The sequence below is a fragment of the Girardinichthys multiradiatus genome, chromosome 14, assembly GCF_021462225.1.
Source record: "Girardinichthys multiradiatus isolate DD_20200921_A chromosome 14, DD_fGirMul_XY1, whole genome shotgun sequence".
NCBI classification, from domain to species: Eukaryota; Metazoa; Chordata; class Actinopteri; order Cyprinodontiformes; family Goodeidae; genus Girardinichthys; species Girardinichthys multiradiatus.
Genome location: NC_061807.1, coordinates 32,414,007 through 32,486,095, shown reverse-complemented (window position 1 = coordinate 32,486,095; position 72,089 = coordinate 32,414,007). Strand labels below are relative to the sequence as shown.

Sequence of the window (72,089 nt, the reverse complement as noted above, 5' to 3'; positions counted from 1 at the left end):
GCAGAGTGATGTTAAAAGATAAACAAGTCATGTTGTTCATCCGTTATATAATCTGACTCCACATTTGACCCAGAGGCTCTCCAAACACACCTACATTAGTTTTTCTGATGAGTTTAGTTTTGGTGCTGCAGAAATTTGAGGAACTTTTTTATTACACTGAAATTGTTAGTATTCTAAGGGAAATCTCAGCTCTTTAAATTTGGTTTGACTTTATAGTTAATAAATCATGCTGTTAATCAGGGGAAGGCAAGTGGTTTTACTAAACTAAAATTAACTTCTTTAGTTCCTACTGAAGATGTAGTCGTGTGACTGTTGTCACATGCATCTGAAGTGCTTCACTTTTTCAACTCTGCGAATGAATGTAGAACATCCATCTGTTACATATGTTCACATTTGAACAAGAATGTCCATAATTGTCAGTAATGTGACATTGGAGTGTAAATAACCATGACTACTATTAATCATGTGTCTGTAGACAGATTCATGTCTGACTTCTGTGAATATATTTGGTAAATTTTGAAAGCTAATGTGATGACTGGGTGTTTTTTTATTCAGAGCATTTTTAACATGCCTGACAATATCATTTGGCTCACACAGTTTGCTTTTTATGAGAACATTTATAAATCAGAGGAATACCTCTCATGTATCTAGGACCTAGACTGATGAACAAACCAGTTGGTAAAACACACAAAGATAAATGTGCATCAGTAGGTCATTGAATCACACATGTCTTTCAGTTTTTATGTGGAGTTTCATCCAAACAGCACACAAAAAGGTCTCCACAGGGACTTCAACCCAGAACCTTCTTACTGAACACCAACATCTACTCCCTGCCAGTTTGAGGCCATGATGTTGGACCTGAGTTTCAGAAACCATAGATATCAAAGCAAAGACTGGCACATCCCCATGGAATTTAGAAGGTACTATAAATACAGATGTATGTGTTATGGTGTGCAGGTCCAAAACCAGTGGTTCAGATTCATGTGACATGCTTTGTTGCAAAAATGAAGCAATGAGAAGTCATTCTATGCAGGTTATACTGTATTTTGGGTTGCGTTTTTCTTTATATATAAGTAATAGAAAATGACCGTAAATGATTTTATTTTCTGCCATTTTGAATGCTTAAGTCAGAGTCGGACGTTCTAGACTTGATATCCTATTACTATAATCTCTCCATGACGGTCTGGCTTATACAATGGTATTGTTGTAGATATATCAGTATTGTATATTGACATGGCTCTAATTACATGTTACCAGAGTAGGCGGAACACAATTATGAGTTGTATGCTGCTGCAAGATGCACACAATTTGGTGCAGCAGAGTTTAACTTACACTGTTATGCATGAATATGATGCAGCAACAAAAACATGCAAAAAATGGTTGCATTTCTCCATAAAAAAGGAAAAATTAAGTAAAGAAGACCCTGTGTTAGATCGTAATTATATCTTTCAGTTGTGCCCTGATCCAGTTTTCTATTGGTCATTTGCATTCCCAGTCACACTGGAGAGAGGCAACCATCCTGAGTAATGATATTGAAGTTGGTATCTGCTTTGAATACTCCTGTTTGGTGCTAAATTAAAGGACTATTTCACAGTTTTCAGGTACTCTCTAACTGCACCATCTCTTGTTCAAAATCTAAAACACTATTACCAATCAAACTTTGACAAAATTATTTTCCAGGAAATACAATATATACAAATATATACCTTAATTCTATTTGTAAAAAAGACAAGACAAAAGGAGAGCATTTTCGACATGTTTTAAGCATTATAACCCCTTCAGATTGAGAATAGCAAAAAATGTTCTCATTATTCTGGAATTAACAAATACAAATAATATTGGTAATCCAAAAAGTTTAACTTGATTTAATGGGGATTATGTGACATTTCAACCAGTGCATCGATATACAATATATTCCAAAGTATTGGATCACTTACGTTTAAACAAACACAAACTTTGGAGACATCTGGTTTTAATACAAAAGCTTTGATATGGTATTGGCCCACCAATTCCATATTAGAATATTACCATGTTGGAGGCAACAACTCTTTGGAGTAGGCTGTCCACGAGGTTTAAAGGTATGTTTATGGGAATATCTGAGAATACTTCCTGGAGAGCATATGTGAGGTCAGACATGGATTCTGGACATGAACGCTTAAATCACCTGAATTATATCATTTGGAGGGGTGAGCCAAACTGTAGTCAAGTTAAGGTGAATTAGCTCATGATCCAAAATCAAAAATACTGACTTTAGGAGAGTTTATTTGTAAATTAGGTGATGAGGTTTTTAAATGTATTGATTTTCAAAAGGTTCAATTGTAAGCTCAGCCTCCAGAAATCAGTTTGTTATCCTTTAATACCAAACCATCCCTTGCACCAGGCGTGCAGCAATAGTAAAGCTTTCCCGATTGTAAAGGTTAGGCTTCTTTAAGACGGATGTAAAACCCCAGTTGTTATTCTGTTCTTTTGTTCCATTCGGTCATGTCATGACCTCCCATGTCACATCATGACTGCATCTAATATCTAGAACAAATAGCACTTAAGGGATATGAGTTAAAACTATAATTTTGAGGGGCTTTGTTAGACAAATGTACATACATTATTCAGTTTTCATTCTACATTACTTATTTACTATCTAGATGTGCTGTTTATATTACTGATTGAGAATGGTTGTTATCTCCTTATATGCATAGAGGAATATGATATTGCAACATGAGCACAGGATGTGAGAACAGTCTGTTTTCACATAAAGATAAACTCCCTCAGCAGTTGAAACCCCATGTAACTAGGGCGTTCCTTTTCTAATAAAAGCATGAAGAGCGGAGACTGTCTTCAGAGTGTGTTTGGAGGATTGTAACTGAGACAGTCTCCGGGACACTCTCCTTGCAAGTTAAAACAAACTAACTTCTCTGTGTCTTTCTTTGTGCAGATGTTGTAATGAGTTTTGGGGTTTAAACCTAACAGGCTTTTAGCAGTTCACTATAGCCAAATAGCTCTGTATGGCACATTTCATGGGTTGAATCTGCAGATTTAAGTTGAATATAGTGCGCACCTGTTTTTCTTTCATGCAGAAAGCCTGGCGAACAATTGAAATGAACTGAATTGACAGACATGTTTCTGACATGTAATTACAGTTTACCAAGGTTTAGATCTGATACCACTGGAAAAAACTAATTTAAGGAGGAAGTTTTAGCTTTAAATCTTATCTGGGTGAAAGTTTATCTATACAGGAAAAGACAACTGAGTTATCAGTGATCTGCACCAGACAGCTGAAATAGAGTAAAGTTTGAGTTCATGCAGTTTTCACTGAGTTCACACAGTCAAAATGTTTCGTAGCTGTGGGATCCGGTTGCACTGCGGTGTCTTATAAGCGTTAGAGCCTTGCTCAGCAGCACTTTAGCAGCTGTTTCTGGATCTCAACTTGGTGCTCTCCAACTTGTCAAACAGTTAACTGTTTGACAAGTTTGCAGATGTTCAGTCTTAAATCTACAAATTATGTTTTTTTTATGAAAAACATTGTAAATAATGTCTTTATTCTATTCTATTTTAAATTGTTTGAATCTCAACAAATGATTTATACATTTTAAAGTAATGCTTAATATAAATTAGCCATCTGGCACATGACATTATCTCTACATATCTTTTTTAGTTTAAACATAATAATTTATGCATAACATTTTCTGTCTAGATTTACTGTCCTTATCCCTTGCAATCATGCCAATAAGGAATTTTAAAGATATTTGTTGCCCTTGTGTGTTATAAGTTTATTTTAGCTGTGCCGACGTAGATAAAGGTAAATAAACAATGTAAACAAGAACTTTACCACAAATATTATAACTCATTTGCAGTACTAAACATAATGTTTTTGCCCTTACTTGGTGAACCTGCCTAAGTCATAAAGTCTGTGAAAGTGTCCATAGGATAAATTGGTTTACAGTTTAGATTCCTTTTTTCTTAGGAAAAAATACAAAATCTAATATGCCTTCAGAGAATAGTGAAGGCCATAAGAATGTTTTCTCTGGCATAAAGTATGCACAATGGGAGGGTTTTTGTCTGACCTGAAATAGCATGGTGAGCAAACAAAAAGATAAAACACCCTGTCACTGAAAAGACAAATAACATTTGAGCATCTGTCCAGACGTGTTTGAACTACTTTCTTAACTCGCAGTGGGCTCATATGAGGCAAAGCTGATACCATAAGAAATCCGGCCACAGCTGACAATAGTTATTGGTACGTTTTTCAGCATAAAGTCACAATGGCCACAAAATTTTCCAGCATGAATGGCCCGTTTATAGCCAACCCATAGTATATCAGTCAGATTTAAGTCAAGCCTTTTACTAGGCCATTCCAAAACATTTGTCTTCAGAGCAATCGACAGGTGAATTTGCTGGTGTGCTTTGGATCATTGTTCTGCAGAATAACACTGGTGCACTGAAGGAGGGGCATTCTTCTTCAGGATGTTCTGCTCAGGAGCAGAAATTATGGTTTCATCAGGGACAGCAAGTCGTCCAGTTCCTAAAGCAGCAAAACAGCCCCAAACCATCGTACTACCGTTGCCACGTTTGACTGTCATTATGATGTTTTTTTCTGTAATTGTGTGAGTAAATTTGGTTGGCTGGCCAAGTCTAATGGTTTCTCCGTTTGAGTATAATAGCTCATGGTTCACTGGAGTCCCAAAGCCTAAAAAATGACTTTATACCCTTTTCCAGTAAGATAGATGTTTGCCTTTTTTTTCTCACCTGTTCTTGAATTTCTTCAAATCAAGACATGCTGTGTTGCTTTTTAAGTTCTTTCAGCCTACTTCATGATGTCAGACAGGGTCTTCTTAAGCGACTACTTAGTTATACAGGCCTGGATGTGCCTAATGAAATTGAGCTTTCCTTTCCAAAAACTGTTGTTAGTCAAATTTGAATCATGATTTAATAAGGGGATATTGTATTTTCACACAGGGCGGGGTTGGTTTGGACAGCTTCTTTTTCCCTAAACAGCTTTTTGCTTTTACTTAGTGTAATTTTGTCTAAAATTGATTTTTTTTTTGGGATGATCTGAAACAATTAGAAGAGATTAAAAAAAAGCAAAAAACAGGAAAAATTTATTAGCACCTCTTGGTAATGTAGCTATCCTTATGCAGGACTGTTCCTGGCTCACTAACCTTCACACCAGCTTTTAAGAATGTTTCAAGTTTACAAATATTAGTCCTCCATCTTCAACTTTGAAGTGGTTAAGTACCCTAAATGCAGAAAAACTGCATTTCATTGTTTTCCACTAGTTTTAAAATGTGACGCCTGAGTGTCAGTGCTGGATGCTTGTAAGTAGCTATACTGAAACCAATCAGTTTAGTGCTTTTTTTTTTTTTACCGTGTCCTGTCCAGCAGAGTATCGCTCAGAATTGTTGTCTGAGTGCCAAGAAATTGCCCAACAGATTTACTTTCACAAGCAGAGCATCACAGCTAAGGTTTTAAAGCTCTGCTTGATATTTATAGAAGAAACTTTATTATAAACTTCTTTGGGAATATTTCAATTGTTACGGACACGGAGACTGAAATGAAAAGGAAAAAAGAAGCTCAAAAAAGAGAGAGATGGTGCAAAAGGGGAGAAAAGGAGGAAAGAGTGGAGAAAGAAGGATAAAGAGAATACAAGATTACACCCTGCTTGCTTATACACCTGCAGCTGTTTTTTTGTTTTTGTTTTTTTAAACAAAATAGTACACGGTAATTCTGAATGTAAAATGTACTTAGTGAGAGGTGCAGCCCAAAATAGAACATCTGTGTATCTGTCAACACCTGAAGCTTAACACTCACACTCCCCATGCATACTCTATACTCCCAGGTCCAGGCGCCGGTACCCCCTCGGGGCAACCAGCCCCCGGACCCAGGAGGTGGTCCCCTTCCCTCCTGGGGCAGAGGCAGGCAGACAACGCCGGTACTGCCCCGACCCGAGTGACCCCGGCACAGCTCCTGCCCCGAACCCAGTCCCCAACAACCCCCATCCACCTCCGGAGAGGGGGCTTTGTACAAAAGAGGGGTCCACATGGCCCAAAGCAACCCGAAGCAGTCCAGCTGGCCAGCCCCTCCATCAAAGCGGGGCCACATCCCAATAAACGCCGGCTAAGACCCCCCCACCGGAGGGCACCAGAGGTTAGGCTACTAGGATATCCTTCCCTCCTGGTGCCATTGAGTGCGCCCACCCCCAAGACCCTACATGTGAATGTCATGAAAATGTTATAAGTGAGAGTGTCGGGGCACAGGCTGCCATGGGACCGCAGAGAAGGAAAACCCTTGCGGCACTCCGATGGCACACCCGCACCCCAATGCCCTCCATGAGTGGTATTGTGATGGAGCTGGCAGAGGGAGGTGTCCGGGGATGGAGAGGGAAGGACTGGGGGGCAAACCGCTCTCCCAGGGAGCCAGCTCCCCGGCTGACCCCAATAGGCACCCCCGTTTGCCGAGTCCCAACAAAGGAGGGAGGTATAGGCACATCTGCCGGGCAAAAAACTAGGGACAGGTAACAGGCCCCGAGAACCAACTGAAAACCGGGACCAACGTCCCCAGCCCCCCCCGGAACCACCCAGCCCCTCAGACCCTGAACCCCAGCCCTGTTACCCAGTCCGCCGCCCAAAGTAGCCACCGACCCCCAACAAAAAGGACCCAGCCAGAAGCGGCCAAGAATGCGGCCCCACTTCAAACAAAGGAGCAGACCAGCCAGCCCAGCACAACCAAAATACGCCACACAAAGGAGGGCACATGACCAGCACGTCCAGCCGCCCCCGAACCCAAGGGGCAGAGCCAACAGAGCGCCCAACCCCCGAAGCCCGGCACCAGACAGCAGCCACAAACCAGGCAAGCAGGGCAACAAAACACATCCCACTCCAACACCAAGGCTGCCACCAAACCGCACCTGACCCAAAACGGCAGGCCCACCCAAATGCAAGCTCCAGGCCATGATAGGTACATGCACACACACACACACACACACACACACACACCCCACCCCCACCCCCTGTTATCGAGGTAGAGGCATGATCAGCAGCAGGTCAGGTCATGCTGTGCGAGGTCAAGCAGTGTTAACACACCGTGTTAAACAGTGTTTGGTTTAATGTGGCCTCTGCAAACCAAAACACCAAAATAGAACTAATTCAAAGTACCAGATCTGACAAAGGAGTTAAAAGTTACTTTAAAGTTTGCCTGGTGAAGCTTGATTGGCTGCTGGAAGAAGGTAAGCTGGTCGTATGACTTCAGGACTTGATGTGTGAGAGGATTTCTGCTTTTGTAAAACCAACCAGTGATGACTAGAAAATGCAGAGCATTGCATCCTACATGCTCTGTATTATTCAATAATGTGACATAATTACTTCAAAGTTAGGGTGCATAGACAGTCAGCTGATTTTATCCCATGAATAATAAAACATAGAAAACAGATTTCTCTGACAAACTGTCTAATCTTAAAATGCCTAATTAATTGTCATCAGACTGTCTTCTATAAATCCATCTCAAATACACTGCCTTGCAAAAGAAAAGTGTTCATATCCTTTGAACTTAATATTGAAATTAATATTTTGTGATGTTACAACCACAAATTTCTATTTATTTTGGTGTTTTGTTGTAAAATATAGAAAAATTGTGCATGATTGTGAAGTAAAAGGAAACATGGTTTTAAAATAAAAAATAAAAAAGTGTGTCCTGTTTTTTTAGTGGATCTGAGTCAACACTTTGTAGAACCATGTAAATTTAGCTCCAACCATCAGCTCTGATAAATGTCCCAGCTTCTGCTGAAGAAAGTCTTCCCACAACATGGTGCAGCCATCAGTTTTTGTCTCATCTAATCAGGTCACCTTGTTTCCATATGTTTCTCCCCTGTATCCCCGACACAGCTTGGAGCAAACTGTAAATATGGCTTCTTTCAACTGTCTTTTAACAAAGCAGTATCTTTTACCACTCTTCCATAATGGTCAGATTTGTGGAGAGCAGAACTAATAGTTATCCTGTCGACAGATTCTCCCACCTGATCTATGGGTCTCTGCAGCTCCTCCAAGGTAACCATTAGCCTTTTGGCTGCTTCTCTAATTAATGCTCTCCTTGGCCCACCTGTCAGTAAAGGCGGACATGGTATGGTGCAGCTGTGTCATACTATTTTCATTTTCAGATGATGGGTTAAACAGAGTTCTGCGGGATGTTCAAAGCTTGGAATATTGGTTTTTTTTTACTTACTCGTTAAATGTCTCCACAAATTTATCCCTGAAGCGTCTGCTGTGTTCACTGGTCTTTCAGGTGCTGCTGGTTCTCTAATGTTCACAAAAAAAAACCTCTGAGACCTTCACAGAACATTTATATTTATGCAAAGATTATGCAGAGATTCTGAAGCTAATTTGATGTGCTGGTTTTTATAACTGGGTGTCAGAGTAAAGTGGCTAGATACAAGCGCACCCCACATTTCCCAGGTGAAAACGTTTTTTCTTCCACTTCACTACTATGCACTACCCTGTGGTCTATCAGCTAAAATCCCAATGAAATACATGACGTTTGTGCTCATGAGTAAATCCAGAAAAGATCAAGGGTGAAAATACTTTTGCAAGGTAATTTAAAATCTTCCATAAATCACATCAGCTTATGAAACACCAAAAATAAAACAAAACATTTCTAACATTAGATGTTGATTTGCAGGTTCAAAGAGACTTCCTGTTCTGTCCTGGCACCCTTTGTAGAACCTTCAGGATAATTTGTATTGGCATGTCTTTCAGCAGTAGAAAGAAACCCATGAACAAATGGGTGATTACAGGTCCTTTAGCAGCAGTCAGATGGAACCTACTCATTGGCTGAGCTGAAGGCGTGTTTGCTTCATCGGGGAAGGGGTGGAGAGGTCAGCATGTCAAAGAACTTTGTGTGTTATGAGTTGAGAGTTAATAACTTTCCTTAGGAAAAACAGAAGATATGGGGAAGTCATAACTCAAACAGCAGAGTTGATTACCTTGGAGGGAAGTAATAAACGCAAAGGACAATGACCCCCACTCCTTTAGCTAAACAACTCAAGGTTGATATTGTCAGGTTGAGCATTGTGATGGATCCGAACTGCTTGGTGTCTATGCAACAGTTCTTGTGTAAAGCTCCACAGCAGCAGTTATCAGCAGCAACGTACATCTTCTCTGCACAGTAACCGGACATACCATTAGAAATTGAAATCATTCATGGCTTACAGCAGTGTACCAGGCAGTTATGTAATCTTTGACAGTGGCATGTTTGCTACCATTGGTTTAGTCCTTGATACCTGCAGTGTCAACAGTGTGTTGTCACTGACCAACTTTAGGGGTCGGTGTAAACAATTTTACATTTTTACGTTTAATCTGATACTTATTTGAAACCAAGCGATTGATTTTTATGCACTTAATTCCATAGACGAGAAAACTGACTTCAGCTTGTTGCTAACTCCCCCGTTAGCAACACATTCCCTGAGGCGAGCCAGTGACTAATGGTTCCGTCAACTGGTTGTCATAAACTCACCATATGATGGGAAACTGTTTTCTCTAAGATTTCACAGGGCTGCATCTTGATGCATCATAGCCACACATCACTCCATCAGATCCTCTTGTCTTCAACATCACGCAAATCTGCAAACTGCAACATTGTTTTCTTATTTGCAGTTTACTTTTTTAATTTGATCAGTCTTCTGAGCTTTCAGTTAGTTTCCATGACTTCCTGTTTCCCTGAGAGACATGTAACCTGGCATGGAGGCCTGTGTCCCTTAGCCACACTGCAAAATGGGAAAGACAAGAGAACATTTAATTAGCACAATATAGGTGGTTCTTGATCTTCAAACGACAAACAAGAAAACATTATCTTAAGAAAAAACTTATAACCACCGTCAGAGCAATAATTAAACAGTTTATTTGTGACAAACAAGATTGGTCAAGGACCCAAGTTTATCTTGCCACCACATACAGGGAACAGAATGGTAAAAGAGGCAACAAATGTCTTTCAACTTCACTTGTAGTTGAGAACTGCAGAAAATAGTGGCACCTTGGATTTATCAAATCTCAGTAACTATAATTTTTACCACAATTGCCTATAATTGTGAAAGATGCTTTAACTTCTGGTAGAGGTCACTGCAATTTCTGACATCTGCTATGTGAACTTAGTATAACATTAATCCTCAGTATGCAAATAGTCTAAAACACAGTTGTGCATCTAGGGTTTAGGTTATTATGACACTTGTTGCGCAACTATTGATTAAAGGAGATTATCTGCCAACGTGCACCAGAAATAAGCAATGTGTAGATATTGTGAATGGCAGAGTTATTTCCAAGTCTGCCCCTATGTGAACTTATTTGCCTTCTCAACCACTTGCACAACAAGGTTGTGTGGTAGTTGCACCTTGCACAGAAGACTGCGTCATCCTAGACTGCTTTTTTTTTGTATTGCCACTTTACAGGAATGAGCTAAGAGAGATACCAAATCTTACTGTTCTGAAGCTTAAATGTTATTACTTCCTCTAATCCCCAACCTAAGGATTCCCTTGTGCACCTGTGATTGTGCACACCTTCAAGCTGCTTCAAAGTTAAATACTGTAAAAAGAACAAAAACAAAAAAAGTATTATTAAAGTTCACTCTGTTTTCCTCCTCTACCAAGTTCATCTGTCTTCCTTATTACCCGTGCTTTCTTTCCTATCATCATGCCTTAAAAGTGTTTCCTGCTATTGTTGTATTTGTATTAATAATTGTAAAAAAGATAAAAGACACACTGACCAGATGGCACTTATCTCAGTAGGGTTTGCAAGCCGTTCCAACATCCCATCAAACATTTTATGACTTTGGGGATTGCAATTTGTTTGATTTACTGACTTCAAACAGGAAGTTTTCTGAACATTTAACTGAACACTTACTGGCAGCAGATGTATAAAGACACATTATTACACTATTTGTTTTGAAATACTATTTATTATTCTTGGAAATGCAGTAAATGTCATAAACACCACCTTGTAATTATGCTTTATCTGCTCCAGAGAAAGATTATGATAGGTTGTGTGCTAATGAAAGAAACAGCTTGTATTTCTGGATTGCAGACACTTATGATCATCGCATGTAATGTCTAGGCTGGGGGGTACATTTTCACCGCAAATACTGCATTTTACATTACACACGTGTGGTTTATTCGGTTTACTGATTGGAATAACGTATATCCGTTTGCATACTTTACACAGTTTTACCAACTCACAGTCACTCATAGGCCTTTCAGCACTATTTCTGATGCGCGGTTCCCTGTGTCTGCTGAAACATGAAGAATTACGACAGATTCTTTGACAGCCTGCACAGCTTACAGGATTGCTAATTTCTTGCATACATTTATATGTTCGACACACTGGACAATAACCTTCACAATGGTGTGTATTGGCATTCTGATAGCTGGCGTAACAGTAATTACAAATATATCTGCACCCCATAAAACCTTTGAGATTTTTTATCCCATAGTAATGACCTTGAAATAACAGCAAAAACAGAGGGTTTGAACGATCGGGGAAACTGGTCTCAAATTTACACAGAGCAGTAGAGCCCGTGGTTCTGTGAAACACTACAATTTTTCTCTTCAGAATGGTTTCAAATTTACCAATATCACTAAAAGTAACTGCTGTTTGCTCGTCGAGGCCTGCCTGATGGTGCCATCTCCTCCCCAGTTCTACAGCACGGTGATCCGTGAGCTCAGGATCAGAGACGTGTGCGAGGCTGATTGCAAAACATAACTGATTACCGGTATTGTTTATAATATACAAATGACACATTTTCTTATTAAACAGTTCACAGTCTAACGTTCCTGCAGCTTTACGCTTAGAACCTCCTGCTGGGTCATTAACAACCTGAAGAACAAATTCCATGTTATTATCTACAGGTATATTTGCATTCGATTGTACTAAATCGTCGAGGAAGTTTTCGAAAGCAGGCAGGATCATATTTCCATCATCTGTAACAGTAAATGTGATGTGACGATTGAGATTTTCACCCACTAATTCCAGCTGCACAACGTCGTTACGTCTGGTTAACGATCTCGCAGCGTCGGCTAATTCAATTATAAAACGCATGATGTCTGTATAGAATGCTGCTAAATCTGGAACGTTACTTGGACAGGGCGGCGGTATGGTAAAAGGTCTCCTTATTTCATGGTTATTAAAATGTTCACGTTCAACCACAGCTGGAGGATCTCGCTCTATTTGATCAGAACTAACTGCTACGTCCGTATTGAAATGACCCCCGTGCTGATCTGCGGCGTGTGACGTAGAAAGATTCTGATGAGTGTCAGGTGGATCATTTTCCTCAATGCTGCTGCTGTGTGGAGACGGTTCGCTGTTCAAATCGGAAAGAGCCTGATTGATTACGTTTAAAACGTCACCGTGCCGATCTGCGGCGTGTGACGTAGAAGGATTCTGATGAGTGTCAGGTGAATCATTTTCCTCAATGCTGCTGTGTGGAGACGGTTCGCTGTTCAAATCGGAAAGAGCCTGATTGATTACGTTTAAAACGTCACCGTGCCGATCTGCGGCGTGTGACGTAGAAAGATTCTGATCATTTTCCTTAATGCTGCTGTGTGGAGACGGTTCGCTGTTCAAATCGGAAAGAGCCTGATTGATTACGTTTAAAACGTCACCGTGCCGATCTGCGGCGTGTGACGTAGAAAGATTCTGATCATTTTCCTCAATGCTGCTGTGTGGAGACGGTTCGCTGTTCAAATCGGAAAGAGCCTGATTGATTACGTTTAAAACGTCACCGTGCTGATGTTCATTTATTAAATTTTCACTGTTAGCAGGAGATGCATTAACGGGGATTTCGTTAAGTTCATTAACTAAATTTCTTATTTCATCCAGGGCAAGTCTGATTACTTAATCAGAACTAACTGCTACATCCGTATTAAAATGACCCCCGTGCCGATCTGCGGAGTGTGACGTAGAAGGATTATGATAATTTTCCTCAATGCTGTGTGGAGACGGTGTGCTATTTTCTTCTGCATTAACGGGAATTTCGTTAAGTTCATTAACTAAATTTCTTATTTCATCCAGGGCAAGTCTGATTCGGTTATCCATTTTCTATGAACATAAGAAACAAAATAAGAATAAAACTAACCTACAGAAAAAAAAATAAAAAATAAAAAAAAAACACAGTGATCAGTTCAGTTTAAAATCACCTTGATGTCACCAAAATGCTTCTTTAACAGAATCTGACATGCAGCCAGAAGCGTTAACGATGAGGCCTTATTACGAAGATCCCGTGAGGCTGTAGAGACTGTCTTCCTGCGTTGTCCGTTTCTGTATCCAATCTGTCCTACCATCAACGTAACCTCTGTAAGGAGAATGAACAAAAAATAAATAAATAAAAATATGTAATAATGAAATAATCACATTAAAGCTGAAAAAAAAAAAAAAAAAAAAAAAAGGGGAATTCAAATTAATTCAGTATGTATGTATGAATTAAAACGTACCGTTCATTAAACCACTCACTAGCGTTGCTCTGCTTTGTAGCGCAAAGAGTCGCTGTCTTTTGGCCGGGGTTAAATATTCTGTAAAAACAGAAGACAATAAAAGTTATCTTACGCTGCGCAGCACAGCGTTCATAAATAAAACGAAAATAGTTTTTAAAATACACAAGTTTTTTTTTAATCTTACTCCGATTCTTTGCGGTAAAACCTGCAGATTTCACTTCTTGTTGGACTGAAACTGTGCCGTTCTGCTGAAAGCTGTCTTGATCTTTGAAAAGCGACCTTCTGGTGGGCGGATTCAATGTGGCATCTTTGGATGTATCTGTAAACAGGTTTATATGACATTTTATTGAACTATGCTTAAAATACATATATATATATATATATATATATATATATATATATATATTGTTTTTATTTAATTTTTATTTCCTTACCTTGCTCCTGCTCGACAACTATGTCTTCCACAGAGCTCTCAGTCGAATCTGTAAACAGTTTTTTATCTGAGGTTTAAAATACATTCACTCTCAAAGAAAAAATAGATAGTTCTTAGGACTTACTTACTTTCTGGTGGTGCCGGTAACTTATCCAGTGTGTCTTCAGGGGAAATGATGATAATTGACGGGGGGGTATTCAAAGAATCTGTCGTAATTTCTGTGTTAAAAGAAAGTTCAGTTGTTGCGAGTTTTTCTTGTTTGGAAATAATTCGCCTTCTCAATTTTGACTGTCGATTCCAGCCGCTGAACCCTCCAACTTGATCATTCGGGTTTACCTCTCTCATCAAATCTATAAATTGAAACATTGTCAAGGGTTAACTATAATATATATATATATATATATATATATATATATATATTTTATTGCATTTAACATTTACTTACCATAATCTGATTGTGTCAAGATGAAATCATCAAGGTCATCAGCGGTGGGTTCTATGACAAAGAAACAAATATATATATATATATATATAAACAATATATATAAACAAAATTTGAGAACATTCACATGCATTTAATGATACTTACTTACTTACGTTTTAAGATGTCATTGTGCTTTTGTGAATTATCAGAAGAAGAAGCCACAATTTCCGGGTTTCCTGAAATATTTACCGACATTTTTTCTTGTCAGTACTGGTATTTTTTCAATGTAACAAGTGTTATGGTTCAAAAGACATTCAGCATTTGAAGACCCTGACACTGAGGTTAACCAATGAAACAGAGCCCCAACATTTACACACAGTATTTATACCAGAACATGACAGTGTTATCTCAACTGCAAAGACTATGTTTTTAAGACCAAAACCCTTCTTGAGTTCAAAGGTGATATGTTATCTAAGAAACAGACGTAACTGCCCCTTCCTGACATCGCCCCTAACAGTTGTAACCCTGTAACTCTAAGATGAAAAAGTAAAATGTTTTTTAGAAAAGCTACAGGTAACTAAAATTATCATTCCTTTTTTTTTTTTCCTAAAAGTGGAGTCTCTCATGATTCAAAAACAAACACATCATTGCTAGAGTCAATTTGTAACTTGGAAACAGTATACTGATGTTCTTTTTTTTTCTGTTAATCTCATATTCGTCTTACCTATTTCAGCTGCTTTTCCAGTATGTTGACGCAGAAGCTGAAGGTTTTTCTCGTTCCATCGATGTAGTGAAGCACAATTTTTTTTTTTTATTTACTTTTTTAGGTCTTTTCTATTTTGAACGGATTTAGACTGGCTCATATATTCAACAAATAGGTCCTGCTGTAAAGCAAAATTAACTTACAATTCTGTCAGGTTACACAGTTCCTTTATTAGGATTTCATGTGATAGGTCAACATTAAGTTGATTATACCTTTAAAAATATAAAAGGATGCATGTCTTTTTTTTTGTTTTGTTTTTTAGATGTATTAACGCCTGAAAAAACATACAGATTATTAATAACACCCTTAAACACACCCCTGTGTGTTTTAATTGACTCATTTAATCGCCCCTAATGACGACAACCAATCAGCATCCACTGTTACGCCCCTTGGACACACCCCCCTGCCCACATGGCAACCACATGGCGCCCACATGGCCCCCACCGGAAGTCCCGCCCTCACCGGAAGTCCCGCCCACCTGTCAAAATGTTTGATGAAAGGGTGCACTTAAATTCTCTTATGCGCATAAATTAAACTTAGGGAAAGTTTGGAAAAGACATTAGGAATTAACCTATAAAGGCCTGGAGGATGGAGGCTAGAAAATAGCCTTCTATGGACCACCATTGTGGGTCAGATCTTGTTAACTTTCTCTAAAACAGCTTGGGCTTCTGTTCCATGTTCTGTCAGGTCTTCCAGCCAAGGCTCACACAGTTGCTATCTTCCCTGGGACTTTACTCTGTGACTGGAAAGCTGTGTGGTTGTCTATATCTTGTGAAATGTGAAAAGAATTGGAAGCAATTTGAAAAACTATGTTGCTGAAAGATTACAGTAAATAAAACAATACAACCAAATTTCAAACAAGAAGATCAAACTTGTTTTATGACTCAGTTGGGCAGAGCTACTCGGTTCTGTGTTTAGCTGGTAAGTCAGTCATGGTTTGTCCATCTGGTTTTCTCCACCATCTCACACAGACCACAGAGAGCATTATTGACATTTCTACATTAGACTGTAGAAAAAATAAAGTCTACTATTTGTTCAAAACCTGTTTCCAAAGAGATAGTGTTCAAAACTGACAAAACCAATTTCACCATTTGGAGCCACAATTTGTCTTTCGTTTTTCAATACAAGCTGTGAGACCTGCACAGAAATATTGTCTGCAAAGGAAAAAAGTTATAAACTCAGCAGAAAAAAGATGTTACTTTATAAAGAATTCAAAACATTAAAACATTTCATTATGACAACATAGTCAGTTTTGATATTCTTAAGAGCACAGTGGAGTCAGTTAATGCTAATTGAACATTTGTTGGCTCTTTGGACGTTCCACAATGGCTCTTAATAACTTTGGCTAAAAATAGTAAAGAACCAACTAATATTTGTACATATAGATTTAATTAAAAATGCAGTTTTTGCCGTTTTTTTCCTAGAATAATTGTATTTCCACAACAGCATGACACTAAAAGTATCAATAAATTTTTTCTGATTAGGTTGCGACATTTTTTACATCAGTTACCATAAATACCAACATCCCATCACAGAAAAGGTATCCATCCTCTTTTTGCAAAAGTTTTATGTCTTTTTTTTTTTTTTAAACCTACAGATAGAAATAAATAAGTGCTTCTTCAAAAGTGAAAACTAATTTACTACAGTAGATATTTAGTACTGCATGAGTACTGCACAGTAGTGCAGTTGGTAGCACTGTTGCCTTGCAGCAAGAAGGTCCTGGGTTCGATTCCCAACCTGGGGTCTTTCTGCAAGGAGTTTGCATGTTCTCCCCGTGCATGCGTGGGTACTCCGGCTTCCTCCCACAGTCCAAAAACATGCCTGTTAGGTTAATTAGTAACTCTAAATTGCCCCTTAGGTGTGTGCGTGGTTGTTTGTGTGTTCCCCTGCGATGGACTGGTGACCTGACTGACAGATATTTATCAAAAATTACAAGTTGTCCTTATTCCAAAGGTCATCAAACATTGTGTGTTTGTATAAATATGTTGTTCAACATCAGCTTTGTGCTTAAAATATATATCAAAAAATCTTTAAAAAAGTTTTTTTTTTTTTTTTGTCTTCTGTGTTTTCATGACAGCAGCAACTGATGCCTAAACAGAAAACAACTTTTTTATTTAATTATTTTTCTGCTTCAGGTAAAATCAGAACATTAAAAAAATATTTCGATTTTAATCTGTGAATCGGTGCTCACTAATAAGAAGCCCACAATAACTAGCAAAACAGTATTAACAGGTTACCATGTACAAAACTAAAAAGAAAATATTGTTTGCGTGAGTTTGTGTAAAAGTGGAGAAAGTAACAAGAAATGGTGCCATGGTATAAATAGTAAGGGGTGAAGGTTTGTTAATAACAGCTGAAAATGTTTTTCACATGATCAGATGAATCACAAATCACGTGTTGATGAAAACAAAACATTTCCCATATCACGCTAAATCCTCCTTCGTTATCTTGTTTTGAACAAATAAAAGCAATGTACACTAAATCGATAAAGAGCTGATGGATCATTTACTCAACATGATGAATGTTGAAAGAGACAGTTTCCTGCTTACAGTGATGTTAACGTTTTTTTTTTTTTACTGGTGCTGACGCTCCTGTTAAATGGGGGAGAGGACTGTCTATTCTCTTTTCTCTGGGTCATATTGATTTGAAGGTGTGTCCACTGGGCCAATGGCGCTGCGGCTTCTTCAGGCGTGATTCACAGCAAAGGAGGAGCGACCTTTTTGGCTCTAATATAAACCCGGCGAGACCAGGGTCAGGACAGACCATCATAGCTCCACTAGAGGATTTTAAGACTTAAGGAAACTTTCAAAGACTGAAGACTCCAAACGGCTTTTTCATCGATCAGACAACCATCTTCCCTGTTTTGGAACTCAACATCCATTTTTCTTCTCTTTCATTTACCTCAGATTTTTTTATTTATTTTAATCTTCCGACATGTTACCAGAGGCACACAAGAGGTGAATGAAGATTTGAACAGGCGGCTTTCCTTATTCTGCTGAACACATGGGTCCCCTCTGGACATGTTGGGAGAGCAAAAAATAGACTTCAGGAATGCGCGGACAGGGCAGGGGGGGTGGCAGAGATATGCGCTCATGTGCACACAGAGCCGCATACTCTGTGTGCACAGTGTCTGTGTCTTTCAACCTTTAGTCAGTCATAAGTTACATTTTTAACGCTAGTTAGTCGCATTGAAAATAAGGAGAGAGTCTATTTTCCTTTATTTTGTATTTTAAAGCAGTCAACTATTTTCTGTTACCTAAAAAGGATTCATAGAAAGAAAAAAATATATAAGAAAATACATTATTCGTAATATACTACCCAGGCGATCTGATGTGATTCAGCAACAATATAAATAGCTCCTCTCAGATAAATCTTTGAACCTAATGAAAAGTGTATTGGAGCTGTCCAATGTTCTTCTATAATGAATAAGGAGACCAATATAGGTTGACTATAAGTTATTTGACCTGCCATCATAATTATCTGTCCTTTTTTTGCGTCCATGCCATTTAGTTTCAGCTATGAGGATTGCAAGGCCACTGCTGACTGGCTGCAGGCGCAGACAGACATCCGACCCACTGTGGGCATCGTGTGCGGCTCGGGCCTTGGAGGGCTGGCCGACCTGTTAAAGGACCAAGTGGCCTTCAACTACAAGGACATCCCTAACTTTCCTCAGAGCACCGGTGAGACGTCACATGAAACCTCTTCAAATGGTAACGTCCACCATGTGCTGATGATATCTACTGACCTGATATGGTTTCTCCTCAGTGCATGGACATGCAGGAAGGCTGGTGTTCGGTACCATGAAGGGAAGGCCTTGTGTTTGCATGCAGGGTCGCTTTCACCTCTATGAGGGCTATGCCATCCAGAAGGTAAATTCATGCTTCTGCTCATGTTTTATCAGCCTGAGTTTTTTGTTGAATCTGGGTCAAAAACCATGTGAGCTGACTTTAAATTGAGGCATGTGGGGATTTTTTTTTTTTTTTTTAGGTCACTCTGCCTATGCGCATCTTCAAACTGCTTGGCGTTGATACGGTGATAATCACCAATGCAGCCGGAGGCCTGAACCAAGACTTTAAGGTGGGCGACATCATGATCATTAAAGATCACATCAACATGCCAGGGTTTGCTGGCATCAATCCACTGGTTGGACCCAATGATGAAAGGTAATTATATTCTCATACTGTGTTAAGTTGCTGACCCACTGATAGATGGTTTTCCAGAAGTTTCAGAACTATTGGATGACTTTCTTCCACCACACTTGTTGAACTCTTCTGCCAGTACTCAATATATCCATCATTTCTGTGCACTTTGTTTCCTTATAGGTTTGGCGTGAGGTTCCCCTGCATGTCTGATGCATATGACCGAGACCTGCAGCAGCTGGCCATGGAAATAGGCCAGGATCTGGGGTACGGAGACTTCTTGAGGGAGGGAGTATACTGCGTGCTGGGCGGACCATCATTCGAGACAATTGCAGAGTGCCGAATGCTGCACTTGTTGGGCGCTGATGCTGTTGGTGAGTAGATTTTATGGATGAAATGGTAACTACCCATAAAGATAAGTTAAATGTGATATGTTTAAAATAACTGACTGCATCTTATTCATGACAAACCCTCTTGTTTGGAAATTCTCAAGACTAGCTTGGGAGTTTTTCTGGGGCAGTATTTACAGAACCTTATGAATCTCCACTACAAAACAAGTGGTCTCTGTATTTATTAAAATAATGGTGCTAAGACTAATAGGAGAGCTATAAAAAGATACCTTATCAAAGTTTTCCATAGATACAAATTAACTTCCCAATTTTCATAAAGGGGATGAGATGAGAGCTAACACTGCCTTTCAGAGGGGGCATAATTGGCAACTCCAACACAACCTTTTTAAGGTTTTCCCTTTCTTCTTTTTAAATAGGCTTTAGAATCCAGGCAGATTTTCCAACTAATGGGAAATGATCTCATTTCTAGGTCTCTTTAAATATGACTAATTCTTTTTATTGTTTCCATTAGGCATGAGCACAGTCCACGAGGTGATCATCGCCCGTCACTGTGGCATGCGTGTCTTCGCTCTGTCTTTGATCACAAACCTGGGGGTGATGGACTACGACAGCGAGGAGAAGGCCAACCACGAGGACGTCCTTCACGCGAGCAAACAGCGAGCAGAACAGATGGAGCGGCTAGTTTCCTCCATGGTGAATCGGATTGAGCCCAACAACAACTACATCTGAGGGACATTTAGACGTGGTTGTAGTTTTAAGTAGTCTTGCTGAGGAGAGTACTTCATGGTATAAAGTAGACTCCTTTTAAGTTTGGGATTTGCTGTAAATATGACAAAAGCATTTGTCTGTGTGGCTCATATAGGATATACATTCCCCTAAAGGGTGACTCAACAATAAGTCACTTCACATTTGTTTTTTTTTGTTTTTTTAAAAGGCATATTTGTTCTAACTTATATGATCATCTTGTAAAATAACCACAACTTAACAATTATGATAAATATGTTATATCGATCTTAATATGTGGTACAAACGTGTACATTGTACAAAAGGCGCTATATAAGTTTAGTCCATTTACCATTCAGTAAGTATTTTACGGCTTGTTTTTTTGTAATAACTGTTGCTATTAAAAGTGCTATTTATTAAAATAAAAGGTTTGTTTGTGTGCTTAGTTGGGGCATGGAAGGTAGCTACAGAGCCAGGCACAGTTTTGGCCCCTCTGGTAAAGATCTGTAAAATTGGAGGAAAGCAAACACCCCAAGTCAAGAAATTGATTTTTTTTTTTGTTTACCAGTTCCAAATAACCTGCTGCCAAAACAATTTCTTTAAAATGTTAATTTAACTAAAAAATGTTTTGTAATTTGTACTCTTTAATCTGAACAGTAGTCCAACTTTTGTGTGTCTTCTCTTTCATCTACTCTTCAAAATGTGAAATACAAGAGAACATGGCTTTCACGTAAGGCAGACAGGACATGTCTTATATCTACAGCCAGACCAATATTTAAAAAGTTTTAAAACTGGAACTATGACAAAGATGGCTGTATGAGGATCCATGGTTGTTTTGCTACCCCTCACAATCAACAAAAATCTCCAAAGGGCATTGTTAGAGAATTGCAGCAAAAAGTGGCATCTCAGAGTCACTAAATTTCCATAAGGATAGAAAAAACATCACTCCGCAAGTAAAGGCCTTTCTGTCTTAATATCATGAACATGGACTTCAAGTGAAACCATGGGCTTTTGCTTGAAACATAGCAACAGTGTGAACAAAAAAAAAAAGAATTAATTTCAGAAAAATGTACAGTGGATAATTTATTATGCTGAGGGACAGTTTTTCTTTCAGAAGACCCAAAAACCTTCTTAGAGTGCAGGACATCATGAACCTTTTGAAATACCAGGACCTTTTAACATCTGGTGGCATGTACCAAAAAAAAGTAAATATATTTCGTCACTGGGTCTTTCAGCAGGATAATCAAAAGCATTCCACCACATAGACACAGAAAAGGCTCAGACATAAAAAAAAAAATCCACCAGAAAACCTGTAGGAAGAGCGACAAAGAAAAGAGTATAAGAAATGTATTCGTAGTCTTCCGCTTTATCCGGGACCGGATTGTGGGGGCAGCAGACTCAGCAGAGACGTCCCTCTCCCCAGACACCTCCTCCAGCTCCTCCTGGCGGAGCCCAAGGAGTTCCCAGGCCAGTCGAGAGACATAGTCCCTCCAGCGTGTCCTGGGCCGTCCCCTGGGTCTCCTTCCGGTGGGACGTGCCTGGAACACCTCCAGAGGAAGGCGTCCAGGAGGCATCCGGTATAGATGCCCGAGCCACCTCAACTGGCTCCTCTCGATGTGGAGGAGTAGCGGCTCTACTCCGAGCATCTCTCTGATGGCTGAGCTCCTCACCCTATCTCTATGGGAGTGCCCGGCCACCCTACGGAGGAAGCTCATTTCCGCCGCTTGTATCCGGGATCTCGTTCTTTCGGTCATGACCCAAAGTTCATGGCCATAGGTGAGGGTAGGAACGTAGACCGACCGGTAAATCAAGAGCTTCGCTTTTCGGCTCAGCTCTCTCTTCACCACAACGGACTGGCACAGCGCCCCCATTACTGTGGCAGCCGCACCGATCCGTCTGTCGATCTCCCGCTCCATTCTCCTCTCACTCGTGAACAAGACCCCGAGATACTTAAACTCCTCCACTTGAGGCAGGAACTTCCCTCCAACCTGAAGAGGACAAGCCACCCTTTTCCGGTCGAGAACCATGGCCTCGGACTTGGAGGAGCTGATCTTCATCCCAGCCGCTTCACACTCGGCTGCGAACCGTCCCAGTGCATGCTGTAGGTCTTGGCTAGGGGGGGCCAGCAGGACCACGTCATCTGCAAAAAGAAGATGAAATCCTCTGGTCCCCAAACCAGACCCCCTCCGGCCCTTGGCTGCGCCTAGAAATCCTGTCTATAAAATTTATGAACAGGACCGGTGACAAAGGGCAGCCCTGCCGGAGTCCAACATGCACCGGGAACAGGTCCGACTTAGTGCCAGCAATGCGAACCAAACTCCTGCTCTGCTTGTACAGAGATCAGATGGCCCCTAATAAAGGGCCCCCAATTCCATACTCCTGGAGCACACCCCACAGGGCATCACGAGGGACACAGTCGAATGCCTTCTCCAGGTCCACAAAACACATGTGGACCGGTTGGGCAAACTCCCATGAATACCCTGTAGAGGGTATAGAGCTGGTCCAGTGTTCCACGGCCAGGACGAAAACCACACTGCTCCTCCTGAAGCCGAGGTTCGACTATCGGCCGGGCTCTCCTCTCCAATACCCTGGCGTAGGCCTTACCAGGGAGGCTGAGGAGTGTGATCCCCCTGGAGTTGGAACACACCCTCCGGTCACCCTTCTTATGTAGGGGGACCACCACCCCAGTCTGCCAATCCAAAGGCCACGCAATGTTGAAGAGGCGTAAGAAATGTACCACGACTCCAATAGATCTACAGAGATTGAGCAAAGATGGTCAATTATCTTCCTCTCCATTTACTTCAACGATGAAAATGTTGCAGAAGACTTAATGCAGTCCTATTAGCAAAAAGGGAGTTTTAGAAAATGACAGCACTGACCAGGGTACCATTAATTGCAAAACTGGTAAAACGTGTTATAATTATTTCTTATTATGGGATTTTCCTCAAATAAATGTTTAAATTATACATTTTAATTAAAAAGGGGCCAATACATTTCAATGGCACCGTCTTTAAACAGTCTATTTTAGTAAAATAAAACTTTAATTATATAGCACCTTTGAAGATAAAAACCAGAAAGTACTTTATGTGCCATTTCAAAACTTTATTCACAATAACCTTATTTTCAAACTTTAAGAAAATGAAATACTTCAGTGATTCTGGATTCAAAGGCTCATGTTTATTTTGAAAGTGTGTAAAAAAATTTAACAGAAAGCTCCAACGTAAACCATGATGTTGCATGATGTATGGGTACAAAGTGACCCTGAATATCACCCCATGTAAACTTTACACATTACATAAGCATTATGCTGCAAAAGTCAAAGAACGTCTGCGCATGATGCAAATTAAAGGGGTTGGCTGTAACGATTTAAAGAGAAATGTGGTCACCAATGCTGTTCTCCCATTTACAAAATGCATATAAAAATGTCAAGCGTATTTTTGTTTTTTTAATGTATGAAACACTTAAAGGCTTATTGCAGTAAAAAGTTGCGACATCTTAAACATAGATCTCTCATATAATAATGCTCCCATCATAGAAAAAAAAAAACACCAATCCTGAAAGCAGAGAATTGTTAGATTTGACACTTCATGCACACATTATCCATCCACTTTGCATAATTATTCAGTTTTACCTTAAACTTTAACATACATATCCCTTTGCCAAAGTATAAAATCCAGCCATTACAAAAAAGGTTAGTCTTTTTTCCATCAGATATTGCAGAACAGTCTAAAATGCCATGCATACACTGAGCAGGTATATAATAAAGCCAAACAGGATTGGATTTATAGAAATCAACACATTCTCTATGATGCAGTGCAGTCACATTGTGTCTGCATAAACTGCCAGGCCCCAGTAATGCTGCATGACCGCTGACTTAAAGCAAGGCACAAGAAGTAAACATTAAAATGCCAGGCCAGCAGCGCTGCTACAAACATTGGATTTCTGCACATATTTGGGCATGCTTTTTAGATGTTTGCTCTCATTTTCTGTTGTATAGGTTGAATGCATCAATAGAGTGGGATGTTGCAAATCAAAGTCTAATAGAGTCTCTTCTCCCAGGTTACATCTGGCACTGACAAAGCTCCAAAGGAGAGGTTTGCATATATGTTACTTTTAAAACTAAATTATGGTTTAGATTTTGGCATATTGTCACTGTTCAGAGATTATAAGCAATAACTACCTTGCAAGGAACAGATGACTCCAAATGACCTTATTTTGATCAAAAAGGTTTTTTTCAAGTTTACAAGTTAAAACAACTTTAATCTAAACAAATGTCATAGCCATTCATGTGAACACTATCTTATAAACCATTAAACCTTTATCTCGTTTGTATGAGACAGTTATGTACATATACGTCTGAAGGTTTCTACAATAGTGTTCGGATAAAGTGCTATTAAAGTTAAACAAGGACCATTTTAAATAAATCTGCTTTGGTTTTAGCCCTGCTCTAGCTAGCTGTTAGTGCCAAAAGTAATCTTTGTTTCCTCAAAGCAAAGTTGCCAAGGGAATTATCTACTGTAGATAAGACATTTACATTTAGTTTTTAACAGAACCCCATGTCAAACAATCTAAACTGTTCATATAGGACAGAAGAATTACAGCGCTGTGGTCAACTTACTGGAGGCACCAATTGTGGGGAGTGCACAGATGGCAATTTCAACCCAAAGTTTGAAGGCTAATAGAAAAAACACCTAAAGCAAATGTTTCCAGAAGTATTGTTTTAGTGAAGGAAAAACACCCTGATTCCTTTAAACCCGTTGTTTTGATTTAGGCTGGTAAAAATGAAAACATTTCTGTGAACTTAAAAAAAGTGCAACAAAAAGTAAAACCCTATGTCCACCCTCTTACATCCAACCAATAATTTGATATATACCCATATAGTTTATCTGCATTAGATCAGGAAAAAATATATATATATATCACCCACAGTAAGCAAGGCTATAACCAGTGAGATCCCTTTGTTTGGCAAAACGAGCAACAAATAAAGAATTGGCACGTTTCCCCTACAGGCACTGGAATAACAAATCTGTCTGTTTTAGCATCACAGGGCCTCAGCAGAGAGCATCCTCAAAGAGAGAAGGAACAGGAAGAGCGAAGGCACTTGCTAAAAATCTATAAAAATCAGGGAATGCTGGGCCTGGAGCTGCAGCGGGACATGGTGCATGGAGTCCCCTCATTTCTAGGCAAACATGGTCAGTGTAATCCACTGTGGAACGAGGACAGCAAGGAATTAATTACCACAAGTATACAGTACGTGTGTTGCAGGATGAATGAGAACACCAATCATAGCGTTCATCTCTACCTGAAAGAAGTTAAGGGATATTTCACCATCTCCATCCGTGTCCATGTTTTTAAATGTTTCTGTGGAAAGAAGACCAAAGAAAATCAGTTGCAACAATTTTGAAAAGAGCTGGGATACAAGCCATGTTAGTTGTTTCTTTAGGGATAGGAGGTAAATTAAATGTGGCTTACTGAACATTGTTTCCAGTCGGATCAAACAGGTGACGAAGTTGTCAAAGTCGACAGCCATGTTTTCCTCGGTGTACCGCAGGATGATCAGCTGGAATAGGTGGTTATTCAGCTTGAAACCTAAAGCATGGAGGACAAAACAGCTCAATCAAAGGCTAAAATGTCTGACCTCAACCCAAAGTGTTTTTTTTTTTTTTTTTTAAGTTAAACAGAAGAGCACCTGCAGATTCAAGGGCCATCCGCATCTCATAGGAGCACATTGTGCCCGATTTGTCCAAGTCAAACTGCCTGAATATGGTCTGACATGGTAGGAACGCATGGAGACAGGAACCGAAGAAAATGCAGCCGTTAGCTCTAAAACAATTGTCACAACACATTTACAACACATTTAAAGTGACATTGAATGCTTTTACTGTGAGGCCCTGCAGCTGGTGGACTCCAATTAAACATTATTTTGGTTTATTCTGGTTGAATTGAACATCATTTCAGGAAAAGGCTTATTTACTTGATCTTAAGATCAAATAAATACACCATTCCCTAGAGCAAAAAAAAGCCACAGGGAAAGGAACATAGCAAAGATTTGGAAGATTCCCCTAAATACAATCTCAAAATGCTTTGTGTGGCAGAAACTAACACTTACCATCATCCTGAACAATCGACGGGAGACATGGTGGTGGCAGCATCATGATTTGGGGGTGATTTTATTAAGCAAGCTAAGAAAGGCTGGTCAGAGCCGATGAGAAAATGGATGCAGCTAAATACAGGGCAATCGTGGAAGAAAACCTCTTGGAAGCAGCAAAAGATTTGACACTGGACAGTAACCCTAAACAAACAGCCAGAGCTACAATGGGATGGTTTAGATCTTGAAAACTGATCTCCTGACTTTCTACATACACTCAGACTGTTCTAGAGATATTTTGCAAAAAGAAACTCGTAACGATTATAGTGTCCAGATGTGCAAAGTTGGTAGAGATAAACCCCAAAAGATGTGCAGCTGTAACTGCATCCAAAGACGGTTCTGCCAAAGAACTAAAATAGGGGGGTTGTTTACATGGATGGGCCACACTTTTCAGATTTTTACAATAAACATTTTGAAAACCATTTGTCCATTTAATTCTGCTTCACTCTTATTATGTGCTATTTTTTGTTGCTCTATCAGATAAAACCCCAATAAAATACATTTAAAGAACATACAGCCTATATGAATAACTTTTGCAATGCATCAGTAGCAGCTGACAATTACAGCATTCCTACGCAATAAATTTAAATAAGGGCTTTAAGGTCAAGTTCTTTGGAGCAGAGAGTACAGCAGTGATGAAGACATTAGTGCTGAATCTCACCAGGTAGCGTGTAATCTTTTGCCAGAGAACGTGGAACTCTGTCAACCCCAGCTTCCCGCTTCCATCCGCCTGAGTTACAAAGTTCAGGAATATTCAGGATTTTGAAAGGTGTAAAAATGGAAATCATAGACCCATCATAGACTCAAACAACCGAAAAAGAAAAACTCTAGCCCATATTTCTGTTCATTTTCAAGGATACGTCCATGAGGTTTATCATACTGCGACAAGCTTCTTTAGAAAAGCCGTCTGTCTTCAGGTCCTTATCTGGTTATGAAAGAGAAGCAGACATAAGGCGATTTATTGCTGAACTGATCCCACAGTAGGATTAGAGAAATGACAGTACAGATTAGAAAACAAATCTAATGGTTTTCCCGGGTTACTAACGTTTGCTAATGATCCTGTTCAGTATGGTCTGAAGCTCATTAAGACTGATCTCCATGTCCTGTTGGACCAAACAAAATTCAGGTGAACTGAATACGATTCTGCCAACAAACATAAGGGAGGTGAAGCTCCCCTTTAAACAGTTTTACAGTGTGCTTACAGCGCCTGCCAGCTGCCTGAAGAGATTCTTGAAGCCCGCGTCAATCTGGCTCTCATCAACATTAGTCTGAAACACAAACACTATAATCCCACTTTCTTTCTAAATATAAAATTGGTTCATAGATTAAATGTATCAATCAAATCCTTTCACCTCTGCAGGAAGGTCTGCAACAACTTTGTCATCAAGCTCCCTAACAGAAAAAAGGCAAAAACAGTTATTTCCTTTTGATTTTTATAAGACATGATTCTACAAATGGCAAAGGCTGTAAAAGGTGACACTAAAACCACAAAAAGAAATACAAAGTGTCAGAAAAAAAAAAGGTATGAATAAACTATTTTTGGCATTGTATCATGTTAAAATATCCCGTTTGATTAATATATCCAGTATTTTGGTTTTATGCACCCTTGTCTCGTTTCCAACCCCAATACCAAAAGTGCTGCTTTGTTGTGTGAAAATGTACAGTAAAACATCATTTCCAATCATTTGCAAATGTCACTAACTCCTATTTGATTTACAATGGAATATGGTAAAAACATCAAATTGTACCATTCTTAAAACAATTTAAATCTAGAATTTAATGGCAGCAAAATATTTAAAAAAAACAAATAGTTGGAACAGGAGCAAAGGGGTGCTGAAAAAGTTAAGTGATTGAAAACATTTTGGGAATCACAGAACAAAAAAAGAATCCAGCATTAATCTTACACTAGACCAAACAGGGTCAAGAGTTCCCTCCAAACACTGCAGCAGCTGGTCCCCTCAGTCCCCAGACATTTACAGACTGTTGCTAAAAGATGAGGGGATGGGTCACAGTGGTAAACCTGGTACTATCCAAATACTTGAGTTGTTTTGCTCCTATCAAATACAAAATTACCCTTATTGATTTTTTTAAACTAATGTAGTTTCTTCAAAATATGCAAATTATTGCATTCCGTTTTTATTACACCTTAACATCTCGGCTTTTTTGGAAATACAGTAGAACTTGTTGAATTTGAGTTCTGGGTAGAAGCTTTCCAAGGTACAGTATTTATTTTTAAAACACTTGATTAACATGATTTAATTCTGCTTTTTAGTGCTTTACAAATCCCCCAAATTAGAGCAGTTGTTTTATAGCCTCGATATATTAGCTAAAAATCATGATGCCAACTAATTTTCTTTATAATATATAACAGTTATTGCAACGAAAGCATAATTTCTTTAAAAGCTTTTGTGTCACTCACTCGGAGCCAGCAGGTTTTTCAGAGAAGACTCTGAGGACAAAGTCACCATCCTTGTTGGGCTCAAAGGTAGAGGGGACCACGATGTATTCCCCGACTGGCAATCGCAGGCGCGAGCTAACCTCCCTCAGGTTGATGAACTGCTCCGAGCGAGCGCTGGAGGCGTGAGTGAGGAAGAAGTCTCGTTTCAGGTGGACCCCCGACTGCCCTACAAACTAAGAGAGAGGTTGGCAAAGCATTTTTCCATGAGCTTTTATGACAAAACTAAGAATGATTCTTGGAGAAAAAAAATAAATAAAAAATCTGTACCTCTTCCGGAACCTGCAAAAGAGACAGAAGACAGAATTTTGGGGGTTATTAAAAAAAACTAACAAAACAAAATCTAGTAAATGAAAACTGATATTTTTACAGACTGCAGCTGACCTCATACAGAGCAAACCCAATGGTCTCCATGTCTTTGCCCTCTTGTCTTTTCTTTCTGCGGTCCTTTTGCATGAGGGCAACCAAAAAGCTGCAGTCTGGTTTGCCGGGGGCGTCGGGATGCTGCAGCTTGATCTTAAATTGAGGATTCAGCCAAAATGATGCTGCAAACAAGAGTGAAAACACATCAACTTGCTCTCCATCCCCCAGAAAATTAACAGGCCGTTTCATCCAAACACTGAAAGATTTAAAAGATAAAATTTCAAATCAAATAGGAATCAAGCATTACAGTCGTAAATCAGAGGAAAAGTTAAGTTTACCTCATCTGATATGTTTTTGTTGAAACAGTCAAAACTAACAAGCATGTCTGGATGGAGAGTTTCCAAAACTCTTTTAGAAACCGAGCATTGTGTTTTTGATTGTTGTTTAAATAAGAGTCACTTGTTCACATTCCTTCCAGAAAACAATCCAAATCTATCCTGGCGTCACTCTACAACAGCTTCTTTTTAACAAAATAATAAAGTTTATACATTGCAAAATACAAAAAGGACTATTTAGCGTTTGGCCTTTTTTTTTTTATTTAACACCACGGGACTCTGACATGAGACTTTGGAGGTTTGGAAGAACCTATTGTTTCCTGAATTGTGCAAACAAAATCAAGTTAGAATTTCTGCCCCCAAATCCATCTCATCACTGGTTTCCTCTGTTACCTTCCAGTTATCTCCTTCTTGCTCAGTACCTGGGTAGTTTCTGCAACCTCCAGCCGTGCTGCCTCTCCTCCACTCTCCGCCAAAGAGCGCCGTGTTCCATTTCTTCATCTGGGTGTTCTGCAGGGCGTCCGCCGTCAGGTTGCAGATCTCCAGACGGTTGAACTCTCGCAGGAAGTCACTGAAGGACATCCTGGGAGATGGAAATTAAGCCTGGCTCTAATGACTTCATCTTTTATGATCAAGTCCAAACGTTGGACTTTGTTTTAGTGAAGGTAGGAACTTTGAAACAATTAACTAACACAGGTCTTCGCTTGGTTAGGCAGACTCACCAAAATTCTCCATCTTCACTGCGTTTGTGAAGCCGATCTTTGACGGAATTATCCACGTAGTCCCACTCTCTGGAGCTGAGGTGTTCATAAAGAATGGAAAGTAAATATACGGCACTGCATACACTTCCTACCTAAAGTCCATCTCGGCTCTTTGATATAAATATAAAGTTTTTTTAAATTCAGATTTCAGTTCAAGTGGATCACTAGTCCATCACTTCCTGTTTCCTTGGGGTGAAAATAAAATAAAAACACAGATGCCAATTATTCTAGAGCATTGTTCAAAATGGGAAAGGCAAGAGAACACTCTTGTGTTAATGTTGATCTTCATGAGAAAATTGCTACTCACCTAAACTTGTCAACATCTACAATGAGAGCAGTAAATTAAAAAATAAAAACAATTGTAAAAGTGCCACAGTGGGATAACCTTACTGGTTATTATTCAGCGCAAAATTGTGCCAAACAAAAGTGCGGATTTGATGCAAAATTATTTTTGCTACAGACTCTTGAAAACATTTAAATCGAGTCGGCCACCACAAAAAAAAATAAATAAATTAAAAGTTTACCACACATCTCTGAAAGACCTTACTCATCACTCCAGGGCCCGGTCCATTCCACCTCCCCCCAGGGGTTCCTGATGCGAACCAGCTTGGTCGGATTTCCCCTGTAGGCCACCTTCAGGAAAAGAAACAGTTGATATTTATGCTCATTTTGCACAAACAGTTGCCACATCTGCATTCATGCCACAAATTCTACATAAACAGAAAGTAACAGGCTGCATCACGATCTGAGGTCAGCTGCCCTTCACGTGGCTGGTAAGGTTATCAGTGATTCTGCAAAAACGAACATCAGCTGCACAGCGTGTTCAGAACACGAAGCTCAGATTGCACTTAGTTTTTAATCAATTCACAGCAACATTCAATTTAGATGAGCAAATTAAACTGTAAACAAGCCATTTTCTACAGCATGTGAATAAAGACTCTTTAAAAGATGTTACAGATCAGTTTCGTAGCTCTCTCTCGTTTACAAGTATACACACGTGGACAAAATTGTTGGCACCCCTCAGTTAATGAAAGAAAAACCCACAATGGTCACAGAAGTAACTTGAATCTGGCAAAGGTAATAATGAATAAAAATTCTATGAAAATGAACAAATAAAAGTCAGACGTTGCTTTTCAAACATACTTCAACAGAATTATTTAGAAAAATAAACTCATAAAACAGGACTGGACAAAAATGATGGTACCCTTCACTTAATATTTTGTTGCACAACCTTTTGAGGCAATCACTGCAATCAAACGATCCCTATAACTGTCAGAGACTTTTGCACCTCTCAGCAGGTATTTTGGCCCACTCCTCATGAGGAAACTGCTCCAGTTGTCTCAGATTTGAAGGGAGCCTTTTCCAGATGGCATGTTTCAGCTCCTTCCAAAGATGCTCAATAGGATTTAGGTCAGGGCTCATAGACGGCCACTTCAGAATAATCCAATGTTTTCCTCTCAGCCATTCTTGGGTGTTTTTAGCTGTGTGCTTTGGGTCATTATCCTGTTGCAAGACCCATGACCTGCGACTGAGACCAAGCTTTCTGACATTGGGCAGCCTTGATAGTCTTGAGATTTCATTGTACCCTGTACAGATTCAATACACCCTGTGGCAGATGCAGCAAAGCAGCCCCAGAACATAACAGAGCCTCCTCCATGTTTCACAGTAGGGACAGTGGTCTTTTTTTCATATGCTTCATTTTTCCGTTTGTGAACATAGAGTTGATGTGCCTTGCCAAAAAGTTAAATTTTTGTCTCATCTGTCCATAGGACATTCTCCTAGAATATTGGTGGCTTGTCAACATGTAGTTTGGTAAATTCTAGTCTGGCTTTTTAATGATTTGTTTTCAACAATGATGGTCTCCTTCGTCGTCTCCCATTAAGTCCACTTTGCCTCAAACTACGTCGGATGGTGCGATCTGACACTGATGTTCCTTGAGCTTGAAGTTCACCTTTAATCTCTTTAGAAGTTTTTCTGGGCTCTTTTGTTACCGTTCGTATTATCCGTCTCTTTGTTTGGTCATCAATTTTCCTCCTGCGGCCACGTCCCATGGATCTGAACTTTCTGAATAATATGTGCAACTATAGTCACAGGAACATGGAGTTGCTTGGAGATGGTCTTATAACCTTTACCTTTAACATGCTTGTCTATAATTTTCTTTCTAATCTCCTGAGGCGACTCTTTCCTTCGCTTCCTCTGGTCCATGTTGAGTGTGGTACACACCATGTTACCAAACAGTACAATGACCTGTAGCCCTATATATAGGCCCACTGACTGATTACAAGAATGTAGACACCTGTGATGCTAATTAATGGACACACCTTGATTTAACATGTCCATTTGGTGACATTATTTTCAGGGGTACCATAATTTTTGTCCAGGCCTGTTTCATGAGTTTAATTTTTAAAATAATTCAGTTGAAGTATGTTTGAAAAGCAACGCCTGAATTTCCTTTGTTCATTTTCATAAAATTTGTATTCATTATTACCTTTGTCAGATTCAAGTTATTTCTATGACCATTGTGGGTTTTTCTTTCATTAACCGAGGGGTATCAACAATTTTGTCCACGTGTGTACAGGTCCTTCTCAAAATATTAGCATATTGTGATAAAGTTCATTATTTTCCATAATGTCATGATGAAAATTTAACATTCATATATTTTAGATTTATTGCACACTAACTGAAATATTTCAGGTCTTTTATTGTCTTAATACGGATGATTTTGGCATACAGCTCATGAAAACCCAAAATTCCTATCTCACAAAATTAGCATATCATTAAAAGGGTCTCTAAACGAGCTATGAACCTAATCATCTGAATCAACGAGTTAACTCTAAACACCTGCAAAAGATTCCTGAGGCCTTTAAAACTCCCAGCCTGGTTCATCACTCAAAACCCCAATCATGGGTAAGACTGCCGACCTGACTGCTGTCCAGAAGGCCACTATTGACACCCTCAAGCAAGAGGGTAAGACACAGAAAGACATTTCTGAACGAATAGGCTGTTCCCAGAGTGCTGTATCAAGGCACCTCAGTGGGAAGTCTGTGGGAAGGAAAAAGTGTGGCAGAAAACGCTGCACAACGAGAAGAGGTGACCGGACCCTAAGGAAGATTGTGGAGAAGGGCCGATTCCAGACCTTGGGGGACCTGCGGAAGCAGTGGACTGAGTCTGGAGTAGAAACATCCAGAGCCACCGTGCACAGGCGTGTGCAGGAAATGGGCTACAGGTGCCGCATTCCCCAGGTCAAGCCACTTTTGAACCAGAAACAGCGGCAGAAGCGCCTGACCTGGGCTACAGAGAAGCAGCACTGGACTGTTGCTCAGTGGTCCAAAGTACTTTTTTCGGATGAAAGCAAATTCTGCATGTCATTCGGAAATCAAGGTGCCAGAGTCTGGAGGAAGACTGGGGAGAAGGAAATGCCAAAATGCCAGAAGTCCAGTGTCAAGTACCCACAGTCAGTGATGGTCTGGGGTGCCGTGTCAGCTGCTGGTGTTGGTCCACTGTGTTTTATCAAGGGCAGGGTCAATGCAGCTAGCTATCAGGAGATTTTGGAGCACTTCATGCTTCCATCTGTTGAAAAGCTTTATGGAGATGAAGATTTCATTTTTTCAGCATGACCTGGCACCTGCTCACAGTGCCAAAACCACTGGTAAATGGTTTACTGACCATGGTATCACTGTGCTCAATTGGCCTGCCAACTCTCCTGACCTGAACCCCATAGAGAATCTGTGGGATATTGTGAAGAGAACGTTGAGAGACTCAAGACCCAACACTCTGGATGAGCTAAAGGCCGCTATCGAAGCATCCTGGGCCTCCATAAGACCTCAGCAGTGCCACAGGATGATTGCCTCCATGCCACGCCGCATTGAAGCAGTCATTTCTGCAAAAGGATTCCCGACCAAGTATTGAGTGCATAACTGTACATGATTATTTGAAGGTTGATGTTTTTTGTATTAAAAACACTTTTCTTTTATTGGTCGGATGAAATATGCTAATTTTGTGAGATAGGAATTTTGGGTTTTCATGAGCTGTATGCCAAAATCATTCGTATTAAGACAATAAAAGACCTGAAATATTTCAGTTAGTGTGCAATAAATCTAAAATATATGAATGTTAAATTTTCATCATTACATTATGGAAAATAATGAACTTTATCACAATATGCTCATATTTTGAGAAGGACCTGTATATTCAAGCATTTTAATACTGAGATACTGACTGATTTTCTTTAACCTGGTTTTGGTTCTGTTGGATTTAAATGAACTAAATCGATCATAGGATTTGAATTTTATCCCGATCCCACATCCTCCAGCATGACAGCTCACCTCGTTCGCACCAGTCACAGAGTAGGCGTGGCCCTTCACCAGCTTCTTGAATGTGACGGCCTCCATGTCTGATGTACTGGTGATCTGTGAAAGAGATGATGCAACGTATAAATTCTAAAAAGGAGTCACCAATCTGGTCATTTATCACTATTGGCACATTATATAGAGCTGGAAATCTAAAAATGGTTAGTCAAGCTACAACTCGGCAGTGCTTGTGATGTCCTGCGAGATTCAGACACCATATCAAGTTCAGATTTATTTCTGTAGCAACTAAAATGAATAATAAAGCACATGTTTTCAAACCTCAAAACATTTCAGAACCAGCCTGCTGTAACACCCTTCTAGCATTCTTTCAGTGCAAAAGGACATTCTGATAATCAATCAATGATTCACCATATCCTCATGCATGGAAAAAAGTTCAACCTTTTTTCCTGCCAGGCCGCTGGTTCGTCATAGTCAAACTAAAAAGTACCAGAAGGCAAATTGATCAAACAGAACGTCCTTCACTGCAGAGTGCAGTGCTCCCCGTCTGCAAATAAAGGTCCTGATCAAAAACCTTTGACACACTGGATTCCTGCCGGCTTTTGTTTGGTATGCATCTCTGCCCTCTTGTGGCTTTAACTAAAGCTACTTTTATTTATTTTTTAAACTAGCAACTTTCCAACATTAGTAACATAGTAACCAACCCCCTACCTTCAGATCCTCTGCCTGCACTAAAGATCTCAGAGGAAGATGTAAACAGGCTCTTTCAGCACATGAAAACAAAGAAAGCTGGAGGACCTGATAACGTCTCCCCATCATGTCTGAAAGCCTGCGCACATCAACTTGCTCCGATCTTCACAAGGATCTTCAACAAGTCACTGGAGAAATGTGAGGTCCCCTCCTGCCTCAAACGATCCACCATCATCCCGGTTCCCAAGAAACCCACCATCGTAGGATTAAATGACTACAGACCTGTAGCCCTGACGTCTGTGGTCATGAAATCCTTTGAGCGGCTGGTGTTGAAGCATCTGAAAGACATCACAGGCCCCCTGCTGGACCCCCTGCAATTTGCTTACCGAGCAAACAGGTCGGCAGATGATGCTGTTAACTTAGGTCTACACTTCATCCTGCAACACGTCGACCACCCAGGGACGTACGCCAGGATCCTGTTTGTAGACTTCAGCTCGGCCTTCAACACCATCATACCAGACATCCTCCACCAGAAGCTCACCCAGCTCAACGTCCCAGCCTCCACCTGTCAGTGGATCAACAGCTTCCTGACAGACTGACAGCAGCAGGTGAGACTGGGGAGCATCTTTTCCCAATCCAGATCAATAAGTACAGGTGCCCCCCAGGAGTGTGTTCTATCCCCACTCCTCTTCTCTCTGTACACAAATGACTGCACCTCATCGGACTCGTCCGTGAAACTCCTTAAGTTTGCAGACGACACCACTGTCATTGGACTGATCCAGGACGGTAATGAGTCTGCATACAGACAGCAGGTGGATCGGCTGGTACACTGGTGCGGTCAGAACTACCTTGAACTCAACCCGCTCGAGACTGTGGAAATGGTGGTGGACATTTGGAAAACACCACCCATATACACCCCCCTCACCATCCTCAACAACACTGTATCGGCCGTGGACCACTTCAGGTTCTTAGGAACCACCATCTCTGAGGACCTGAGATGGTCTTCACACATAGACACTGTTCGAAAGAAGGCCCAGCAGAGACTGTACTTCCTGAGGCAACTCAAGATCTTCAACCTTCCACAGGAGCTGTTGGTCATCTTCTACACTGCCATCATTCAGTCTGTCCTGTCTTCATCCATCTCAGTGTGGTTTGGTTCATCCACAAAACAGGACAGGTCCAGACTGCAACGAATAATCAGGACTGCAGAGGGAACAATCAGGGCTGACCTTCCCTCCATCCAGGACTTATACAGGTCTAAGGTCAAGAAAAGAGCTGCTAAAATCTCTGCAGACCACACACACCCTGCACATAAACTGTTTAGAGTTTTACCTTCAGGCCGTCGCTACAGAGCACTGTTTACTAAAACCAGCCGCCACAAACACAGTTTCTTCCTCCTGGCTGTTTCTCTGATGAACATTCAATAGAGTACAAAACAACAGCATACAGATGTTGCAAATGCACCTTGTGTAGGTGTATATTGTAAATATGTATTTATGGACATAAAGATATATGCAGAATATATCTTATAACAAAAAACCAACAAAGAAACCCAGAGAGCAAAGTGTACCGGAGTCAAATTCCTTGTTTGTTGTATGTAAAAACTTGGCAATAAAGCTGATTCTGAACATTACTCGTCTCACAGATCAGCTGTGCTCAAACTTATTTTATTTAAATTGTAGTTTCAAAAGAGTTTGGGATAACACGATATAAGACTGTAAAGTCACAAATTCAGTAGTTTTTATTAAAGAGGCCACATAAAATAAGGGAAAGTAAGAATTTGATTTCCTGCAGTTTTTTTTTGTTTGCTTGATTTTAATATGAAGACTATAAACTGAAAAACACATAAAAGTTCAAATTGATACACATTCTATTGAGAAAAAGTGTTTAATTTACAAGTCTTTTTTTCTTTTCTTCATTTGAATACAGGTTGGGGTTTCATTACCAGCGCTCTTCAGGCTCCAGGCTGACCCATCACCTTTCTCGTCATCATGCTCAGCCATTGAGGCAATACCTTGCTAGGAGCCCCACGCCAAGGGTGACTTATGGGGACGCTCTATGTCCTCTAGTTTTGAATAACTAGAGCTTGTCACCTTCTCTCTGAGTTTTGTTACTGGAGAACTTGTAGCTCCTTACAGCCATGTGCAGATCTAGCTCCTTGTGTCAGATATCCTTTGGCAGCCATTAGTTCTTGCTTATGGTGTTTTTCAATTAATTGAAAATCAAACTTTACCTGGCAAAAGGCAATGTGGTTTCTCGGTTAATATTCTGCTTGTCCACTATAAAATGAAATTACCAACAAAAAAAACTGGAGACTGTTCATTTGTTTGCAAGTGAGCAAACTTAAAAAAAAAAAAAAAAAAAAAATCAGCAGGAAATCAAATACATATTTCCCTGGTTGCACAGAAAGCAGAAAAAAAAAATGTTCTGACTATCAAGGAGAAATGGCACCATGGTGCATCAGCAAGAAATTAAATGTGTCTTTCATGAATTTCATTTTATTTCACTTTGGAAAAAGCTTTTTTAGAAGCAGGTTAAAGAAAATACATTCAATCACTTTCAAAATTTGTGATAAAACTGCATTGTGTTCTGGCATCTGAGAAGAAATAAATGACAAATACTGACATCAATTGAGCAGCCAAGCAGGGATCCTCTCTCAACGGCTCGACTGATGATGCTAAAGAGGTCTGAGGGGGGTTTTGCCAGCTCAAACATCTCCGTCACACCGCCGGTGAAGTCCTCAAAGCCCTCCGACGTGCTCCCGCCTGACAGAGCCTCATAACAGCCATTCAATCTGGGGAACAGAACAGTTCTCTAGTGCATGAGTGGATCTCCAAGAAGACGAGTGACAGTAACAATACAAACACAGTTCAGTCTGTTGTTGATGTCAAAGTTTAAACATAAACTACAGTTGCGGCACTCACTGCTCATCCTCACAGCAGAACAGCAGCACCCAATTGTTGGTACCACCACAAAGATTAACTGCTGCATTATCTAATGAGATGCACACAGGGACACTTTATTAGGTACACCCGTTTAATTGCGTGTTAACACATTGGCACCTATTGCGGTGTAGACTTGCGTCAGAATAGGGAAGAAAGGGGATTTAAGTGACTTTGAGTGTGGCTAGTTGGAATATTTCAGACATTTGTTGATCTACTGGGATTTTTAAGCAAAACAATCTATTGGGTTTACAGAGAATGTTCAGAAAATGAGAAAATATCCAGTGATCTTGTGTGGTGAGGATGAAATTAGTTTGATGTTGTTGGAAGTTGAAGGCGAATGGGCAGACTGGCTCAAGAATGGTGTAAATTGCTAAAACCACTTTTTACAACAAAATGTACTACACTGGGTGAAACTCCAGCCTAGAACAGAAAACTAAGGGTACAATTTAAAACGGACTCTCCTAAATTGGACAATAACAGACTGGATAAATATTGCCTTGTCAGCTGAGTCTCGATATCAGCAGCAACATTCAGAGAGTAAGGTTAGAATCTCACCTAATCAACATGAAAACATGGATCAGTCCCATCTTGTATCGATGATACAGATTGGTGGTGGTGGTTTAATGGTGTGGGATATATTTCCATGGCACACTTTGGTTTTGCTTTAATACCAACCGAGCATTGTTTAAATGAACATCTTTTAAAGGTTCCTTCCAGCAAGATAATGCACCATGTCACAAAGCTCAAATAATCTTAAATCAGCAACAACTGTGTGATGCCATCATGTCAATATGGACCCAAATCTCAGTGAAATGTTTCCTAAACCTTGTTGAATCAATGCCAAGAAAGCCTATCCTGAAGGTAAAAGGGGATCCAACCCAGTGCGAGCAAGGCGTGCCTGATAAAGTCAGTAAGTGTATCAAGAGAAGAAGCGAGAAACAATTCGATTTGCAACAGGCAACAAAAATCTATGATTCTCCATCAAAACATTAGTATCAGGATTTTTCAGCTATGTTGCAGGCTTACTTGGCATAGGCCTTTTCCAGGAGAGCACTCCAGAACTCAGTTCCCTCTGCAGAGTGGACAAACAGCAACTTCCCATCCTTCACTGGCAGGCGGTCATCAATCACCACGTCCACCCACTCTCCAAACTGCCAGAACTGCATTACAGAAAGAAAGCAATGTTGTTACAAAAAGATGGTTTAACATTTCTTTAGAGATTCTGGGCTGTTTTTCCAGAATCTCATTCCAACATGTACACAGTTTCAGAACACTGGAACAATAACAAGTGTCTGCATATTTATACGTTTATTCCGAGTCTATAAAGAGCTTTAAAAAGTTTTACCTGCCTTTGATTTTGGAAAATCCATTAAAGCAAAAAACAAAAAGAAAGAAACAATAACAAAGGCAAAAAAAAGTAATATTCTGGTTTAACTCAAGTTCATGAACGTAAAATTGGCCATTCTTTTGTCGAACGAGGTGATTAAGAGTAAAATATGTTAAAAACCTTTCCAAGAACTTGTGCATCAGTTAGGAATTGTTATTTAAATCAAACAGGGTTATCTGCTTAATACAAAGTAACACAGATGAGGGCAGAGTGAATTCCTCTGGAAAGCTTTCAGAGGTTTAACCCATTTAAACAGGTTGCGGTACCAGAGTCACAGGTAAACTGCAGATTTGCATTTATTGTTCCAAGTTTCCCTGGAGGCTTATTTGTTTAGGTGGATAGATTCAGCTTTCCCAGAAAACACCTAGGTGTAACTTGTTTGTTGACATCTTTGGTAGATGTCAATGGGTTTAGTTTTGGAAAGTTAGATTAGACTGATTGCCTGGTGTCCAGCAGGAGGCAGCATCACTTATTTGCAAATACTTCTGCTGTATTGCTTGTTAGGACATAGGAAAATGTACTTTCTAATGAAGGAGAAACTGTCTTCTTGTTGCAGAAACATTGAAACACAAAGGACAAGTCATTAGTCATTAGCGTATGGTTGCAAATCATAAATAGAGCCTGATGGGCTGTCTGGTACCGCAATGCAAATTAACACAGACTCCAACAGGAGTGTCAAGAACCAACTTAACACAGCTTTTTTTATTTTTTTTATCTACAATTAGAACTGGGTAATCTGTTTAGATATTAAAAAAATAAATTAAAAAAAAGATACAGTTTCTACTTTAAAATCAGAGAAGAGTACTTGAAGAGTGCTGGTCATAAAACCCCAACATGTATGTTGAAGAATGAAACGAAATGAAGAAAAAACAAAAAAAATACATCAAAAAAAAAGAAAAGAAATACAACAAAAATACAAAACTCCAAAGATGAGAGTACTGGTCCTTCTCAAAATATTAGCATATTGTGATAAAGTTCATTATTTTCCATAATGTAATGATGAAAATTTAACATTCATATATTTTAGATTCATTGCACATTAACTGAAATATTTCAGGTCTTTCATTGTCTTAATACGGATGATTTTGACATACAGCTCATGAAAACCCAAAATTCCTATCTCACAAAATTAGCATATTTCATCCGACCAATAAAAGAAAAGTGTTTTTAATACAAAAAACGTCAACCTTCAAATAATCATGTACAGTTATGCACTCAATACTTGGTCGGGAATCCTTTTGCAGAAATGACTGCTTCAATGCGGCGTGGCATGGAGGCAATCAGCCTGTGGCACTGCTGAGGTCTTATGGAGGCCCAGGATGCTTCGATAGCGGCCTTTAGCTCATCCAGTGTTGGGTCTTGAGACTCTCAACGTTCTCTTCACAATATCCCACAGATTCTCTATGGGGTTCAGGTCAGGAGAGTTGGCAGGCCAATTGAGCACAGTGATACCATGGTCAGTAAACCATTTACCAGTGGTTTTGGCACTGTGCTCCAAAATCTCCTGATAGCTAGCTGCATTGACCCTGCCCTTGATAAAACACAGTGGACCAACACCAGCAGCTGACACAGCACCCCCACACCATCACTGACTGTGGGTACTTGACACTGGACTTCTGGCATTTTGGCATTTCCTTCTCCCCAGTCTTCCTCCAGACTCTGGCACCTTGATTTCCGAATGACATGCAGAATTTGCTTTCATTCGAAAAAAGTACTTTGGACCACTGAGCAACAGTCCAGTGCTGCTTCTCTGTAGCCCAGGTCAGGCGCTTCTGCCGCTGTTTCTGGTTCAAAAGTGTGAATGCGGCACCTGTAGCCCATTTCCAGCACACGCCTGTGCACGGTGGCTCTGGATGTTTCTACTCCAGACTCAGTCCACTGCTTCCGCAGGTCCCCCAAGGTCTGGAATCGGCCCTTCTCCACAATCTTCCTCAGGGTCCGGTCACCTCTTCTCGTTGTGCAGCGTTTTCTGCCACACTTTTTCCTTCCCACAGACTTCCCACTGAGGTGCCTTGATACAGCACTCTGGGAACAGCCTATTTGTTCAGAAATTTCTTTCTGTGTCTTACCCTCTTGCTTGAGGGTGTCAATAGTGGCCTTCTGGACAGCAGTCAGGTCGGCAGTCTTACCCATTATTGGGGTTTTGAGTGATGAACCAGGCTGGGAGTTTTAAAGGCCTCAGAAATCTTTTGCAGGTGTTTAGAGTTAACTTGTTGATTCAGATGATTAGGTTCGTAGCTCGTTTAGAGACCCTTTTAATGATATGCTAATTTTGTGAGATAGGAATTTTGGGTTTTCATGAGCTGTATGCCAAAATCATCCGTATTAAGACAATAAAAGACCTGAAATATTTCAGTTAGTGTGCAATGAATCTAAAATATATGAATGTTAAATTTTCATCATGACATTATGGAAAATAATGAACTTTATCACAATATGCTAATATTTTGAGAAGGACCTGTATGTGCATCCTACTTTGCAGACTTCAGTCAAAAGTAAAGTTTCAACACCCATGCTGGGGAAGATTTTGACCTGTCAAAGAAAAGAAATAAATATGGCAGGTCATCTTAGTCGAATTGTGTATGCTAGAGTGTTAAATAGAGCTGTATATCTTCCCATGTTTTTTAAATGCCCCTCTCCTTCCCACCGCTAAATAATGGCACAATTAGCAGTGAACTATTTCACCCAATCTTTGCAAAAAAAAAAAAAAAAAAAGAAGAGGTTCTCATCAACAAATGTTGCTTTGTATACAACGTAAATTCTTTCAAATATATGTGCAATAGAGCATGAAAAAGTGAAAAGTTCAATTTTAATTTCTCAGACCAAATTTACCACAAAAGGTTCTGGAAAAATCTGATTTTTATGCGCTAGTGTCCCTTAAACAGAGACCTTCTTCCTTTACTTGTTCCACATGCAGCAGTTCTAACTTCACAAGCAAAACTTCTTTTAAGCAAACATTGGCCTGTGCAATCTATGAATGCAGACTACTAATGTATTGTGTTTAAAAAGCTCACAAGTAGCAACTGAAAATTTGTTTTCAGCCAAGAACAGAAACCCTAAGGCAATGATCACATGTAATTGAGACGTTTCCAGCAAAACAAACCCCATTTTGCATGTGTGATTAGATATGCAGATGAAACAAAGGTAGGGGAGCAAGGTTGGGAATCTGTTTTTTTAACCTGACCATAGCTAATGTGTGCACAACAACATCACATTGCATCCTGGGGCACACATTTGTTGGTCAGCATCTGTTTTTAATATGCAGCAGAAACTCTCCAAGGCCTGCATGCAAAGCTGAATCCACTTCTGGGAGTAGCTGTGCCACAATACAGCTCACTGAAGACTCAGTTTCAGACTTCTCCAAGAGAGACAGAAATTCTCCTCTTTGTCTCAAAGAAGTGCTGACCATTAAAAACTACATTTAAAACTTATTCTGAAGTGTTTAGAACTAGATTTTCTGTCCTTTCATCTCTCTACAGTATGTGGGCTTGCATAGAGAATGAGTGGCTACAGCTGGGTTGTCTACTTGTTTCTGCTCCAACGGTTTTCATGACAGTCCAGTCAGGCTCATAGAAGGGATCCTTGATGGAGATCTGTCCTATTTGGGCCTTTGTGTTTAACATAATCTCTGCAACTGTGCATGCTATATGCAGTTACACTACTGTGCGAGAGTGTCGTCTCTGCAGACTGTTCTCCCTCAGTCAGGCTTGCTCTGTTTCACTCAGCTGGCTGAAAATGTAGCTGGCAAAACGCCTGCTGGATCAAAACGTCAAATTATCTAAAGAGGGCTCAGTGACACAGCAGACTGAGATGGTAAGGTTACTTCCAAAACTACAACAAAATTTTCCCCATTTCTTCTTTGTGAAGAGTAAGAGTTTAGGAGCGGTTGTCTAATAAGGCAAAAAAAAAACAAAACAAAACAGAAGGGTGAGGGTCTGAAAATAGTCTCATAGAAAGGGATTTCTAAATGATTTTGCAGATTCTTCACAGTGTAAAACAAACCTATCTGTTCTACAAGGACACATGAACCAGAGGTGTGGCCTGAGAAAGACTGATAGAAATAAAGAGATCAGTGACAACCCAACCCAACAGTTGATGCAATTATCAAGCAGAAAAAAAAACAACATTGTGTGAAGTCAACTTCCTCTTGTTGAGTTTAAACAGTTTAGGGTGTGGTGGTTTTTACTGGTCTATCAGTATTTATACACTTGGGAATTCTGCTAATTTTCCATGTTCCAAACACAACAGGAATACTTTTAAATTCTGTTTCTATATTATAGTTCTTAAAAAGAAATCATTTAAAATCTGTACTGGGAGATTAAAGACTTACAAAATTTGGATATTGGCCACAAAGTTCAAATTGCTGCATCTTTAATTTTTATGTAAAAAAACAAATTCCTTTCTTTCAGGCAATCAGAACACTTTAGTGTTCTGACCATCTAGGCCACATATGTCAAAGTCAAGGCCCGCGGGCCAAATCCGGCCTGCGAATTAATTATCTACGGCCCCCTGGATGATATTTAATTACTATTAGAACCGGCCCGCAGGCCACAGCCGCCCGCTGGAGTTTTGCACGCACCAACACTACATTCCCCACAATGCAACGGTAGTCCGCGAAGTCACTGTAGCGCGCACAAGCGGCTTCATTGTTCATCAGCAATCACAGCAGAGATCAACTTTCAGGTACCCCCGTCCTCAAACATGGCTAAATGTAAGGTGAACGCTGAGAACAGGGGGTTTCAAGCCAGGTGGGAGGCAGAGTACATGTTCACGGAGGCAAAAGGCAAACCTGTGTATCTTCTGTGTGGAGAAAGTTTGGCTGTAATGAAAGAATATAATGCAATATAAAGTTTATAATGCGAGCACTTTTATTTATGTATTCATCTTGATATTAAGAAACATACTTTGTTTTTCAAACCAATTACATTTTTAGCTGTTTGCCTGTTGAAAATGTTTTCACTTGAGGTTACTGACAGAGCCATAACAAAATATTGCTTTATTCATTTAATTATTAAATAATGTACTCTGTGTTAGGTCTTAGTTCAATAGGCTATGTGCAATCATTTCAATATGTTTTAATAAACATTGAACCAGTCTGGCCCTTGGCTTGTAGCAAATTTGGTTTTTTGGCCCTCGGTGTATTTGACTTTGACATCCCTGATCTAGGCCATGATTATCACTTTCAGTGTTCTGAATATGTGCTTTTATGGTTTCTCTTTGACACAGATTAAGCTACATATCTTATGGTTGCACTTCCTATAAGACTACCTTTCTGCCCATTTCAACTGGCGTGCTGGATTTTATTTAAGCAAAATGAACCATTAGTGAAAACGGGTAAAATCTTGCCTTCAAACTACTGCTGAATCGCTCCCTTTATATTAAGGCCACCTACAGTTATATGGGACTCAGGTTTAAGAGACAAAACAACAGATCAAAGAGGTGAATCATAATTTTCAATAATCCATACTCATGCATCATACAGTTCACTGCTGTAATATCAATGTGTCAAAATGTTGAGTGCAGCTACTCCCAATCCAAAGGGCTGAGCTTCAATCCCAGGAGAGCCTGGCTCAGCTTCCCTTTAGCTTTCAACATTGACATTATAGGGTGAAACATCACATCTAATAACAGTATAAATGGTCTAATTAGAAGTTTTATGACTTAATGGTAAAGAATAAATTGCATTAAGAGAAATCTCTTTCCATCACCAAAAGCGCAATTGCAAAATAAATAAATAGAAAAGTATAATTCATCTCTAATATTAAGTAATTGTATTGGTCAGTCATGAGGATTATTCATTAAGATCCTCACAGTTGGCCGATAGTTGCCTTAAATAGAAAGGGGCTTTTAAATCCTATTGGACAAGATGCATTCAGGTTTCTCAGACCCTGCTTCTTCATTTTGGGTTCTTTTATGTACATAACCACACCGACCAGTTTGTCATATACAGGTCCTTCTCAAAATATTAGCATATTGTGATAAAGTTCATTATTTTCCATAATGTCATGATGAAAATTTAACATTCATATATTTTAGATTCATTGCACACTAACTGAAATATTTCAGGTCTTTTATTGTCTTAATACGGATGATTTTGGCATACAGCTCATGAAAACCCAAAATTCCTATCTCACAAAATTAGCATATTTCATCCGACCAATAAAAGAAAAGTGTTTTTAATACAAAAAACGTCAACCTTCAAATAATCATGTACAGTTATGCACTCAATACTTGGTCGGGAATCCTTTGGCAGAAATGACTGCTTCAATGCGGCGTGGCATGGAGGCAATCAGCCTGTGGCACTGCTGAGGTCTTATGGAGGCCCAGGATGCTTCGATAGCGGCCTTTAGCTCATCCAGAGTGTTGGGTCTTGAGTCTCTCAACGTTCTCTTCACAATATCCCACAGATTCTCTATGGGGTTCAGGTCAGGAGAGTTGGCAGGCCAATTGAGCACAGTGATACCATGGTCAGTAAACCATTTACCAGTGGTTTTGGCACTGTGAGCAGGTGCCAGGTCGTGCTGAAAAATGAAATCTTCATCTCCATAAAGCTTTTCAGCAGATGGAAGCATGAAGTGCTCCAAAATCTCCTGATAGCTAGCTGCATTGACCCTGCCCTTGATAAAACACAGTGGACCAACACCAGCAGCTGACACGGCACCCCAGACCATCACTGACTGTGGGTACTTGACACTGGACTTCTGGCATTTTCTTCTCCCCAGTCTTCCTCCAGACTCTGGCACCTTGATTTCCGAATGACATGCAGAATTTGCTTTCATCCGAAAAAAGTACTTTGGACCACTGAGCAACAGTCCAGTGCTGCTTCTCTGTAGCCCAGGTCTGGGGAATGCGGCACCTGTAGCCCATTTCCTGCACACGCCTGTGGACGGTGGCTCTGAATGTTTCTACTACAGACTCAGTCCACTGCTTCCGCAGGTCCCCCAAGGTCTGGAATCGGCCCTTCTCCACAATCTTCCTCAGGGTCCGGTCACCTCTTCTTGTTGTGCAGCGTTTTCTGCCACACTTTTTCCTTCCCACAGACTTCCCACTGAGGTGCCTTGATACAGCACTCTGGGAACAGCCTATTCGTTCAGAAATTTCTTTCTGTGTCTTACCCTCTTGCTTGAGGGTGTCAATAGTGGCCTTCTGGACAGCAGTCAGGTCGGCAGTCTTACCCATGATTGGGGTTTTGAGTGATGAACCAGGCTGGGAGTTTTAAAGGCCTCAGGAATCTTTTGCAGGTGTTTAGAGTTAACTCGTTGATTCAGATGATTAGGTTCATAGCTCGTTTAGAGACCCTTTTAATGATATGCTAATTTTGTGAGATAGGAATTTTGGGTTTTCATGAGCTGTATGCCAAAATCATCCGTATTAAGACAATAAAAGACCTGAAATATTTCAGTTAGTGTGCAATGAATCTAAAATATATGAATGTTAAATTTTCATCATTACATTATGGAAAATAATAAACTTTATCACAATATGCTAATATTTTGAGAAGGACCTGTATCTTCCATAGCCTTCAATAGTCTTGAGATTGATCCTACGTGCCACGCAAATCTTTCTATTAAACCCTGAGGCTTGAACAGAATCGTAGCCTGGAATCGGCTTTTGGACTTCGAGGTGAAAGGATTTAATCATGGAGAAGGTTGTTTGCTCCAGAACTGCAGGAAAGTCCCAGAAATTTGGATATTTGGATTCGCAATTGAGAGATAACAGTAAAAACTCTTAGTGGTTGGAAATCCACACAACTGCTTGAACCAGAACACTTATTGTTTTTCTAAATCTGGTGCCCCAACGTGGCCTTGGCAACTTCTGCTAAGTGGCTATCGACAAAATATCTCCTGGATGTTATGTAAACATGGCGCTCTTTCCCAGCACCCCCCAACAGCCGTGATCCAGAGAAGACTTTGCGGCCGATTGAGAAAACTTCCACCTCTCTCCTCAAGGACAATGAGCTCTATCTGTGTTGACAGTCTAATTCTTGCACACATACTCACAGTTATATATTCGCACCCCCAGGATCCACCGCACTCTTGGAAAATCTTTTCTTCTTGTGTGTTGCTTAGCCTTGCACCTAATTGCGTGATTTTATAACTTTTTCATAGATTTTTAGTTTTATCAGAAGGATTACCAGCAAAAACCAAATATTATTAGTAATAGAAAATTTGGACTATAGCTGGTCTTACACCAATGGCCCAGTTTTCTAAGACTACAATGGACTGTTATTACTTCGTTCAACTTCAGTACCAGTAAAAGCAATATATTATTGGCACCTGAAAATGTGGATTAAAGCTGTTTTGTAGCAGTGACTTAGCTTCCCTATTTAGAATAAACTTGACTTGATAAGTGCCACTGAGTGTAGAGGGTGCGACACACCCTAGATCGTTTAGCTGAAATAGGGCCCAGAAACACAAAAGCTCTGTAAAAATATTTGTATTTAGGGGCGTAGCAGCATCCTGGTTGCTTATATAATGAAATCAGGTTTTTCCAGAAATGCAGCAAACCAAACATTTAAAACAAAACTGTTGCGGAGGTCATGGGGCAGTGTTAACCCTGGAGGGAAGGACAATCTAAAGCATCTTTTGACAACCTCACCATTTCCTGGAAATCATCATCATACCTCTCTGGCAAATCTTTACATAAAAAGTTTGAACGCAACGTGCTCTAAAAAAGGAGGGAACACTGGATGAGTCATTTATTGACTTTAAACCGAGGATACACCCATATGTTCTGGGAATTGCTGCAGATTATTCTCCATGAAATTCTAAATCTCCAGGAAACTTAGGAATATATGTATGCTTTGTAAAATGCTTTCAGTCAGGATTGTACTGTATTTTTACATATATGTCCCCCCTAGTTTCCTTATCCCAAACAAAAAAAAAAAAAAAAAACCACACCTTAAAATAGAAGATCTACCAAGAAGCACATGGAATCACAGCTCATTTATAAAGCCCCATATAAAGAAATAGCTAAAGACAATATTTCTGACTTGTATATAATAAATTGCCAACATGTTTTAGGTTTGATCATAGTGCAGTATTGCCATTAGGTAACCAGCAAAGGATCAACAGGCAGGACTACAGTGGAGAGGCTGAATGGTCCCAACAGCCAGAACCAAAACTCGAGCTATTACCTGAAAGTGAAAGATGCCGGCATATCCCTGCTGGAAGCTCTGTCCATGAGGAACCACTCTGTTGAGAAGGTTATCATTTAGGGTCAGTGAGGCGATGGCTGCCAGCAGCCAGCAGTCTCCTGCAGATACAAACCCACAACAGCAAACAAAATTAATTCACCTTCCTCCCACGATGCATACGTTTAGCATTAAGTTTGGTTCAATCTGATCCATTCCCACACTACTTCAGGAACAGGTTTATTTACCGAATCTCTGCATCATGTTACATAACAAATTCCTGTTCATGCTGATGAGATTTTAATAAAAACTTAACAGGATGATATGTCTGAAACTACATACACAGCTAATCTACAAGCCTTAAATAAAGATCCTGCAAAAGTATTAATATTTCTGGACTGTTCTCACATTTTGTTACAACCACAAAACCTATGTATTTAGGAATTTTGTTCTATATTGACAAAAATATAGTGCATAACTATGTAGTGGAAAGGAAAATTACAGTTTTTTTTATTTTACAAATAAAAATCTGAAAAGAGTTTCATGCAGTTGTATTCAGCCCACCTGAGTAATCCCTTTGTAGAACCACCTGTTGCTGCAAATCCACCAGCAAGTAGTTGTTTTTTTGGGGGGGGTAAATCCCTGCTCTGCACATCTAGCAAATATGCTTTGATCTAAACCATTCCATAGTAGCACAGCTGTATGTTTTTGGTCTTATTTTGCTAGACAATTTGTGACCTACCAGTCTCAAGTCTATTTATTCAGGGGTGACTAATTAAAAAGGGCAGCACAAACACAAACTGGGCAGCTTTTTTTGTGTAAAAATATAAAATCCGTGCATTCACTTTATTTTAATCACCTAGAAGTACACTAAAAATAAATTGAAGTTTGTAGATTTAATGTGGAAAAAGTTCAAGGAGTGTGAATACTTTAGCAAGGCACTGTGACGTCTCTAAAAAAAAAAAAAAAAAAAAAACAAATATATATATATATATATATATATATATATATATATTTTTTTTTTTTTTTCTTTTTTTCCTGGAAATGGGAGTGGCGCCAAGTTTCAGTTTAGCTCTGAAACTCAAACTACCTATAGCCAACATTAGTAGGACTCCCACTGTGGCTTTGAGCTACAGAGGCAACCTCTGCGCCTTTGTGGTGCAACAGCATTCTTTATAACTCAGAGGATTACCCTGACATACTGTTTTTATTTCACCACCCATGCCAGCTTAGGTTTCTCATGCAAGTCTTTGTTCTGCTCTGTTGAACATCTGATATTTTGCATAACAGCTTATATTAGAAGCTGTTAATTAGATTTCGAATGCGGTTTATGGGAGAGATAGTTTCCCTTATGCCCAGATGGGTATAAAACACAGGGAGGGCGAGATCATTTAGAGACATTAAAATGGAAACATACATTAAGTTAAGATGAAGTCTCAGTCGAGTATGTCAGTTCAAAACATAAGATGGAGAAGATCTCCGTCTGTAACATGTCGTCTGAAAGGCAGGTAACTTCGATCATTTCAACTCTCAGTCAGGACATCAGTCAGGAACATCACCTGGTTGTTTTTACAACTATTTAATAAGTGATTGTTGCTGTTAAAAGACAATTAATATTTATAATTAGGTATATAATGCTTAAATTACAAAATACAAACCATCACTGAATTTATGGCGACGTGTACAGTGGTGAGGGTATCCATGTGGTACAAGCAAAAACTCAAAACTGGAAGGAAGGAAGGTTTAGATGACTAAATACAGATCAGAGTCTAGAGTTCTGAATGAGTAGAAACCCTGCAGACAAATCATTTCTGCAACTGTTAGAGGAAGACTAGTTCTTTTTTTTTTTTTTCCTTAAACAAATGTGAAAAGGAACTTAGTGTTTTTGACACATCATAAGGAAATGTTGACCAATGACAGGTGTGACAATCTACAAAACAAAATTTATGCAGTATTGTGTCAATGGGGTGCTGACTAAGAGATAAGGTAACAGAGGTAATGGATAAAAGAAAAAACACCAGTATTGGTGCAATTCATTTTAACTTTAATATTGCACTTGAAGGGGAGGGATGCAGTGGCAGATAAAACACAACCCAAACAAATAATGATCCCTTGCCTATGATACAAACTTTTTTTTTGTTTTTAAATAAAACCATTTTTAAAAAAAAACATCGTGATGTCAGACACTGTTGGGACTATTGCTGCCATTAACTCTGCATACTGTGTGTCGTTTTTACCCTAGCAAGCACTGCTGGCTCGGTGCTTAGATATTATAGTCTTTTCCCTGGCCAGAGTCAATGATGGAGCCATTGCTACCAGTAACTATGTGTACTCTCCATTTTTCCTTTGCATAGAAAGTAGTCCCTGACCAGCACTTCTGTTTAATTGCGTAACTTAGCCTGAATTGAATTGGACTGGACACAACTGAATGGGAATCGGACCATATGATTAGACTTTACTGGAATGAATTGGATTGATTTCAATTGTATTTGGACCCAGTTGGATCACTGGCGGATCATTTGTCATTTGGCGCTGTATAATCTAAACTGACTGTTTAAGCTCAGTGGTTTAGTTTGATACACAATAATATTCATTTTAACTACCATCCCAGTTTCAATAAGTGTTGCAGCTTCTTCAAAATCCATTTTATCTGGAGCTCAAGAGAACAAAAAGGAAAGCTCTACTTATGACTGCTTCCTGATCAGGTTTAGAGTGCACCTTGCCACATTTAGCAACGAGTTTATGTTTATTTAGTCTACTGGATTAAGCCTTAAACTTTCTCCTTTTCCAAGTGCAGAGAAAAGAGTAAAACGATGGTGGGTCCTCTCACTAGGACTCACCCAGAGCTCCCTGACAGATGTCTGTGCGAGTCGCTCCATCTACAATGAACTCCGGCTGCCTGCACAACTCCTGTTGAAAACACACAAAGCAGTCAAATTAGCACATTCTTGCCTTTTGACTCATTTTTTAAGTATTACAACTTCTCTTATTCTCATGGCTCATTTGACCACAGTTCAAAGTCAAAAGAGATTGTTTCTTATGCATTTGAAATGATGAAAAATACTTTTGATATCTTCAACACAGTGTAAGTTTTCATTTGGTTTTTTTTTAACCAAAGATACAAAAAAAGTTAATTATTCCATCATTGAGAAGCAGGCTTATCTGTAACTATTGCACACCAGCGGTCTACGTGGTGCATAAGAATAAGAAGTTAAAATAATGACAATAAAGACAAACAATTTAGAGTATGTTGCACCCAATTATAAAAGCTGTGACTACTTTTCAGTGTAGTAGTTTGTTTTTCACTCAAAAAGGTCAGGCACATGAATTTTAAGGCTTGCAAAATGACATTTGAGATTAGCTCTCAAAAGTACTTAAATCCCTGAAAAAAAAACGAATTTAACTGAAAAAGTTTAATATGTTTAAGATGACTGTTTTTATTTACTAATAAAGAAGAGGTAACAGTTTGTTTTTAACCACACTTGTTTTTACCATCTGTTGTAACACCATGTGCAGTGGAAGTGGTAATGAGTGAGCTTTTTTGTCTAGCATCAGTGAAATGTTTAACATAAAGTCAGAGGCAACACAGAAGTAAGGAGTTGTTTAAACACAAGCTGTATTTTCTACAACACATTTTTGGTCCATTCCGATTGCAACAGAGCGAGAGAGAGCAGGACTTCGGCAGACAACAGGAAGGCTGCACATATTACAGCCAATTGGCTCCGTTTTACATCATTTGAGCTTTTAACTTTAGTCCGTTAAAAAACATGCTGGATTTGGAAATGTTTGTAGCATTGTGGAAATCTACATTATCCAGATTCTCTGAAGAATTCCCAAGGCAAATATTTTTTTAGTAATGCTACTTGTGCCAACTGCTAATATATGATGCTAAACAAAGCTTAAATTGTCAACACTGATCAATTTTTCTTTGTATTAAAATAGTCGTCTCACACAAAGGGGCTTTCATACAAAGACATCTCTGTACCTAGTATAAATAACTAAAGCCTGCTGACAAAAAGAAGGCTGGAAAAACATATTTTGAACGCTGTCATTACTTCATGTATTATGTTTCCCAAAGACAAATTAGAATCTGCTAAAAAAAACAAAAAAAACATCAAAATCAGGCAAGTCAAAGCTTTGCAAGAACCAGAGATCAGTAAAAGATTCTGATCAGACACAGAAGATATTGTGCTTCCATGCAAAGACAAGAGCAACAACAAAGTCACCAAATAAACTAATATAAGTAGCATTGTGCAAATATTCAAGTAGTACCACTGGCCTCAAACATTTTATATTTTACTGCTTGATGGAAATTTGCTCACTAATGGCCATTAGCTATAACAGCTATTCTCATTAGATCTCACAAAATTAGCATATTATTAAAAGGGTCTCTAAACGAGCTATGAACCTAATCATCTGAATCAACGAGTTAACTCTAAACACCTGCAAAAGATTCCTGAGGCCTTTAAAACTCCCAGCCTGGTTCATCACTCAAAACCCTAATCATGGGTAAGACTGCCGACCTGACTGCTGTCCAGAAGGCCACTATTGACACCCTCAAGCAAGAGGGTAAGACACAGAAAGAAATTTCTGAACAAATAGGCTGTTCCCAGAGTGCTGTATCAAGGCACCTCAGTGGGAAGTCTGTGGGAAGGAAAAAGTGTGGCAGAAAACGCTGCACAACGAGAAGAGGTGACCGGACCCTGAGGAAGATTGTGGAGAAGGGCCGATTCCAGACCTTGGGGGACCTGCGGAAGCAGTGGACTGAGTCTGGAGTAGAAACATCCAGAGCCACCGTGCACAGGCGTGTGCAGGAAATGGGCTACAGGTACCGCATTCCCCAGACCTGGGCTACAGAGAAGCAGCACTGGACTGTTGCTCAGTGGTCCAAAGTACTTTTTTCGGATGAAAGCAAATTCTGCATGTCATTCGGAAATCAAGGTGCCAGAGTCTGGAGGAAGACTGGGGAGAAGGAAATGCCAAAATGCCAGAAGTCCAGTGTCAAGTACCCACAGTCAGTGATGGTCTGGGGTGCCGTGTCAGCTGCTGGTGTTGGTCCACTGTGTTTTATCAAGGGCAGGGTCAATGCAGCTAGCTATCAGGAGATTTTGGAGCACTTCATGCTTCCATCTGCTGAAAAGCTTTATGGAGATGAAGATTTCATTTTTCAGCACGACCTGGCACCTGCTCACAGTGCCAAAACCACTGGTATATGGTTTACTGACCATGGTATCACTGTGCTCAATTGGCCTGCCAACTCTCCTGACCTGAACCCCATAGAGAATCTGTGGGATATTGTGAAGAGAACGTTGAGAGACTCAAGACCCAACACTCTGGATGAGCTAAAGGCCGCTATCGAAGCATCCTGGGCCTCCATAAGACCTCAGCAGTGCCACAGGCTGATTGCCTCCATGCCACGCCGCATTGAAGCAGTCATTTCTGCCAAAGGATTCCCGACCAAGTATTGAGTGCATAACTGTACATGATTATTTGAAGGTTGACGTTGTTTGTATTAAAAACACTTTTATTTTATTGGTCGGATGAAATATGCTAATTTTGTGAGATAGGAATTTTGGGTTTTCATGAGCTGTATGCCAAAATCATCCGTATTAAGACAATAAAAGACCTGAAATATTTCAGTTAGTGTGCAATGAATCTAAAATATATGAATGTTAAATTTTCATCATTACATTATAGAAAATAATGAACTTTATCACAATATGCTAATTTTTTGAGAAGGACCTGTAGTATATATCAAATCCTAAATTATAAGCAGAGTTAGGCAGAGAGTAATATTGAATGTAGAAAAGACGGTACACCAATGATCTGTTCAGCATACCAGAAAGCGAGACAACAGTTTTTACCCACACAAAGAAAAAGAAAAAGCACCACAACCTCACACATCTAATACTTTTCGAGCAAGGCGTGACTACCCTGACCCACTTACCATGGAGTAAATATTACAGGCCATCTAACACATTATAGAACATTAAACTTTTTGGGTAGACGAGATCGAGATGACAGTTTTGAATATGTCGATGGCATATTTATGGACATCCACTCTCGGTGGTCAGCCTACTGAAACAAAAGCTGCAGGAGGCAATAAAAGGCTGCAGTCACATAGACAATCACGACCCTGGGGGCTCAGATCACAGTTTCTCGCTCAGTATTACTGAAATATAGTCACGACATGCACAGAAACAATAATGAGCACCCCATCTTCAGGACTGCTGTAATCACATTGTGTCCTCCTGATATACTCGACTGCAGGAAGAGCTCTGGTGTTTTAAAGAGAAGGTAATCAGGGATGAGAGAGATGGAGACAGACACAGGGACAGAGGGAAAGATGCTGCAGACTGCCTGAATTGGAGGAGAGAACTACTAATTGGGTTTTCCTGAACCCCCAATGTTTCAGGCTTCAAAGTACGGTTGCCTGGCAACAGATAAAAGTCATGACTGTGGGCAAAGTTTACTTCAGGAGCAATCAAAAAATCCTGGGGAAGACTTCACCACAAAAGTGCTACAAAGTCCTTATCTGGTTTCTCATACAAAAATGAGTGGACACGTCTGTCCTCTGTTTGCAGGGTTCTCCAAAAAACAGTTAGGATGACATTTTAGTAGTTATCTGTAGGCTTTTCAAGGACTGTGCCATATTTCATACTGGCCAATAATGCAAGCAAAGATTAAAGCAGTTGTTCTATACTTTCTGGATACAGTTTAAGAATAGTTTTGGTGTTTTTTAACCATATCAGCTGAAGCTCAGACAGCTGCCAAGAAAATGCACTTTAGGATCTAAACATCCATTCATCACTGTAGAAGCTATAATCAAGCAGTCAATACCATGATTTTATAGGATGACCCTATTATCTACAGAGCCTTGAAATAGCATTGACACAATTTTCTACATTTAAGTTACTACCACAAACGTTAATGTCTTTAACTGGGCTATTAGGTGACAGCCCAACATAATGTAGTACAGTAACAAACTAAATTGTTTGGCATGCATTTGTATTCTGCCCCTTTTTTCCCCCGATATACCTGAAAAATAAGTGCAACCAACTGCCTTCCGAAGTCACCAAATTAGTGAACAAACTCCCACTTTGTGCAAGTCAACTTCAGCAAAAATCAAGTTGTTCTGTGAAGACTTCTTACGTTTGCATGCAAAAAGCTATCTGTAGTGGAAACCAACCCGGCATATCACCCTGAACACACCGTCCAACTGTAAAGCATGGCGGTGGCAGCTTTAACCTGTTCAGTTAGCAAAAAAAACTGGTTAAAGGCTCCAAATGTAAAAATAATATAGACTGGGGTTGTGGTTCACCTTTCAGCAGGACAACAACCATAATCATTCAACCAGACGTGGCATAGAATGGTTTAGATTAAAGAAGTTTTTTGTGTTAGAATGGGCCAGTTAAAGTCCAGAACTAAATCCAAATGAGTATTTGAAGCAGAATTTGAAAATGGATGCTCATAAAAGGTCCCACGTTCAGTCTGAACTTTGCACAGAAGAATTGGCAAAAATTAGATTTACTTAAAAAAAAAACAATAAATAAATAAATAAATAAAGAGTTGCAGCTTTAATTGCCATGGCAAGTGGTTCTTCACACTACTGAATCAAAGGGGGTTAATACAAATGTGCATCACATTTTTCAGATTTTTATATGTTGGTTTAAACACATTCAAATCCACCTAAAACATTTTGTGGTTGTAACGTGACAAAAATATGGAAAAAGTTAAAAAAAAAGGTTGAAAAATTCTGATAAGCATTGTTGCGATCAACATTGGACTGAAAATCTGGCTTTAAAGTCTTGGTGGACAAGCTTATTGATGCTTGTGCAAAAGATTCTGCAAGCATTTTAAACATCTGAAAAGTACAGCATTTTAGGACCGTTTGCTTTAAAAAAAAAAAAAAAACATGGAGGTCAACTACAGGGTGGGACATTAAGATGAAACTAATGAGTGCATTTTTGCTACATTCTTAAAAGTCAGGACGATTAACACCAACCATCCAGTAAAGATCTACCCCGAGTTCCCCTCTTTCTTACCGTAGGCCTCATCCAGCGGATTCCGCTGGTCTTGGCGGATCTGGGGCCGAGCTCCTTGAATCCCAGAGATGACGGGGTGCAGGGAAACAAATGGTCCTCAAACAGTTTCCCACTCTGGAGGCACTGTGCTCTGAGAGACTCGTAGTCCTGACCCAGAAACTTCAATGCGTTGTCGTTCTGTCCGAGGCCTCCGTCACGATCCCACTGACTCCTGAGCTTGGCGGCCATGCCGGCGGCAAAAATGGGTGCCTCCGCCATCCTGATGGTTGACTATAACTCTTTTAATGATGGTTATTCAAAAGTAAAATAGTATGATAATAAGGACCAATTCTTCAGGAGGCAGCAGTGACCTATGGCATCAACAGCTTTTTATAAAAAGCACTCTGGCAGCACTTATAATGTGAATGTGTGAAGTGCTGTAATAGCTTTGAGCCTAAATCATAAATTAAAAGGAATCACAAGCTGCCATTAGAAAGCTATTAAGTATTGATGAGAGGAGGATTGTGTTTCACATTCAGCCAGCTGCTTAAAGCTTTGAACCAAACAGGATCTGACTGTCAAAGTTTTCACAGGAGAGGCGCAGTGTCTCCACACGAGATCCCAGCGACAGGAGCAGCAACTAATATATTGATAGGATTTCGTTTTCCTTTTAGCACCAGCTGATAAAACCTAAAATAAAAGAAATAAAAAAACAACATAAGAACCTGAGCTCAAACAGAATGCAGTAAAACAAGTCCATGCACATCTCTTAAGGCAGCAGCTACAAACTTCTATAAACACAGGCAAGACATTTTTCATAAGTCAGAGTTTCTTTAGTTAACCACAACTTGCATTCATGCTACGGATACCAAAAAGGATTAAACACAAAAGGCAAATCTGTGCTGCTTCTTCGGTACAGCGATAAACGTGCACAAAACGTCAGAAACAACCCACGTAGTGTATGCAGCTTACTCAGCGTGCTTAGATAGATGGGCTTGGTGTTAACAGCAAAGGACAACGAACCAGAACAAGCAAAAGCTCTTTCAGAATCTTTAATTAAGCAAAACCATTTAGTGTCATCAGGGCTGCAGAATATTGTGACAGAACTGGAGCTGCGAAAAAACAGCTCATCTCAGTTCATGCGCTTCTTTGTCCTTTGATTTGCATCTTCCCAGCTATTTATCTCACACTGACAAAGAGGTGTGCATTTATTTTTACCATGTTGGTTTCTTTTTTTCTGACTTTCTCTTCTCTCCAACACCGCTTCCTGTTTGAACACAAACCTTGCCGTCACAGAAGCAGCTCAGCATAAAAGCAGCTAGTGCTGGCTAAAACAAAGCTTAGTCAATTTTGTAACAGTTTTCCACCACTTGCTGCAAGCCATACCCATTACAATGACCCACTTTAGTGAAAGATGTTCTTGGGAGCTGCAGCACCAAGTTTCCCCCTCTAGAACCACTGGTAGAAATAAACAGCTACAAATAAATAAACAAAACGCTTGTATCAGAGCTACATGATTATTCATGGAAAGAAAGCAGAACACCCTCTTTCCATTTTAGGGCCTTGCAAATCAGGACACATGATTGTTTAAATCTAAATTCAAGGATCCACACTTTATAAAACTAGAAGTTTTGCCAGTTTACTAGCCTAATACATACAGGTGTGTGCTAACTCAATGCCAAGGCAGAAAGACATCGGCAATGGCTTTAGGAAAGCTGCCATTTGTGGCCCTCAAACTACAAAAGGATATAAGGTAGTTTCCAAATAAATTAACAGCATTCTACAGTGGGAAGGGCTAATAAAAAAAAAAAAAAAAGAAAAACATCTGAGACAGTTGCCAGCAATTTCTTGGCAATGTCAGACTATGAAATAGTTCAAGAAATCACAAAAAAGCTCAAGAATTATATTATAGACTCTACTTGTCTCATTTAGCTCAAGTATGGCTTGTTGGAAGAGCAGCCATTAGAAAGCCTATTCTCTCTAAAAACGATATAAAAAGGTTTTTCAAAGTTCCACCTAAATGAACACCAGGACTTTCTCTGTGCTTTTGAGAGATAAGGTCAAAGTACAGATGTTCGACCATAATACACAGCATTGCCACCTGTCAAGCATGGAAGTGGGAGGCTCATTAATCTTAAATTGTTTTGTAGCCACAGGACCTGAGAACCTTTCAGTCACTGAGTCACCCATGAACTTTAAGAGCCTTAAAGTCATGCATCTGCTGCATATATGAAGTGTGCAAGAAGTATTCTATAGCTAAATGCAACAGAATCTGTCTTACATCTAAAATCAAAGGAAAGTCTGCAAACATCACCTAAGTGAATAAACACTAAAAAATGCTGAAGGGGCCTAAATTCCTACACAATGACTAGAGTGACTCAAAGTCATAGAAAATAAGAGTTATTGCTGCTTACGGTGGCTCGACAAGCTATTGGTTCACAGTGTACAAAGTTTTGGCCGCACACAGCAACTCAATTTTGACTTTATCTTATTTGAATAAATGTATACACTTGACGTTGGATTTAAAATTATTTTAGAATTCGGTAAAGACCAGCTCTGCACTAAATACTACAAAGACATTTGGCACAAGTACACATTTTTGCCATCATCTGCAAATGAGCAAGACAGAAGAAAATGCCTACAGAAGACAGCAGCACTATGTATGCTGTTTATTTTATGCGTGTCATCCATAAATAATTTAAGGGCACATAAGACTATAAAGGCAGCATTTACAGCACTCAGGTGATACCACACCAACACTTGGTAGAATAAGCACTCTTTACTGTGGATGCAGCAGACCATGAGCCCGGGAGGAAGGATTTTTTTTAGCACAACATATCTCTGCAAAGACAGATTACAGGAACCCTGAAGGCACGATGAAAAATGTTGCTCTTTAACATACAGTCTCCATTCTACTTTAAAGAACGTAACAGCGGGAACTAATCAGGACGCTTCACAAAAGCAAACTCATGACATGAAGAGCTCCATCTGACATACCCCTTGTCTAAAATCCAAAACAAAAATAATTCCTCCTTCACTTGAGCATTATAAATATTTCATTGTAACCAGTCTTAAACTAAATGAATCATGAAAATCATAAATGTCACCCCACCAGTGCAGAGATGTGAAAGCACAACACAATGGCATTGAAGACTGAGGCTGTGCTGCTCATAGTAGATCCAGAGCATTTGATATGCAAAATACATTTCAGTGATGCTGTCTGCAGAGAGAAGACGTCGTCCGTGTGTTTATTTTAAATCTTTAAATGAATATTTTTAATGACAGCAATGGTCATGAAAGAAAAATCAGGAGCCAATAGGAGCAAGGATTAACATTACAATCTTTAGGGCCAGATTAGAACATGCAGTGGTTTTATACCTGCTGCATGTTATCAAGGTGACCTCTGCCCTGCACGAGTTAAATCCAGATGCGATTCATATTTTATTTCATCTCACATGAGAGCCACAGTGTCACACCTCAGTGCGGGTGATGAGATTTATGGGAGATGACAAGAGGCAGGCAATACAGTCAAGCATGCAAGCAACTACAGTCTAACTACTGGGAGGAAGCACAAGCACTATGGAGTGCTGTGTAAAGGTATTTGTGCCCCTTGAATGTCACAACCACAAACATCCATGTATTTTGTGGGGGTTTTATGTGACAGACCAACACAAAGCAGTACATTATTGTGAAGTTTTTAAAATGTCTTACAAATGAAATTCGGAAACGTGCGTCATGCATTTTTATTCTGCCCACCAACGGTTTGTCAAACCACCTTTTGCTGCAGTTATAGCTGTACGTCTTCTGGATGGATCGGCTTTGCACACCTTAGGACGACCAGAGACAACTAGAGGTTTTGTTCAACAGCAATTTTCAGGTCTTGCTCACAGACTCTCAGTTTAATTTTGGTCTGGAGTTTGATTAGGCCATTGTAACAAAGTTACTGTTTTGATGTAAAGCGTCCCATTGTTTCGCTGTATGTTTAGGATCCACCAAGGGCTGCACAAAAATAGGAAAATGTTGTTATGGGGATAATACTGATAAATATTGCAATGATGAGATAAGTTGCAATATATGACCCATTTTCTTCTTTCCTCTCTTTTTCATTTGTGCTTCCATCACTAACATTTTGGGCAATGTCATTTGTATCCAGTGTAAGTATCTGCTGCTGTGAGACTCTGTTCAACTAGCTACACATTACATTAGCATGTAAAATGCAATTTCGTAACAATTTCTTATTCAATAAATTAGCATGTGCGCTCTGACAAAGCTTGTTTGTCAGAATAAAAAAGTACCTATTGAAAATAACCTTTAAGCATGTATTAAACACTTTTCCAGAAGCCCACATTTCTGTATTAAATGCTTTTTTATTGGTATGGTGTAATATTCTGATCTAAAATGCTGTGTTTTCATTTGCTTTCCGCAGAAAATCATCATAATTAACAGAAATAAAGGCTTGAAAACATCCGTCTGTGTAAGTAATCCATATAATGTGTTTCATTATATAGACTTAAACTATAGTTATGAACTTTTCAAATTATATTCCAGTTTTTTGAACGACTGTATATTAGCCAACTAATGCGCTTTGATGATGATATATTCACAGTATATCGTGCAGCCTTGCCTTGGCCCCTGACCACTTGACTGTGTAGATATGTCTGCGCAGCTTCACTGGAGGAAGCCGTATATCCCAACCACAATACTGGCAACTAGCCTTCTGAAAGTGAAAACAGTTCGTTTTGTTGAAACATATTTAGCAGCTGACCAGAAAAAAAATAAAAATAAAAAAAAAAAACCACTTTTGGTTGGACTGATCATGCTTGTGGCTTGTGTTGCAGTTGGTGGCAAGGGAAACATTTTTCTGCAAGAACGAATTGCAGATTCAGTAATCTACAAACTCAACTCTCAGTGAGGCACAGCCATTATGCAATCTAAACAGCACTGAGAACATGTAGACTGATTTCATAAAAGGTGGATAAATAACCCGAGATCTAGAAAGAAAACCACAAAAACTACTATGTGAGCAGCCATTCAAATCTTTTAAGGCCAACCAGACCTTCCACATACAGTGTCTGTCACTACTTTCCTGCTGATGCATGTCTGAGTGGCCGAGGCATCTTCCTTCCCACCGCAAAGCCAGGCACAACATGCAGATAGACAGTGTGGGAGTGTGAAGTCAAGTCTGAGCCATCTGACTGCCTCCGGGGTATTTCTGCATGCAGGGCTCATATTCCAAACACTGCTTACAGCCAACCGATATATCTTTGCTATGCTATACGAAAACAGACCCGCAGAGAAACTAGACCCTCACAGTATCCATAAAGATTCAATCTATCTATCTATATCTAATCAAAGATAGGAGCAAACAAACCGGGTTCGCAGGGTTGAAGTCTTCCTTTTATTGAAACTTTTTGGGCAGACAGACGGCAAACACAGATTAGTAGTGGTCCTGCACCCGGGGGCTGCTGACCCGTAGGAACAGATTAATAATCCCTCAAAAGTGTCCTCAAAATTTACATCCGCGGCACGTATGAAGTGCGCAGGAAAATAGACATGACATTAAAGGAAACCCGGAAATATGAGTGCTGTATTTTCCCAAAATGTTTTCTTTTTGCATTTGTCTTGTTTGTGTTTTTTTTTTTTTTTTTTTTTTTTTTTTTGTCATGGTCCAGAAAGAAAAATTATTAAAGACAGAGGTCACTCTTGCTGCAGAAGATTGTTTGGAAGTTTTCGAATTCGTTTCACGAACTTCCTGTAAAGAAAGCTTCCAGAGAAAGCATTTTTAGCTTCGCTCTTCTACGCGCTGCAACTACAACACACTGATTTAGAAAGTTCATGTTAAACCTACCTTTCTATCTGTCTCCTTGAACTGCAGTTGTTAGCGTTCAGTTGGCCACTCGACGCATTCGGATCCTGTCCATGCTTTGTGGCTCGGCCCCACCTTTCTACATATCTGAAGCTCAGAGCTTTTATAGAAACGCCCTGCAGCCTCTCCCCCTGTCCCGGTGCACCCCCTCTACACTGCGCATGCGCTGCACGCTCATAAAACACGAATCTGGAACGTATCCACTTTCATGAAGCAAATAGAAGTTGGTGTGCTGGTCCAATTTCTTCGTTTTGTTTGTTTTCTTTCTAACGAAAAATGAGCTGCAAGTCTTGGAGAAAAAAACTTTCCATAGAGTTAGTCAGCTGTTTGAATGAGCAGATAGACCATAGCAAAATAAATGCATTTTGATATTTTCCAATAAAATAATATTCTTTATTAGCTCCATTTTTATTTTTTTAATTAACTCATTTTCTTCTGTTCTCACGTATGTCTTCCTTATCTGCCCCCCGAATAGGTGGTTTGCAATAAGTCTTATAATGATAACAATATAATAAGTCTTATTTATATGGCACCTTTTAAACCATAAGTAAGAAAAAAAAACTGTTAAGAAGAGAAAAAATAAAACATAAAAAAAAAACCCTCCAAAGTTGTGTAGTAAAGTAATCAAAAGTTTCAATTAGGAAAAAAAGTAAAAAAACAATTTATTTAAAATTAAAATCTGGAATAAAAATTAAACCATCCACAACACAGTTAAAGGTCAATATGGAGGCACAGTAAAAGTCTGCAAATTAAAACATGTCTTCAGAAAGGATAATCTACACATAAAGATTGTTTCACAGAACAGATCCTCTGGCTGAAAATGCTCAGGCACTCTTGGTCCTCGGTCAAGACTGGTTATACAGTCCGTCAGTGCTTCTGTACTTCTTTGTTCTCTTTGTGTCTCTGCTCTGTTCTCTCAAACCCCCAGTCGGTCGTGGCAGATGGCCGCTCACACTGAGCCTGGTTCTGCTGGAGGTTTCTTCCTGTTAAAAGGGAGTTTTTCCTCTCCACTGTCGCTACATGCATGCTCAGTATGAGGGATTGCTGCAAAGACAACGCCAGTGACTGTCCTGGATGACATGCTCATCCAGGAGGAGGGAATCCTGCAAGTCACTGACTGGATGCAATCTGCTGGGTTTCCTTAGATAGAAAAACTTTTTAACCAGTTTGAATAATAAACTGAATCTGACTTTGATAGTTCGGATTAATTGAAATGTCTGTGCCTGACTTGAAATCTGTCTGATTCGATTGAATTGACTTTGTAAAAGTGCCTTGAGATGGCGCTTTATACACCAAGTGAATTAAATTGAATTAAGGACTTCAGATTTTGATGAGGGACGTATCTCAGGAAATCAGAGATGTAAATTGAGGATCTATATATTCATCCATCAGTGGTCTAATCTACATTTTTCCATGGCCATCTCAGTCCCCAGCTCTGAATCCAAAAATGAACCTGTTGAGGTGCAGAGATAAAGCATAAAAGAGGACAAAAAAAATCTGATGATCTACAGAGATTGTGCAAAGATAAATGGTCACAGATCTCTGTTTCGCTCTCTCAGTGCCAACTTTGTGAAATCTTAGAAGATTAAGTGATGTCCGATTGGTAAAAAGGTCAGTCAGTCATTTTCTATACCGCTTCTTCCATAGTGAGTCACAGGGAAGCTGGTGCTTATCTCCAGCAGTCTATGGGGGGGAGGCAGGGTTCACCCTGGACTGGTCGCCAGTCCATCACAGGGCAACACACAAACAACCTTGCACACTCTCATTCACACACCTAAGGGAAATTTGGAGAGACCAATTAACTTAACAGGCATGTCTTTGGACTGTGAAAGGAATCCGGAGTACCCGGTGAGAACTCATGCATGCACGGGGAGCATGCACACTCCATGCAGAAAGACCCCCGCTGGGAGTCGAACCCAGGACTGCTGCAAGGCAACAGTGCTACCAACTGTGCCACCGTGCAGCCCTGGTAAAAAGGTGTTTTGCAAAATAACAACAGTAACAACACTAACAATAGTGCTTTTAGTTAGTTTTTTAAACTTAATTGTCTTTTAACATGGAATTTTTCTTCCACTGAAGAAAATGTACTCAGGTGAATGATTGTATTTTTCTTAAATTTACTGTGTGATACAATGTTATTAAAGCACAAGATTATTTTATTTCTAAGCATGGTTAGGAATAACCATTATTAATATGACTCATAGCTGTTTTTCCCATTTATACCATAGTGATATAAAATATAAGTTCTAATGTCTCCCTTTTGTTAGAATAGGATAAGAATGCTCATAGACATACAGTACAAGGATAAATGGCCCAACGTTTGTCATAAATGACCTGAAGCTGAGGCACTGGGGCTGATAGTGGAGCAGCTGGTATAACTGGGTTGATTAGAAAGCCACGGCACACTTAAATTAAGGATGGACACCCGCTACTATACAATCTAACAGATAAACACCACAATGGTGACACATAGTCTACTGATAATCACTGAGGGACGGAACATCCATTGCATTGGAGTACCAGATATAAAACCTGTATGTGACCTTCTATTGAGGCTCTTCGTCATCCTCTAACAGACAGCGACAGTCCGAGAGGGGAGCCTCAGCGTTGATCTCTGTAATCAGGGGCGTTTTTAGGGTCTCAAAACATTGGCGGTTTTAGCCCAAATCCAAAATATTTATATTTCAATAAGACAATTTATAGGTAATTTAAAATAAAATTAAAACAATATAGGACATATTGTACCAGTTCTCTGTCTCAGCTGGTTTTAGACTGAATTTAAATTATTGTGAATCAAACAAAAAAGGTTTGCAATTTTTTATTTTTTTATTTTACTTTTTATTTTTGTTAGAGGCTGAATGAAGGACAAGAAGAAACAGAGTTTAGGTCTGATGAAAAACCATTTTGCTGAAGCAAATAATGACACATTTTGAGATATTTAGAAAAGAACTTAATCTGAATTTTTGCTGGCAAAAGTTTTTCTTAAACTCAGAGATGATTACTATGGGCCAGATAAATGAGCTTATTTTGTCATCTACATAAATGACCTTTTTTAAATGTTACATTCTCATCAAAGTGTTCCACTCCTGAGGCTCCATTGCCTTTATTCTTATATTTCAAAAAAGGAAAGTGGTATAAAGTTGATTTTCCTAAATCTTAGTCGGACATTTATTTTATTATGCCAAGAGCTTTCGAAACATTTTATTAAAATTGTTCCTTCTTTTATGAACCTGTTCTCTTTTATTGCCATCTTTTCAGCCCTTCATTCCACTTCTGAAGAAATTTGGCCAGCCAAAAATAATGAATGAAACATTTTTCAACACAGTCTTTTGTTCTGCATGTGAGACATTAGTGCAGTTCTTACTATTAAACACTTTGAGAGGAAAGGGTGTTAAGTTGTGGTATTTAAAATATAGCATAGAGCCTCATCCTGGACCTTATCAGTACTAATATTACAGTTATTAATAACCGTATACATATGTTATGTATGTCTCACCTTCAGGAAAACTGTATCATTGTTTAATTAGTTTAGTTTATATAATATTTAATGTGTAATTCAGAAAAATAAAATAGTTAACTAATCAATGGTCCACTTGTGATTAATTGCTATGATTTATTTCTTAATTATACAGCATCTTTAAACCCAGAGCTTTATGTTTAGAATCAGCACAGAAGATATGAAAGAAAAGAGGGAGGCTTACTTTTGCAGTTTCTACGTCTTACTGGAACCAGGAGATATTTTCCTGGTTTATTGAGCAACACTTTTTTCTGTCTACATGTAGAACTAGACTATCAGGACTGGCTGCAGCCATGAGATCAATGTGTTGATCTGAAGGACCTTTTAATGTGTTCAGCTACATTAGGATTAAATGTTTTTATTTTGACTGAATTAAAGGACCAGATATTGACACATCATGATACAAATCCAGCTAGAAGGTCACAGAGAAGGTTGCTACTGTTTTCTATCACAGATCATTTAACTTCACCTTTAGCTCAGGTGAAAGTCCCTCATCATGACCCTGATGTTGCTCATTAGAGTGAACCTCCACCTCATGTCTTACTGGGTGAGTAAGTGATTAGCTGTATTTTACAATTAGCCCATTCAGAGTCAGCATTCAGGTATCTTCTCCTGGGTTATACCGCTCTACTTCCACTTGTTCCTGAACACACAACCACCAGGTTCCCACTCTCTGGTTGGCTCCACGGTTGCTCTGAAATGATCCCTGTTTGAGCCGCTCAGTGTAACTTTTCAGGTAATGAAGGAGGCAGGTCGACCTGGAGTAAACTGCTGTTCTGGACTTCTCCAGAATGGAGTCCGTCTCTGGTTGTGCGCGTAGTTGCGCATTCGAGGCACCAGCAGTGCGCAAATAAATATTCTTTGTCTTCTCCTTTTAACTCATTGTCAAGTTAGGTGGAGCGGGACGTGATTATATGCAACAAAATTTTAAAAATAATCATATTGTTCTTAAATAAAAATGTGAAGTCCAATACTATTTTGTGACTGCATCTTTTTAATACTTCTAAATTTCTTCTATCAAGAAGTCCGGGGCTATTCAGAAAACATCCGGGGCTTCAGCCCCCGAAGCCCAGGTCTAACTACGCGCCTGTCTGTAATCACTCCTCTGCCTTAATTTAGATTAAAAGAGCTAAAAGTTAGAAACTGTATGAGAGTCGTCCATTTAAGAGTCTTTAGATAGAGTGTGTGATTGCTTCCGGGCTCCAAGGACCGGAGGGGCTCCGAGGCGTCTGAACGCCAACAGGGTGCGGTAGCTCGGACAGCATTTTGCATATTTTTACACATCTTAATTAGAGTTTCATGTAAATGAGGCTGGGAATTAACTTACAATGCGACATTTGTTCAATTCACACCACAGAAATGGCTCAATTCAGTTGATTTATGAATTTATATGGGACGTCTGTTTTGCAATATCAGATAATTTCCCACAAAACAGGCTTGGCAATCTAGGTAATTTAAAATATTTTTTTTAAATTATAACAATGCGATTTTCACTACCACATTTCTTAATGTAAAACAACGATAATGTTCCAACACTGACATCTGTCTTTTAAAACTTTTAAAACACAACGCGGTGATGGAAATTCTGTCTACCAGAAGCATTGTCATTGAAAAAGATATCAAATTCAGTCGAACAGAAGTAAATAGCATCATAAAGAAGAAAATACGGGAAAGATGGCAAGAAACAATGGAAAGAAAGGAAGAAATGGTCGAGGGGTTAATAGAATTAAATGGAAAACAGGAGAAAAGAGGAGTGCTAGAAGAAAATGGATGGAAGAAATGGCCATATCACGTCCCAGATTGGGACACGGGATTAAACAGGACATTATTTATGATAGGGAAACATAATAAAGATAAATGTGACTACCATTGTTAACAAAGCCCGGAAACCACCTTGACACTCTCCCTTCCTCCCCCCCCCCTTTTTTTGCTGACAGGACACTTGTAACCTGCAACTCTATGCGTTACATTAACGCTCAGCTTGGTCTCCTGCTTTACTTGCACAATGATCACCTGCACTGTTGTACTGCTCTGGCACCCAATACTGCTCTATATTTACTCTCACTCACTTAAAACTGTGCACATATATTTATATTATATTGTAGATATGTTTATACTGTTTAATTTGTACTGTATTGCACCGACTACGCCAAAACAGATTCCTTGTATGTCCAAAAACGTACTTGGCAATAAAGCTTTTCTGATTCTGATTCTGATGGAGATGACACTGTAGAGCTAAAGAACGTTTTATACTGTCAGAAATACAGACATGAAAGAATTTAAATGATTAACATTTTGAAAGTAAGGTTGGATCCCATCTAAATATTACAGAGGAGGTCAGTATAGTTCTCACGTTCTGCTGTATTAATTCAAACACACTCGTTTATTTGAGAGGATATGAGGATTTTTTTAGGGTTGTTCCAGTGCACACTGCTTATCAGTTGATGGAGCTAAGGCACCAAATTGTTGCTTGTACCTCGCTAAAGAAATCCGAAGAAGAAGAAGAAGAAGAAGAAGCACGGCGCGCTCTGCTCTCGCGTTATTTCGGTAGCAGTCGTTGTTCCTTAGAGAGAGAAGCTCAACATGGCATCCGACGGAACACCGGTCGCCGAGGCTCTCCCGTCCGAATTGGGGAATGCAATCGCGGCTTTGAATACATGGAGCAACCCGGACCTTCATGCCAGGCTGGCCGAGCTCGGAGCACCAAACATGGGTAAGAAAGATGCGGAGAGAGAACTTTATCAGCCTCGAGTTTAGCGAATTTCTAGCTAGCCAGTTGCTAACCACAGCAGGCAGCATTAAAACGTAGCGCTTCCGTTGAAGTGGGCTACCACCAGGCCTGCAGAGTGTTTACATTCACTTAAACGCTTTATACGCAGCAGTTGGTATATATTGCTACTTCCTAACCAATATGAGATGGCTAAAGCACCAGTTAACCTATTGTAATTTAGGTTGGTCGTTGTTGGTGCACCCGCTTCAATTTTAGCGCCTTTGCTATCTTTCGGCAGTAGTTCTTGACTGAACTAGTTACGCACTGTTGTAATTATTGCTTACGTTTTAGTTACATCGACGTTAATGTAGAAAAGACTGTCTTACACTTCTGGCTTCATTTTTATATTGTCTGACACAATATTTTCTGTCATCCAGGTCCTCGGGAGGAGCTCATTGACAGACTCAAGAGCTACATGATCCAGGTGAGCACCCCGTCAGCCTTTAAACAACAAAAACAACGGCCTCTGATACTTTCTGGGTTGTCTCAGAGACTGCCGGAAAGATACAACACATACATTTAAATTCTGACAGTTCACTTTGTCATAAAAATTCATTCCCAAATTTCCAATCCGCTGCCAGCGATCATCTCTTCATTCAGTCATTTGGTACCTGAAATAAACTGCTTATTTGTGTTGAATTTGCAGACTGGAATCATCCTCAACAAACCAACTGATGACAAAATGGGCCCTCAGGTGAGTTTCTCAGAGGTCACAGTGGCCTGGATAAAGTAAGCGTTAATAAACATTTTCTTTGTACAACAAGGTTATAAGTGGATGTGGTGATCCATTTATTTGATTATGGTCTGTTGGAAACGTGTAAACATGTTTAAACGTGTTTCAAATGTTCCAGAAACGTTTTATATCTTATGTGTACAGATTAGTAATAGTAATAAACCATCTGTTCACTGTAAAAATAGCTGAACGTTAAGGGAGAGTTAACCAGTTTGGTCTGATTTTGATTTACGTTGCTTTCAGAGTGATTACCTGTTAAAAATGACTGATAAATAGACGATAAACAACAGCTTATGTTATGTTCTCATCTGAACATCACCGAGGCCACTAGGAGATTCCTTTGCTACTTCACAAAAGTCAAATAAATAAAAAAAATCAACTGTGTCACATCCTCAACATAATACACAAAGTCTTCATACGTATTTTTTTTTTTCTTATATTCTGTTACTTTCTGCACATCAGATGCCGGTGATTCCACCTATGCCCCCTATGCCCATGCCGCCAATGCCTCCTGGCATGAACATGCTCCAGCCCCTGCCCATGATGCCCCCAGGAGCTCCCCCTCCACCCGGTATTCCCATGGGAATGGAACACGCTCCTCTACCCCCTCCAGGTCTGTCCCAGGACGATCAGCTGAAGATCGCTCAGCAGAGAGCAGCCATGGTTTTACAGCAGGAGGAACGGGCCAAGCAGCAGGTACCTTTACTGACCATTTGTAGCCCATAAAACAGCTCAGGTTATAAGATGGTACCACTTAGAAAAGCAATAACAAGATCTCTGGTAGTGAAATGTGTAAATAATACCAAAACAGCTCTATATTATTATTTATGGATTGGCTTGGGGGGTGAACAGAACCCTTTTGGAACACCAGGATAACATAATGTAGCTATTTAAAGAGTTTTACAGTCACATGCACCTCTTAATTTGCTGTGTTTCTTTTTATTCTTTCACACTTACATATTTCTCTCGCCCTGCATCAGGCTGCAGTAATGCTGGAACAGGAGCGGCACCAGGAGATGGCCAAGATGCAGACGAGGTCCATGGCCTCTGCCGGGGACATCAGAGGTTTGTTTAATCCTTTATTTAAATAACGATAAACTGAATAAAAAAAAAAAAGTAACTTCACTGTAAGATAGTTCATATTCACACGAGGAGACAATAATCGTCTTTGTTGAGGTCTTCATAATCCATCATTTGCCTTGCAAAAGTGTTTATACACACATTTTGTTATATTATAATCACAAACTTTTATGTAGATGACTGAGATTAAAATAAAAATAAAAAAAGAAATAAAAATCTAAAATGTTGCATTTGTATTGAGTCCCATTTACCCCCAAGTAAAATCCAATACAATCCAAGGTCAGTTAGTTTAGAAAAACACCACCCTGAACAAACCATTTCTCTGTGAAACATGGTGGTGGCAACAGGGACAGGGAACCTGGTCAGACATGAGATCGATGGAGTTTAACACAGATCAGGAGTCTCTAACTCGAGTCCTCAAGAGCAACTATCCTGCAACTTTTAGGTGCATCCCTGCCCCAACACACTTGAGTTAATCAAATGGCTCGTTAGCAGGCCTGCAGAACTGAATGACTGAAGAAGGAACTGTATAAGTTGTGTGTTGACAGTTGCCCTCCATCCAGTTTTACTGAGGTCCAGTTATCTTCTAAAGAAGAATAGCCAAAAATTGTTTGCCTCTATAAGCCGATAAGGCATACAGCAAATGTGATTGCAGTGAAAGGTTGCTCTGCAAATTTTTCACTCAGGTGGAGTTGAAAACAGATTAACTCCACACTTTTCAGAGTTTTATTTATTAAACCATTTCGTTATTATTATTATTTTTTTTTCTCTTTTAATTACGCACTACTTTAAACTATCCCAACTAGAGCTGCATCCATCGGGTATCCTGTCAACTAATTCCTCGATTAATCAAGTAATCATATAAACACGGGTTTTCTTCCACAGAGGTCTATGACACAAAATGCCAGTAAAGTATTTTAGTTTTTGGTTGTAATATAGCAAAATGTAAAAGGTTTGCATAGTTTTTGTCACACAGTTCAGATTTAAATGCTTGGATGTGATCAATTTCTGTTGAGTTTCTGCCTTGGATTCTCAAGGTCCACTTCCTCCTGGTGTCACCATGCTGCCCCCCCAGAAACAGAGGGTGCCACCTCCTCCAGGAGAGGATAGCAAGGAGGTAAATAAATAATTTCCCCCTGTATGTGTTCTTTTTTACATCAAACTAATTAAATAAGTTTTATAGACATTTTTATAGATCTGCTATAAATGGCTTTTTTTTCCCACCTTGGAAATTCTGTAACAAAACTAAAAGCTTCTCCTGTCAGCCAGTTGGTTGAAAGTAGAGGC

At 39.6% G+C, this 72,089-nt stretch overlaps 3 protein-coding genes across 4 annotated transcripts in view; 2 read left to right on the top strand and 1 right to left on the bottom strand.

Annotated features, from left to right (window-relative positions):
- The first annotated feature begins 17,793 nt into the window (after positions 1-17,793).
- On the top strand, positions 17,794-20,715 carry pnp5a (purine nucleoside phosphorylase 5a). The gene is made up of 6 exons (XM_047386247.1): positions 17,794-18,033; positions 18,587-18,756; positions 18,842-18,945; positions 19,064-19,239; positions 19,399-19,589; positions 20,077-20,715. The coding sequence occupies exons 1-6, from the start codon at positions 18,011-18,013 to the stop codon at positions 20,292-20,294; spliced, it is 882 nt and encodes a 293-aa protein (XP_047242203.1). The 5' UTR covers positions 17,794-18,010; the 3' UTR covers positions 20,295-20,715.
- A 2,728-nt stretch (positions 20,716-23,443) lies between these two features.
- On the bottom strand, positions 23,444-62,835 carry capn1 (calpain 1). Of its 2 annotated transcripts, none has more exons than XM_047385957.1 (22): positions 62,685-62,835; positions 56,858-57,526; positions 51,653-51,722; positions 48,816-48,934; positions 39,319-39,452; positions 37,973-38,141; positions 34,676-34,759; positions 30,898-30,983; positions 30,312-30,386; positions 30,012-30,172; positions 29,276-29,436; positions 29,162-29,173; positions 28,856-29,067; positions 27,789-27,828; positions 27,639-27,704; positions 27,482-27,539; positions 27,297-27,361; positions 27,098-27,166; positions 25,978-26,056; positions 25,761-25,877; positions 25,591-25,649; positions 23,444-25,494 (listed from the first exon to the last, which is right to left on the bottom strand). In XM_047385957.1, exons 2-22 carry the CDS (start codon positions 57,113-57,115, stop codon positions 25,468-25,470), a joined length of 2,121 nt encoding a protein of 706 aa, XP_047241913.1. In that variant the 5' UTR covers positions 57,116-57,526; positions 62,685-62,835; the 3' UTR covers positions 23,444-25,467. The 2 variants fall into 2 exon arrangements, with proteins under 2 accessions (XP_047241913.1, XP_047241914.1); XM_047385958.1 differs by lacking the exon at positions 62,685-62,835 and adding an exon at positions 58,055-58,097.
- Positions 62,836-68,768: 5,933 nt separating this feature from the next.
- The window catches only part of sf3b2 (splicing factor 3b, subunit 2), a 14,974-nt gene continuing 11,653 nt past the window's right edge, over positions 68,769-72,089 (top strand). The window contains exons 1-6 of the mRNA XM_047386914.1: positions 68,769-68,932; positions 69,367-69,413; positions 69,636-69,683; positions 70,185-70,418; positions 70,703-70,787; positions 71,840-71,919. Coding sequence (XP_047242870.1) covers positions 68,803-68,932; positions 69,367-69,413; positions 69,636-69,683; positions 70,185-70,418; positions 70,703-70,787; positions 71,840-71,919 — 624 coding nt within the window. The 5' untranslated portion in view covers positions 68,769-68,802. The remainder of the gene's footprint in view (positions 68,933-69,366; positions 69,414-69,635; positions 69,684-70,184; positions 70,419-70,702; positions 70,788-71,839; positions 71,920-72,089) is intronic.

What these genes read in the sequence shown, in the direction of transcription:
- capn1 (XM_047385957.1), bottom strand. Translation starts at nt 57,115, where the DNA reads ATGGCGGAGGCACCCATTTTTGCCGCCGGCATGGCCGCCAAGCTCAGG. An exon ending in ACCGGGCCCTGGAGTGATGA is followed by an intron (nt 30,387 to 30,897) that starts GTAAGGTCTTTC and finishes TGAACACCTCAG; the next exon opens with CTCCAGAGAGTGGGACTACG. An exon ending in GAACAGGATCATTAGCAAAC is followed by an intron (nt 27,362 to 27,481) that starts GTTAGTAACCCG and finishes TTTCATAACCAG; the next exon opens with ATAAGGACCTGAAGACAGAC.
- pnp5a (XM_047386247.1), top strand. Translation starts at nt 18,011, where the DNA reads ATGTTACCAGAGGCACACAAGAG. An exon ending in AGGGCTATGCCATCCAGAAG is followed by an intron (nt 18,946 to 19,063) that starts GTAAATTCATGC and finishes TTTTTTTTTTAG; the next exon opens with GTCACTCTGCCTATGCGCAT. An exon ending in GTTGGACCCAATGATGAAAG is followed by an intron (nt 19,240 to 19,398) that starts GTAATTATATTC and finishes GTTTCCTTATAG; the next exon opens with GTTTGGCGTGAGGTTCCCCT.